Here is a 72,089-nt window from a genome sequence, read left to right on the forward strand (position 1 = left end):
AAATACCAAAGTCTCTTGAAGACCAGGTAAAAAGATGATTAAATGCTAGTTTAATCATTTATTAAAATAATGCTCGTCTCAGCTTTAGGTGATAAAACCTAATTATGAAGAGATGAGGGACCATCAAAGAGGGCATGAGACCGGCCCTTGGTGGTCGTGGGACCAGCTGATGGTCGTTTGAGCAAACTCCAAGTTGTTTGAGAAATTCTGGACCCAATATGAGCAATTGAGCAAATTAGGTCAAAATTTTAAAACATGTGGGACCGGCTATTTGCAAGCCCTAAGGACGTCCTTGGTCGGTCAAGGAGACATGTTCGTGTCACCATAATGTCCATTCTCAGTCCTGAGAGTTTCGATATTCTCTAATACGCGTTTGAGCAACATTTTGAGAAAATATGAAGGATTCAGGGTTTTGCTGAAACTGAGGAATCTTCATGAGATGATGAAAATAATTAATAAAATAGGGGATTGCAAGGTGTGGTACCGGACACGGCTAGAGCATGGGCGGCCGGATAGCAAGCTCGGTCCCGCAACAGTTTTCCCAATTTTATGTATTTTCCCTGATGTGAAGGAAATACCATTAAACTGAGGGATTTCATGAGGTTAAGGAATTTCCATGAGATTATGGAAATAATAATAAAATAGGGATTCATGAAGTATGGGACCGGCTATGGCCAAGGCATGGACGGCCGTCCAATGAGCACGGTCCCATGACACTTTCCCTAATTTTATATTATTTTCATGGTTTTAGGGAAATATCATTGTTTGGATGTTAAAATATTTCTACCTCAAACACGAATCTGATGTTGATTAGGTTGATGATCGGACAACTGTCTTTCTCTCCACGTGAACAGTGATTGGGGGGTACCTGCAAAAAACCCTCCGATGCTTAAGTTAGCTAGAGTTTTTCACAGGAGTTTGTGTAGAAAAGATTGCGCACCTTTTAGGGTTGTGAACCCATGTATTTATATGCTGCAAATTTAGGGTTTTCCCCTAATTTCGAGATAAGCATAACTTGCCTTTCAAGCCTCTTGGAATATTCTAGAATATTCCTTGTGTGACTTTCCCAACAATCATTTCATATGTTTCCAGAAACTTCTTCTAGGGTTATGGAATTAACCAAGGAAAATGATACAAAACACCAAGCCCATGAGCTTGCAAAATTGGCTAAGCCCACATAGTGGGGCGAAAGTATCTCCAAGCCTAAGCAAACGGGGTTGAAATATCTACCAAGGTTGGCTCAACTCAATTGGTGAGTCGGATCGACTGAGTTGACTCGTCCGGGGCGTAAACATCCATCAGTTCAAAGAAGCGGGGTCGAAATAACCGGGAAGTATCCTAATTGAGTACGCCGCGATGCACCGAATCTCAACCAACTGTCGCTGGACGGGAATGGCGGCCGCCTGCCAGCACCATAGAAGTTGATAGGTAGGTGACATCATCGTGACGTAACCCGACGACGTCATGCTGATCTCATTCACGGTGACAGTAATGGAAGCTTGACGGCGTTAGGGACCAACGGTCCAGATCTGCTTCCCATTAACACCATCCGTCGCTAACGGTGATGCTGACGGTAACGGAATATTCCGCTGATGTCATGCTGACGTCATATGTTGTCGTGATGGTGACGTCATCTGGTGACATGAAACTGATGATGTGGCACTGGATGCTGACGTGGCATTAACCGGTTGGCCTACTTAGGTGACTGATGTAATTTTGTAGTGGTAAGTAAAGTGTTCGTTTCTCGGACTTGTTGAGACTGATTTCAGATTTAAAACTAGAAAACAATAAAAATAAAGAAAATATATACACAAGGTTTGTCACAATGTCGAGAGATTACTGAGACTCAGGATTCCACCAAACCTCATATCATGTGGTTCAAAAAAAATCAATTCTTAGACAATTATAGCTCTTGTTTATTGACTCTAATTCTTTGCCAGGGTAGATTTTAAAAAGATTAACTATCAATCACTAGCATGATGCATCAAAAGCACTTAGACTAAGCATACATCATCATACGACTTCACAACTAATTAAGAAAAATTATAAAACGATTAAATTAATGCAAAAAGTCATAAAAAGAATTAAACATAATTACCACACGCATGAAATATGGCTTTCTTCGTCATCCCAGTGTTGGGTTTAGCTCCTCATATTAATAACTTGCTCAAAATACATGTTTGTTGCTCAAAAGTTGATTAAAAGAGTGAAAGGTGTAAAGCAGCTGATTTGCAACAGCGTAAAAGTGTTACAGATCTCTGGTACAAAGAGGAACAATGATTAATTGTTATATATAAACGTTACTGCTCTTCTTATGTTGAACAACGACACTGTTCTGCGACTATTTCCCGTGCGTCAATGTTCTTCATGTTCTTGAGCTGTGCAGCAGCAGCAGCAGAAACAGAGTTTGATAAAACTCTGATTTCTTCTTCTTTGGCCCTCCTCAGGTCGCCAAACTCAAGACTACTCTGTTATGACTCCTTCTCAACCCATATATAGGAAACAGGACCAAAGATACTCGATAAAATCTCCCTTGCCTTTCACCAAAAGTTACGGAGTTATCTTTTCTTTTTTTTTCTGCCAAGTAACGATTCTTTTTTTTTCTCCCAATCCTGTTCACGCGTTTTTCGTAGAGTCCGAGATGGTCAAAACTCTTTCCAAAGATAGGATTGGATCAATAGGGAATATATCTTCGCTCACTCCTCAAGTTACTTCCGGAAATATATCGCCTCCTCTGTTGTACCAAACTCGGTTTTCTTCACTTACACGGCTGCTGAGTTGTCCAAAATCCTTCCAGATATGAAATAAAATCTAATAGAGGAAATATCTCGCCTAAATCCTCATGGAACTTCTAAAGTTAACAACAAAAATCTCCGAGAACACTTCTCTGCCCTGTTTACCGAGTACACGATGAAATCTGCCTTTTTAAACGTAACCAACTTCCTTACCAACTCTGATTTGTTGTAACAGGCTTATACGAATCCTAATCCATGATAATATCCGAGAAATACTCGTGAAAATTAGTTGCAGAGAATTACGCACAAAACTCAACTTTCTTCCCGCCAAAAAATCAGTTTAAAAGTGTGGAAGAAGCTATGCCCCCTATCCCAGCAGTGGGGTACAGATAACCATACGGTGCCCCTTAGTAACTGGGTACCCCTTATCCAAACTCGAGGGTCCGTATAGCAGCTTCCTCCGGGTGCTTTTATCAACTTTTCGAGCCAAATTTCTCCGCACAAGTGTATTTCTCCAAAAACACCTACAAAGACATAAAATAACCAAATAAGCACAAAATCGAGCACTAACAATATATACAATTGGGATCAAAATAGACACATAAATCCGTCTATCAGTAACGTGTCACTACTGACGTGGCACCATCCGGTTGGCCTACTTCGCTGACGTGGCGACTTCTGTGCTGATGACGTGGCATGCTGACGTGGTGGTGGATATGTGGCACCTCCTTAGCTTTATTTGGATCTATGCACATGGGCTTCTATGAAGGGTACTTGTGAGGCCTTGTTACCCATAATAGGCTAATAAGAGGAGCATACTAAGCCCATGTAAGCCATTTCTTAGTGTGAAATATTAGGGTACAAACATTTCCCCCTCTTAATCCATAACTTGATATGGGTTAAGAAGTTCGGGTTCCCCAATTCTGTTAGCAACTGATCTTCGTATCGTTATAGAGTGTTGCATAACTCGCCCCCAATCGTGTTGTTCAGAGTGTTATGCAACTCTCCCCCAGGTACTGTAACGTTTGCGCTGAGGTGTTATATATCTCGCCCTCAAGTGACTAAGGTGATATATAACTCGCCCCCAGTATGAAGTTGTGTCATGCTGCTCAATGCTCGCGCAAGGGTGCACCACCTTGCTGCATTTTTCTCGCGCATGGAATGAGTATTTGAGTTTTTCTGCTATCTTGAATTCGCGCAGGGGGCTAATCTTACTATTCAAGATGCGCGCAAAGTTGAGATGTGTACATTTCCACATGCCTGGGAAGGAGAAAATGTTCGCCACATTTGTTGATGTCCCATATGATGGGGTTGGGGGGGTGTTTGGTATAGGATAAAAATGCTCGAATTGTGCATTCACCCTATCTGCTAGGTGTTGGAAATGTTGCTGACAACAGGCTCGAACTGCACTACTTTGCCATTTGGAACTGACTGCGGATTCGAACCATCCGCAACAGTTTATAATACGAACAATCTTGATAGAGTGTAGAATTCCAAAATAATATTGATAAATATCTGAATAGGAATAACAAGATAAGTACCTACTGCCCGACAAAAACTGCCTCGTTAAAACCTTTGCATGGAAAACCCAGTGGGATAAAACCATCATAAAGGAAAAAGAGTGCAGCACAGCAGGATTTGAACGAAACTACTCCTATACGAATTTAGTTAATGATAAAACTTCTTCAAGTGGAAAGAATTCCACGGCTTCCATGGTTTTGAATCTTGGGTTCCGTCGAGGTTCTATAGGTAGTATGAGCCACGAGATGCAGGCCTGTTTACTATGTATGGACCCTCCCAATTTGCTCTGAGCTTTCCACAGTTTAGTTTCATCGTGGCTGCTCGAGTTTTCTTCAAGACATATTCCCCTGTTTTTAATGATCTTTCTATGACTTTACGATCATAGCTCAACTTGGTTGCCTGCTGGTATCGAACCAATTGTTGCAAGGCTGTTTCTCTTTGTTCTTCCAGCAACTCTTTATTCAAAGCCATTATGCTGTCGTTGTTTCCAGATTTGACATCACGTGTCTTGGTAGTCTTCAGATGTATCTTAGTGGGTATGACTGCTTCTGTCCCATAAGCCAGTGTGAATGGTAAAAATCCAGTGTATTTTTTTGGGGTCGTTCGATAAGACCATAAGACTCCTGGGAACTCTTCTGTCCATTTTCCTTTCGCCTTCTCCGGCCTTTTATTGAGATTGTCCATAATAACACGATTGGTTGCTTCCGCTTGCATGTTGCTCTGAGCATAATAAGGAGCATAGAAGTTGTGGCGAATGCTCAAATTCTTGAAGAATTCTTTGATCACTCCAGAGTCGAACTGCTTGCCATTGTCTAACACTAACTCATGTGGGATTCCAAATCTGCAGACGATGTTCTCCCATATGAAACTTTTTACATCATGTCTGGTAACATGAACCAGCGCCATTGCCTCGACCCATTTGGTAAAATAATCAGTAGCAGTCAAAACGAATTTCACTACTCCAGGAGCTTTGGGGAGTGGTCCGACGACGTCTAGTCCCCACTTAGCGAATGGCCAGGGACTTAAAATTGGATGTAGTTCATTGGCGGGCCTTTTAGGAATTGGAGCATGCTCTTGGCATGGCACACACTTTTGCGCGTACTCTTTAGCATCTTTCTGCATGTATGGCCAGAAGTACCCCTGGGTAAGTATCTTGTGCGCGAGACTGCGCCTTCCAGAATGGTTGCCACATATTCCTTCATGAGCCTCCGCCAATATCTGTTGTCCTTCCTCTGCTGATATGCACCGCAAAAATGGCTCCAAAGCTACAGGTTTGCGGTATAATTGTCCCTCGATCATTGAATATCTCCATGCATTCTTTTTTATCTTTGAAGCAAGATGCTCATCCTATGGGAGTTCACTGGTTGTCAAATACCTAATATAAGGTTGACGCCAGCCAGAATCGTTTTCAGTAGGATTGCATGAATCGTCTCCCTCTGGGCTGTCTACATCCATATTGCTGTCAGTTCTGCCGATATCTTCCTGTACTGATGTAGTTACCTTCTCAACCCAACTAGCTGTTCGAGATCCAAAGAAAAGTGGTTGTCGGAGATGCTGGGTAACTCTTGTAAATCCACTACCACAAAACGAGTGGTGTCGGCTGCGGAAGAAAGATATGTTAGAGCGTCAGCGTGCCTGTTTTCCAACCGTGGTCGCTGCTCAATAGAGAATTGGTCGAACTCATTTACCAGTTTTATCATGCAATCCAAGTATAAGGCCATTCTCTCATCTTTGGCTTTGTAGGTTCCCAGAAACTGATTGACTACTAGCATAGAATCAGTGACCAGATTCACGTTCATTGCATCTAACTGTTTGACAGTTTTTAAACCGACAATTGCTGCTTCATATTCAACTTCATTGTTTGATGCGTGAAATCCCAATCTAGTTGCTTTTTCGATCCTTGAACCTTCAGGAGTGATGATGACACAACCAACACCAGCTCCACTAACATTTAATGACCCATAAGTAAATACAGTCCACAGTGGCTCAGGTGTATCGACTTACATAGTGGACTCTCCCCCAGTCTGATTAGTGGTTGACTCTTCGGGTTTGTTCAACAACTCTTCTTCTTCGGTAACTGTTTCTATGTCGTCCACAGGGAAATATGCTAATAGTGTAGCCAGTGCGTGTCCCTTCTCCGCATTTCTGGTTTTGTACATGATCTCATACGCCCCCATAAAATTTGACCATATTGCCAGTCAGCTGGAATCATATGCATGCTCCAGGATTCTCTTCAGCGGATATTTAGAGTAGACTATGATCTGTCTTCCCTGGAAATACGGCTTGAGGCGACGTGATGCATGCAACAATGCAAGTGCTATTTTTTCAATCTTTTTATACCATGTTTCTGCCCCCATTATAGATTTACTGACGAAGTAAACATGTTTTTCATGTTCTTCAGTAACAAATAGTACTGCACTTACAACATTCTCTGTTGCATCCAGATAAACTCCGACAGGTTACCCAGTTTTTGGACTCACCAATACCGTGGGAGTAGATAAATACAGTTTGATTTCATCGAAAGCTCTTTCACACTCTTCCGTCCAACCAAAGTTCACTACTTTCCTCAAAACGTCAAAGAATGGCTTGAATCGATCTGACGAGCGCGAAATGAAACGACTTAAAGATGTTAATCGCCCTGCTAGCTTCTGGACCTCCTTCTTAGTTCTTTGGGATGGAATATCTATGATGGATCTGATTTGCTCCGGATTCGCCTCTATTCCTCTGTGCGTCATCAAGTATCCAAGGAACTTTCCCGAGGACAGCTCGAATGAACATTTTGCAGGATTGTGCTTCATATGATATCGCCTCAAGATATCGAACGTCTTCTGTAGATCGAGAAAATGAGACTCCTTTTGCTTAGATTTTACTACCATATCGTCGATATATACCTCCATCGTCTTCCCAATCAGATCTCTGAACATATCATCTACCTAACGTTGGTAAGTTTCTCCTGCATTCTTTATCCCCAACGGCATCACAGTATAGCAGTAAACCCCCTTGTCAGTCACAAAGGCGGTATGCTCTTGATCTTCTTCGAACAAAGGTATCTGGTTATACCCTGAGAAACCATCCATGAATGAAAGTCTCGCGTACCCTGAGGTCGCATCTACCAAATATCTTATCCGCGGAAGTGGGTACGGATCGCTCGGACATGCTTTATTTAAATCAGTAAAATCGATACAAACACGAATTTTACCAATCTTCTTTGGAGCGGGCACGACATTAGACAACCAGCGAGGATACTGTACTGGTCAAATAAAGCCTGCTTCCAACAGCTTCTCGATTTCTACAGCAACTCCATCTTTTTTGCTTTGCGCCGTATTCCTAACTTTTTGACGAACTGGATGAAACTTCTCATCGATATTTAGCCTGTGACAGGCTACGTTCGGATTTATTCCAGGCATTTCAGCAAAACTCCATGCGAAAACGTCAACATTTTCCCTTAATAGTGTAATCAGACCCTCACGTTCGTGTGCGGGTAGATCTGCCCCTACGAACGTGGTTTTATTCTCTTCATCCTCGATCTGAACTTCAACCAGTTTTTCGACTGTTGGAGGATCATCCACGTCCTCTCCCACATATGACTATGGCGGAGAGGGCTCTGTAATTTCTATTTTTGCTCGACTCGCAGGATATGGTTCCTGCTAACTTATGACTTTCGGTATTCGTCCATTGCGTTCTCGTGACACTTGTGAGCAGCCATCTGGTTGCCTCTCACCTTTACGACCCCTTCAGATATAACGAACTTCAGACACTGGTGGTATGAGGAAGTGGCTGCACCGATCGCATGCATCCAGTCCCGTCCTACAATTGCATTGTAGGGTGCTCGACAATCCAGCAACAAGAAATTTCCCAGAACAAGCTTGTTTGCTACTGTAATCGGCATTTTTACTTTCCCAACAACTTTGGTTACTTCTCTACTGAAGTCGATAATTGGATTTTCGTCCTCCTCGATCAAGTCATGCATGAGATTCATAGATGAATAATCTCCAGAAAATAGCACGCTCACAGAGCTTCATGTATTTACCAGAATACGATGTACTCGGAACATTCCTATCCAGGCTGATATGACGATATCGTCATTGTGGGGAGCGTAAACACCTCTCAAGTCAGCTTGAGTAAACTCAATCTTTGTGCATCCAATCTCCAGAACTTCTGATACTTCTCCACTAGAGAAATCGATGTGATTTGTCATGTACCATTCCTTTAACTTCCTGAGCTCTCTCCTGGTATCATCTTCTGATGCCCGTCTGGTTATTGAATGGATCCTGGCGTGACTGACATTAATTAAATGTGTTGTGACAAATTACCCCGAACCTTCCCCTAAATCCTTTTTCACGTACTCTTGTAGATTTCTAGCGTCTATCATTTGCTGGACTTCGATCTGTAAAGAGCGACAATTCTCAGTCTTGTGACCATGATCTTTATGATCATTGTAGTATTTGCTCTTATCACGTTTATCGCGTGTCTCCGATGGCAAAGGCCTTGGGGGGTTCAAATCCTTGCTTATTTTTTCATACAACTCTACAAGCCGTATGTTCAATGGTGTCAGCTTCATATCATGATGTTTCTGATATCCAGTTTCCATTCGTTCCACATGATTTTTATCTCGAACTTCACCTCGGTCATTGTGTTGTCCACTCGAAGGTTCTTCGACTTGTATTTCTTCCCATCATTATGATGGTTGGATACTCTGTTAACTTCTCTTGACTCTCGAGCTTTTGAATCATCCTCAACTCGAGCGTATTCTTCTGCTCGATCATACAGTTCTTCCAAAGTCTTTGGTGGTTTCTTGACCAGGGAACCGTATACACCTCTTTGATCATATTGGTATGCCTATTTGTAAGCCTCGACGGCGACTTGATCGTTGGCTCCATCGACATCAGCCAACTCTTGCTTGAAGCGTCGAGTGAATTGTCTGATGCTTTCATCTTTCCGAATAACCAGTAGGAACAATGAGTGGCATCCCTTCCGATCACGTTTGTTGTGTTTGTAGTTAGAGATAAACTTTTCCACCAGCTTGTAGTAAGTCCCGATTGACCGCGCCAGGAGATGATTGAACCATGTAATTGCTCCGCCAATCAGTGATTGCGGAAACATTTTGCAGATCAACTCATCGCTGTGCTGCCACAGATTCATGGCGGTTTCATAATGCAAATCATGTTGATATGAATCATCTGTTTTCTCATCAAATTTTGGTAGTTTGGGAACTTGAAAATTCATTGGTGGCCGGAATTCTCTGATATTTGGTTTAAATGGAGCTCCTGCGGCTCAATGCATCCTGTCCATCTTTTCCTCTCTTGAGCGTTTTTTCGACATCACTTTCTCGATCATCTTGCAAAGACGAGCGTCTGTTGTTGCTTTAACATCGCCATCAGAACAACTATCTTCCTTCTCATAATCCCGTTCATCTCATTTGACGATATGTAGACTCTCTTCTGATTCGGGTTCGCTCCGAACGAGCGTAGTACTCATGCGAAAGCTCTCTATCTTCGTACCGATCTCGTACCACGTCTTCGTCATCCCTGGGGCGTTTTGAGCGGGCGGTCGTTCTGGCCGTATTTTGTTGAGTTGTAATTGGAGGCTCACGGGCATTTGCTCTCTGGTCCCGTACACGCCTCTGTTTAGGTAGATCTCCAGTGAGCACCTGGTAGTTTCTTGACGGATTTTTTACTGATTCATCCAGATCGATCATTTCTCTAGGTTGGTCAGCAGCATGCGGGTTAATCCGGTTTCCGAGTCGTTCCCACACAGATCGACCCTTTATATTGCGATCAAAATTTGTCAATCGATCTTGACGGTTCAGATCAACAGTCCTTGATCGATAATGGCTCACACGTTCCAGTCTCAGGAGAGCGTTTTCTTTCTCCACCTCATGCAGCTGCTCGCGCAACAGATTAATTATCCTCCGTACTAGGGGTTGCAGTTCGTCCATCTCGCAGATCGGCTCTGTCGTTATTCCTCCTTGATAAGCTGTCGAACACCAGTTCTCTGTTCCCTGGAGCTCGCGGGTTTCCTCCATCAGGTATGGAGTCAACATCCATCTCTTCGTTTTCGATCACCGATCGTTTTTCGCTTCTTCGATTATTCGGATCTGGGGATCTGCCACGAACTCGATATCGATCTCTTCTATTTCCAGTAGGAACAGAGGGTGCTGATTGAACCTCGTTTGGTTCAGTCATCGTGCGTCGCGGATTGCTAGCAGAAACGATCCTTCGTGCATTTAACTTTACTTTTTCCATAATCTTGATCTGGGAAAAACACGATCTCTTTTCTCGAATCCCCTTGGTCAGGCGCCAATGTTCGTACCCAAAATAAATTCTAGGCACTAAACACGATGATTTGATGATGATTGTTGGAATTAGGGTTAGAAAGCATAAATTAAAGATGTATTTAACGTGGTTCGGAAAGTGTTTCCTACATCCACGGAGGAATCCCATAGGGAGAGTATTGTATTGATATGAGATTACAATAGTTATGTGTGGTTAGCTAACCTAGGATTTCATATCCCTTTAGGGTTTAGGATACATGTATTTATATAGTTTATGTAACCCTAATTAGGTAAACTTCATGTGCAAGTCTTCTAGAAACTTTTGGAATCTTCTTTTCACGGGCTAGACGTAACGGGCTTTATTAGCGAGCCTTCCGTGTTTTTTATACACGGTACAAATAATCATGAAATCAAGGAGTTTATTGAAACTAAGGAGTTTCCATGAGATGAGGGAAACAAATAATATTAAAATAATAAGACAAGGGTGTGTGGGACCGGCCACGGCTAGGGCATGGCCGACCGACCAATGACCCCGGTCCCGTGAACTTTTCCCTAATTTTATGTAATTTTCATTGGTTGAGTGAAATATCATGAAATCATGGAATTTTCATGGGATGAGGGAAATAATAATAAAATAATGAGTCATGAGGTGTGGGACCGGCCACGCCTAGGGCATGGTCGGCCGGCTAGTAGGCCCGGTCCAACGACACCTTTCCTAATTTTTTATTATTTCTTTGACACGAGGAAACACCATGAGACTGGGGAGTTTCCTTGAGACGAAGGAGATTTGTTCAAATGAAGGGATTTTCATGAGATCAGGGAAAAATAATAAAATATAGAATTGGGCGTGGGCGTGGACTGGCCACGACGTTACTGGCCGGCCGATGAGCCCAGTCCTCTAGCGCCTTAGCTAATATTTTGTTATTATTATTTTTTTTCCTATTTTGCATAGGTTCATCGTTCCTTCGTGTTTTGGAATGCTCGTTCGTGCATTCAGTTGCTCGTTTGTGCATTATTGCTGAGTACACTTGCTCCATTTTGGTCGGAGCTTACTCGATAGAGGCTCAGACGCACGCACGTTGAATATTTATCACTAACCCATGAAATTCTGCTGGGAAGAACCACGAATTGAAGTAATGAAATATTATGAAAAATGTAAAGTATTTCTGAATATTCAGTTAATGAATTTAAGGATTAGAGATAATTATTTGATGGCTCTATACTAGCAGGCATGATGTCTAGGAGCATTAATTATTCAAGAATTGAGCGATATGATCTTGTTGAAGCGTCATATTTATTATGTATAATATAGTCAGGGAAAACACGTTGTTGCATCTTGAAGACGTTATTGCTCTATACTAGCAGGAAAGCTGTCTAAGAGCCGTCCAATCATACTGATTCTATACACATGTCTTTTATATAGTCAGGGAAAAATTGCTACATCCTGAAGAGGTTATCGCTCTATACTAGAAGGCAAGTTGTCTAGGAGCCGTCCAATCGTTCGATTCTATATAAAAGTGGTTACTGAAATTGTTCAGTATTCATGAGATATGTCGTTGCCTCAGTTGAGAGACTGCACATCTGCATATGCTCTGAGAGACAGTATTCTCAGTCAGAGGATCTTGCGGCATGAACTTTCATGCTTCAATGAGAGACATGAGCCTCAACACTCATCTGATTGCTGGATCAGGAGTATGTACAATTATGGTTTTACGATTTTAGCCTTTGTATAAAATCCACCATCTACATTAAGTCCCCTGCTTAGTGAGGGACAGTCATGGTCCTCAATCAGCAATGGATGGTGATTTTCTAGTCATAAACGAAATAAGTAATTGAACTTAGTCGTAAGATAAGATGTTACCGGATTTTTGATTGTACGAGCGAACCATGACTTGAACGAAGATCCCAGTGGCATGAAAGAGCATTGTATAACGAGCGTAAAGTGGTGTAGCACCGCTGATTTGGTGATGGAATCTTGGTCGGTTTAGGATTCACGGATCCGGTCCCAAGAAAGGAATTCGTTTTAGCGCCGACGTTCGTTCGTTAGTTTAAGAAACAAACAAAATAGATCTGAGTCTAATGATAAAATTTTTGTCTATGAGCTTTCATGAAAAACAAAATTTTATTTTTTAAATATGTGAGATTTCACAAAGTGGAATAAACTCTCGTTTCAAAGGTGGATGCTCGTACGAGATAAATTTTTTTGAACAGACATTCGTCTGTTAGTAATAAAATTTTGTTTATGAGCTTTCATGAAATTTTTTATCTTCGATCTTTCAGAAATCTTTGAAAATATACTCTCGCTTCAAAGAAAGATGCTCGCGCGAGGGAGCAAAAATATATATATTTATATATATATGTGTGTGTGTGTGTGTGTGTGTTATATTTCTAACTTACGTGAGTTTCACGTTAAATATATATATTTTTGTAAAACCAACTGTTAAAAGTAGACAATTATACATGGTGAAATAATGTCTGTATGTAAGTTTTCACAATTGTAGAATGGACGTCTGTCCAATTTTGAAAAACCAGCGGATGTTAAAATTCACGTGGGTTGTTCACGATTTTATGAAAATCAAGTCATGATTTTGAATAACGAACTTTGCTCGTCTTTGCAGGTTTGAAGGAACGAGCAAGTTTTCGAAATTCTGACGTTATAATCACTACAGCTAGTGAAATTGTAAATAGGTAAGAGTTGGATTGTTACCATTTTTGTTACGTGTTTGTTGTTGGTATATCCATGACTCCATGTCTTTCGCATCAGATAGTGGTGACTTCTGGTTACATCCACTCTTCTGGCTCTTCCGGGGAACGCTCCAGAAATACCAAGTCAAGGATCAGATGTTCATGCCGAGGTGAATCAACCTTTCAGAGACGCTGGAAAGATGATACATTGCATGTTTCTCGATCATCTGGGAGTCGTATGTGCTAAGATATATGCTTTCTTGGTATTAGCATATGCGGAAAGAAAGCAGAGACGTAATGAAATATCACAGAAGAAAAAAGCTGAGGATGAAAAGCTCATATCTTATCAGCAGAAACACCGTCGACTTCAGCAAGTAAGACTATCAACTGAAGATGAAGTGCGGCCTTGCGTTGATGGTGTGTCTCCTGACGTGGATCAATGATGAACTTCGTCATCAGAAAATTCAGAAATTAGGTCTTCATTGAAAATGTTGTAGAATCTTCGTCCGATGTCGGATTTTCGTGATCTACCCATGTTTCTTTATGCCTAGGAAATTTCCAAGCTTTTTATAGAATATTTTTGAGTTTTGACCATGTTTAGGGTCCCAAATAGGAGAAATAGTAAACTTCCAGGAGACTTCCAGAAATTTTTCAGCTGGTATGTAGTCCAATGTTTTGGCCACATCATTTTGCTTGTTTCTCCAATTGCTATGAATTTTGGATATGTTTTAGAGGACATCCATAAGAAGAGAATGGTATATTACCCATCCCTATATTATTCACCAATTTCTCCCAGCTAGCTGCTTTGTGCGTGACAGTGTAAAATCATCTCAGGCGAGCTTGTTGTAAAACACTCATGTTGTGTCTTTAGACCATTCGCTTGTGTCTGGAACGGTTGGTGAAGGATTTTAATGTCATAGATTCATTTGAGATCAGGATCCCTTGATTGATACATGAGCATGGTGCTTGAAGTACCATCTTGTTTCTGTCAGTCATCACTTCTAAAACCCTGGTCACGGGACCATAACTGAGGTTGCTCTCAAGAGGGGGTGATGTAATGACCATGGTTGCATGTCCTGGTGGTAGCATTCCTTTTATGATGAATGATTAGCACATGAGAGTCTGATTTCACGGGTCTTCGACTGTGAAACTGATCATCATGATCAGTGGACTGTCAGTCCCCAGTATTTTGTTAAATCTCTCCTTTTCGTTTTCTCTTCTTCTAGCAAGACTTGGATAGAGGACCCAGGTAGAAAAATTGATGTAAATAACTAGGTGGTTGAAGTTGAAGGTACCTTGATGAAGGACTTAGTGGAAAGATCTGGTGGACACCGATCGACTGTGAAAGTTATGAATCTCGTCTAAGAATTGCTTCTTGCATATTGTATGCTCTGGAAGCTGCAGGAACCTCATACAACGTCGGAATTTGATGCTTGACCCCAACTTTTGAAGCTAAGAGAATGATTTATTTCATGATACAAGAACCACTTAATTTGGAGTTGTAGAGGTCATCCAACGAAGCGTGCACATTTGAAAATTTGTAATCCCGTATAAATTTTTCAGATTTCATAGACCTGATGGTAAAGGCCATATATTTCAGCTCGTATGTCCAATTGATGCGCCCTTTTGGTATTTTGTAGAAGAGACATAGATAAACATCTTTAGTTCAGGAAGAATTGTCCCATTCCTCACCCATTGGTACGTTTTTCTAAACACATGGACCGAAGTGTGTTGTATCTCATGAGAACATCTTGTAGAAGACTTGGGATTGTGCCCGCCCATCGTGCAAGCTTCGGAAATACTTTCATGTGAACATATTTCATGTCTACACACCTTGATATGAATCATTAATGCTTGGATAAGTCCACTTCGTCGAGCAATACTTCAGAGAATGGTTAATTGATGAAGCCCTGTCATGAGGATGTTGCTCTTGAGACCGTTGTTGATGCTAGATCACGATTGAAATTTCTCTAGAAATTCTTTTTGATGCTGAAACCATGAACGGAGTTACTCCACATATCCTTGTTGATGCCTATACTATGGTTGGAGTTGCTCCAGAGACCGAAAAAAGCTAGAACCATGAGCCTTTGCTCCTTCATCCAGTGAGCCTTTTACATTCACAAACTAGTTGGTGAGTTGAGCATTCCTAATATTAAGATGTTCTAGGATTTCAACCCAAATTCTCCTGAATATGACTTTACTGTGAAGTGGCTTCGTCAGGGAATCGATGTTGTTGTGGCAGATAACAACGGCAGTCTCCATTCTGGATGTGAGGAGAAAAAGTTCCTTGGTCGTGCAAGGCTTGTGATGTAGAGAGGTTCTGTTGATGAAGTTTCATGGAATCACATCAGATTGCAAATTCCAATAAGATCAAGTCCCCAGTGTATATTGAATGAGTTTGTGCCATCCATGGATGAATAATGTTGCATCTGCTTCAGAAGTCTCATCATGGGATAATGAAGAATTAACGATTGTAATTTAGTTACACTTTGATTGCGCTGGTGTTGAATCATTGTGTCATCGTCGAAATATTTGTGTTGAAGCTAGATGCGCCATTATGTGAGGTGTACTCTTTGATTGGGAGTACAATTTGAAGGCTTCTTGAGCATTGAAGCGTCATATCCCTTGAGCATGTCTTAGGTTTGATCGTTTGGGTCCCAACTATCTTCTGTTGATTCATCATTTCTTTAGTCGCGGTAGTGGGATTCAACACTTGTGCAGACATCGGAGCTTTTTTATTTTGTGGCACACATGAACACTCCTGCAAGGCTATGGAGAAATTGCCAAATTTTTATTTGTCGTGCTTGAATATCATCTCAGTAATAAATGTTTCAGTGAGATGCTCGATTCGGAGAAATGTCAGATTCAACCACTTGGTAAAATACTAATGCGGTGAAGCTATTCATAACGTCTTGCAGAGTTACTAGCAGAATTGAGTCCTCATGCTAGGGTACCATATGAGGAAATAAATGACGTAGACATGGGAGTAACGAGACTTTCCTGAGTGTGGAACCTTTTGATGAATGTTTATGCATCTTTTGCAGGTTCTTGCTTCAACCTCGTCAGAGTTCGAAATTCCTCTAAGTGCTCTGATGATGGAACGTCCGCCAAATCTTCTGGATCAGAACTTTCTTCGTTGGAGAGATGTGTAACCAAAGGCGCTTTGTAAGTACCCATCTTTTCAGCGTGGATCCACACTCGTCTGAAGGACATGTCATATCCTGGATCTTCCTGATTATGTGAAACTTGGTTTCTGTCTAGGTTGAACTTATGTTCACTTTGAGAGTGATATAGCCATAAGTATTTCCGAGCGTTCCTTCAAGGTCTCTGATCGAGATGGGAGCATGAGTAGCTTCTTTTCAAGTAATTCCTGTGGATCCGATGGTTTTCAGTGGAATGTTGTTGATGGCGGTGCCAGCATCGATCAACGTTCTTCCAAATTCGTTTCTTCTAAGATTGACTGTGGTAAGCAGTACCCAGTCGTACATCTCTTGGTCTGTGGCTGGAGGCTCAAGAAGTATTTCCGGAATAGACTTCTTGAAATTATGTGGTTCAGTGTTGTGAACATGTCTCTCCTTTGTGCCTTCGACAGATAGAGAAATTCACGTTCGACAAAGGATTAAACTGCCTCTTTGATAGGTTGTTCAGAGAGTGTAAAGGTTCTGATTGGGAGAGGATTCTTGTGTACTCCTTAAGTCCCCAGTTGAAGCTATTGTGGATCAACCTTCTCTTTGAAAATGTGCTTCAAAATATTGCAGTTGCTTGTTGGATGATTGATGAATCTATGAAGGTGACAGTACCTGGGATTCTCCATTTCTTCTTCAGTTGGCTCTCTCTTGATGAACGACAATTTGATTGCACCATCTTGAACCCAGACTTCCAGTAACTAGATCACTCCTTCATGAGAAGAGAGAAGTTTGAGTCTGTCCGATCATTTCCCCGTTCATTGATGTTGGGTCAAGGTTGTGCATTTAAAGATTAGTTATCTTTCTTTGGTGCTTTCAGAGGAGATGGAGAAGCGTTCTTGCGTTGTGACTCAGCTTTCCATTTGATCCCTTCTGCAGCAATATTTGTGGAAGGTTGGAGGTTGTACTGTTTGTTTATCAAACGTCAGTTACCTCGAGTTTCTCGTGGCTCCTCAGTTTTTGTAGCTTGATATTTCCAGTAAAGCAGGTGCGGTAGTTGCTGATCGCTTAGATGCTTCATGAGGTTCTGAAAAAGTCTAGAACCGGAGATTTTCCAGTAAAGCTATGTAGACCGGAATCGTTCCGTTGACGCATAAGTCTACAAGTTGCTGCTATGTGACATCTGGGTCGTGGCAATCCAAGGCTAGAACTCTGAACCTTTTCACGTAGTCATTGGGATATTCATTGCTCCTTTGATACATCCTTCTTAGATCAGAGAGAGTGACTTGATCTGAAACGAAGAAGTATTTTCTATAGAAAGCATTAATCATCTCTCCCCAATTGGTGATACTTCCTGGTGCGATGTTGTTGTACCAGGTGTATGCTCTGCCTGTCAAAGACTTTGAAAATTCCTTCAAACGGACGACATGGTTGTGCTCATGTTCACCCAATGATTCCAGAAACCGAGAAACATGCTCTTGAGCATTGCCTGTTCCATCATAAAGGATGAACGTTGGAGAGGTATAACCTTTTGGCAGAGGAATCCTTTGTGTAGCAACAGGGTATGGAGGTTGGTGATGGTGGACAGAAGACGTCTTATCTATTCCAAAATCCTCCAAAAGGCGTTCCAGGTCTTCACGAGTGATGAAACTGGACGGTTCTTTCTCTGGTAGGTTGTTTGAAGCCTTATGAGCTTCCTCATCATCTACTACATGGATTGGAGTGACTTCAGGATCAGCAACCGAAGATGTTTCTTTGGCTTTTCCTTTATCTTGAGTTTTCTCTGACATTTTGTTTGTAAGAGTATTGAGATAATTGCATATTCCTTCTGAGTGGCATCCATGTCAACCTGATTCTTTGCAAGAGTTTCGTGCACCTTCATGAGATCATCTATGGTGGGCGGGTTTTCTCTCTGACTTCTTCAGGAGACCGACCGAAGAGCGGATCGTTGATGGCGTCAATACCGTCGCTTGCAGGGGTGATCACCGGAGCACCAATGTTTGGAGGAGTAATAGTTGCAAGTTGCGTCGGAGGAGTGGTAGTGGCAGGTTGCGCCGGAGGAGTGGTATTAGCGGTACCACTAGAGCTTGCAATATTAGGGTCGGGTGTTGAACCCGAACTAGTAACTAACCCAGACCTAAGACCGACCATCTTTGTGAGAGTTGAATCGGATGTCATAGGCTCAACAAATTAATAAATATATTTCCCACTAATTAACTGGTAATATAGCGGTAATAAGAGATCGTTCCCACAGAGAGCTGTGTAATTGATAGGTTATTTGTATTAGCAAAATAAAGTAAATAACAAGGGGGTTTTGGTTATGAGATAAATAAAGACAATAAACAATAAAAGAGATGATTAAGAAATACTTCACGGTTACCAAGCGATAGATGGATTAAAATACTTATCTATCTTCCGTTAGAACCATTCATCACCAACCGTAGAATAGTAGGTACGCTTAGCTATCCCCAAAAATCCTTGTATCACCGGATAACAGGTACGCTTAGTCACCGGATTCTATCCAACTGAGCCGCCTTGAGGTACGCTTACAAGGTGTAACTCAATCGAACGCTTTAGGGTTTGTGAATTTAGGTTTGATCCCAACAGTTAAACTCAGTACGCTCGGTTCACTTACTGGTGTTGTTTCCACACACGATTGCTTTACGGAATTCCTCTGCAAGGTCTCATGTTTTCTACTTGTGTATGAGTTGCATGACAATTACGGATCGTTCAACTCGCTACTAGGAATAGAATGATTAATAGACTAATCTAGCGTGCACTCCAAACCAATCTAAGAATCAATCATAAATCCTAGATATAATGAAAATAAACGATGATGATTAAAACCTCAAATAGACTTGTATTATTAATAAAGCTTCACTCTTGGAACATGTAATTCATCCTTAATCAACAAAGGATTTAGCTACTCATATTACAAAGAAGATGAATAATGGTGGTTTCCCCCTAAAGGGGTAAACCCTATGTTTTGATGTAGAACTTGTGATATGAGATCGATGATTGAATTATACTATTTTACATAACATAATACCTTTTTATAGGTTTACATTACTTGGTCTCCAAGTATTTAGTTCGGTTCAAGAACCCGACCCGAAAACACGAACTAACGACCCCAAACGTGCCTTTAGGCCTTCCAAGGTGTTAATACACGTTTTCCACTTGCTAAGTTCGCGAACCCAGTCCGCGAACTTCAAATTCCATCAGATATTTTCGGAATTAAGTCTGCGAACCCGGTATGCGAACTTAGATCGCGGACTTCACTGTCTTGGAATTCAATGAAAGCTTGTTTTGGCCATAACTTGTTCATCCGAACTCGGAATGACCTCATTCTTTTTGCATTATTTTTATCTTTCAATTATCTTCAAGATGGTGATGAGAAATCCTTAATTTGAATGGGTTAAGATCCTCCTTTGGCCTATCTCTTGATTTTGAGCGTTTTACTCCTTTTCATCGCACTTCTTCCACTTCTCTTGGACTTGGGCACTTGGATACTTGGAATGCTTCTCTTCTTAGCTCTTTGCAGCACTTTGTAGATCCTTTTTGGATGATTCACCTATTAGAGTCAAATGAGAGATAACAAGAGTAATAATACGAGTAGATGCAAGAATAATAGCTAAAACAACTATATATAATGGATACTAAAATCATATGAATGATGCACTTATCAAACTCCCCCACACTTAGATTTTTATAGTCCTCGAGAAAACTAAATAAAACTAATCCTAAATACAACAACTCCATGTCGTGAGGATACGATTACTCTTAGCATGAATAACAGGCCTTTAAACCCCTAGGTGTCCCTAGTGGACGAGTTATAGTCTCGTGAGGGATTACAAGAGGTATACCCACAAAACCTACTCCAGTTTCTCGCCTTGGAAGAACTACTAAGGATAGACACAAAGCAAAGAGCCAAATAATTAGCTTGCATAAGTTCTTTAGCTGCAAACATCCCACATACATTCCAATCCGCACACATAAGCAATTACTTACGTATGTCATTCAACCTGATTGCAAAATTTTACTAAGATAGTCATCATACTTGTTGCAACGTTTGCCACAACACTCGCATACTGGAATCACATGGATAGATAAGAAAATGGAAATAGCAAAGTGAAGTGTGCAAATGTTGACTTAAGTTAAAGATATTACCCACAATACTTGTATGAATGTCGTCAAATGATCTTTCTTTATAGCACAAAAGTTGAGAGAAGCACCCATTTAACTCGACCACATGATTAGATACTCTAAGCGCATGTACCTTTTCAGCAAGTACATGATAGTTGCCTTGGATCCTGCGTTCCACGCTTGCTTAGGCGACGGAGATAGGGACAACGTTTCACACATACTGCTATCCAAGTGTCAAGAACCTCATCAATAGTAATTTTGACTTGCTATATAATGATGATATGTTTTTTTTCATCAACTAAGATTAGTCCGAAATTCCGGACCTATCATTTATTAGTGTCGATAAATGAAGAGGAGCCTTTATATATATATATATATATATATATATATATTTTCCGTCTCACTCTTTATGAGTGTAAGACAATTGTCTTATGGGTCTTTTAAATAACTCAACCAATGATTACCTTGCTACAACATCCATAGCAGTACCAGGATTCCACCAAATCACTTTAGAGAAACATATAACTGCAAAAATAAAAAGAAAGTAATTCAGTAATGATTAATTGCGAGGAAAAATCTTTCAAACGACTACCATATCTTAGTTTAGCATTCAATTATGAACGTATATATTTAAGGATTGAAATAAATGGAACTTAATCTATAGCCGAAAAAAACTGTTTCAACCTTAAAAAGGTGTAGAGTATCATCCTAAGTAACTCAAAATTAACTCCAAAAGATGAAGTATCAAGAATGCAAGAAATCAAAGAGAATTAAATTTATTTTTATTGTTTTTATGCAACCCAAACATGCTTAATTACTCCTCCACACTTAAACTCAACATTGTCCTTAATGTTCAAAACCGAAAATTCTGATTTCTGACGTAACATCCCTGAAAAACTCAAAAACTGTATAAATGGGTAGGGAACTAGGAAAAACATCCTAAACTAAAGTTGTTCTCCTACGTCTTTTATATAACGTGTAAAACTTTCACAGTGTTTCGATAAATTGTATGACTTTTATGGCCTCCGGACTGACTGACTGACATGCAATCTGAAAAATTTCTGAAACTCAAATGTCCAGGCCTATCGCTCCAATTTAACAAACTCCGAATTCAAATTTTCTTTTTGGAAAAGAAATGTATGTATTTTATATCTAAAATTTGTGGTAAACCACTCAAATCGGACTTCGTATGAAGTCTCGAGATCAAATTTGGTTACAAGTGCGCAGTCAGAATTTTCTGACGAGAATTCGTCAAAACTTTCATTATAGATATAAGACTTTGTAAAATCTAAGATGGGAATGAAAGATATGATATGAAAAACTAATAAAACTAAAAAAAATGGATAGATATACAAAAACGATGGGTTTCCTTCCATTAAGCGCTTGGTTTAACGTCGTCATCCTGATGTTATTGTTATCGTCCATACACCAGTAATCTAAAAATTTGGTAATCCTTCCAAATAAAAATCTGAAATTCAAATAACATCTTCACAAAAACATTACCACAAGAAATAAATATCGAAGCTATCACTTTATTGAAGTTTCTCCCACACTTAGTCCTTTCTACACTCGGAAGTGGATAGAGAACATAGAATTCGGGAACTTCAAATGGTTCCTCAGCTTGGTTAACCTGCAAAATACTCGAATCAAACACATCAAGTGGTGGATATTTAGAAGAAAAATAATCCGTTAAAATTTTTAAAGCACACAACTCCAATCCTAAGTGAGGTATTTTCTTAAAATTTAGGTTAACAACTCTTTGAGAATCTACTTTAATTGGATGTAAAGGATCAATAGATAAAGAATTAAGCAACGGATTAGACAAACGTTGTTTCGGATCCTCATTCGCAATTAACAGTGAATTATTTAACTTAAGTATATCTTGGTCCTCTATCGAACTATTATTATCTAGCTCAATTGGGTCTTCCACGAAATCAATCAATTTGGTTTCATTCTCAATATCCATCTCTTCAACAACCTCGTCATCGAAATCGTAATCCGAATAAAATTACGCTCTCATGAACTCTTCTTCAATATAGATTTTGGGGTATTCTGTATGAGTATCCTTCGAGGGAATAATCGGGTTTACTTCTTGCAACTCAACTGGCCTCATACCGTTCATAACAATGGTTCAGTCATACCAAAGCTCCTCCTTTTGAATAGGCGAGTGATCATTATTACGATCTGGAGTTGGAATAATCATATCACTATTGCAAGGATTTTCGAAAGGTTCCTCATCATCATCGGAATCTTCGTCATCCATAGGAATTTCAGAGTCTTTTTGGTTTTGAGGCCAAACTTCTTCCTCGTTCATATTCTCAATGAGTTGAGAAGCTTGTATCTTTATCTTTTCCATATTCCTTAGAAATTCTTGGTGTGATTCTTCCATGTTTTTGTTGCGCTCATCCAAATTTTGAATGTATTGGTCCAACCCTTGTTGATGTTGCGTCACCTCTTGGATTAATTGGTCCAAACGTTCATCAAAACCTATACTTTCACTCACCACCCTATTTCCAAACCAAATCTCCCTTTTTGAATAGGTGAATGATCATAAAAACGATCAGGAGTTTGGCTAGATATATTGCAGTAAGATTCAGTTGGAAAATTGTTCTCCGTGCTTAGTTGTTCATTAAGTGGTTCCGGCGTGGATAAATGGGCCTTTAACTGAAGCATAAACTGGTCAAGCTTCTGTTCAAGTTCAGGAGATAAACGATTAGAAGCATAACTATCCTCCCATCCTTGTGATTGTTCACATACATACCCTTCATAAGGTTGTTGTCATGTATGTTCATATCCATAAGGTTCCATGGAATATTGATCATAGCCAAAAGATTGGTTTTGATTATACTCATAGGATGGTTGGTAGTTATCATATGAATGAGATTGAAAGCCATATTTATTACCACTGTTGTATTTGTAATCTTGTGCTCCCTACATGTTATTTCCGTAAGGAAACATGACGACTCGCAAGAGTAAAAGAGAAAAAAAACAAACAAGCTAAAAAAATAACAAATCAATTAGCGACTGCTCCCCGGAAGCAGCGCCAAAATTTGTATGGGCTGTCGTAGGCTCAACAAATTGATAAATATATTTCCCACTAATTAACTGGTAATATAGCGGTAGTAAGAGATCGTTCCCATAGAGAGCTGTGTAATTGATAGGTTATTTGTATTAGCAAAATAAAGTAAATAATAAGGGGGGTTTTGGTTATGAGATAAATAAAGACAATAAACAAGAAAAGAGATGATTAAGGAATCCTTCGCCGTTACCAAGCGATAGATGGATTAAAATACTTATCTATCTTCCGTTAGAACCATTCATCACCAACCGTAGAATAGAAGGTACTCTTAGCTATTACCAAAACTACTTGTATCACCGGATAACAGGTACGCTTAGTCACCGGATTCTATCCAACTGAGCCGCCTTGAGGTACGCTTACAAGGTGTAACTCAATCGAACGCTTTAGGATTTGTGAATTTAGGTTTGATACCAGCAGTTAAACTCATTACGCTCGATTCACTTAATGGTGTTGTTCCCACACACGATTGCTTTACAGAATCCCTCTGCAAGGTCTCATGTTTTTTTACTTGTGTAGGAGATGCACGTCAATTACGGATCGCTCAACTCGCTACTAGCAATAGAATGATTAATAAACTAATATAGCGTGCACTCCAAACCAATCTAATAATCAATCATAAACCCTAGATATAATGAAAACAAACGATGATGATTAAAATCTCAAATAGACTTGTATTATTAATAAATCTTCACTCTTGGAACATTGAATTCATCCTTAATCAACAAAGAATTTAGCTACTCATATTACAAAGAAGATGAATAATGGTGGTTTCCCCCTAAAGGGGTAAACCCTAGGTTTTGATGTAGAACTTGTGATATGAGATCTATGATTGAATTATCCTATTTTACATAACCTAATACCTTTTTATGGGTTTCATTACTTGGTCTCCAAGTATTTAGTTCGGTTCAAGAACCCGACCCGAAAACACGAACTAGCGACCCCAAACGTGCCCTTAAGCATTCCAAGGTGTTAATACACGTTTTCCACTTGCTAAGTTCGCGAACCCAGTCCGCGAACTTCAAATTCCAGCAGATATTTTCGTAATTAAGTCTGCGAACCCGGTATGCGAACTTAGTTCGCGGACTTCACTGTCTTGGAATTCAATGAAAGCTTGTTTTGGCCATAACTTCTACATCCGAACTCGAAATGACCTCATTCTTTTTGCATTATTTTTATCTTTCAATTCTCTTCAATATGGTGATGAGAAATCCTTAATTTTAATGAGTTAAGATCCGTATTTGACCCGTCTCTTGATTTTGAGCGTTTTGCTCCTTTTCGTCGCACTTCTTCCACTTCTCTTGGACTTGGGAACTTGGACACTTGGAATTCTTCTCTTATTAGCTCTTTTCAGAACTTTGTAGATCCTTTTGGATGATTCACCTATTAGAGGCAAATGAGAGAAAACAAGAGTAATAATACGAATAGATGCAAGAATAATAGCCAAAACAAGTATGGAATGGATACTAAAATCATATGAGTTATGCACTTATCAAGAGTTGAGATTGAAACCGAGAGAATGATGTCCCACTGTGGTCACCAATTTGTAGATGGGGCAAAACGATTTGTTGGTTTTTACGAAATTGAGGAGATGACCGTACGGAGGAAGTTCCCTGAACCGATAAAACTGCTTAACCTCATACATATGCACTGCAAGAAGGGAATGCTTTAAGTTCGAGAGATCAATCTGTAGGACTCCGGCCTAAACCAAGACAATGGTCGTTCCAGAGTCAATTCGGTCACATGTTGAGTTCAATGGTGATCAACGATTGTAGGTGTGTTGTGTATTCTGCGTGAAGAAATAAGATAAGTTCTTATTGATTGAATTTTTCTCTGTTGAGAGTAATTGCTCAGATGTTGAGTTCTTAATCTCTTGTTGTCTGTTTGACGAGAAATTGTCTTTTCGACGAAAGAGTGTCTTTCTTTTCAATCATTATTCAGAGACTTATTTATATTGATAGAATTGTAAACACTTGAGATTGTACATACTCCTGATCCAGGTGCTCGTTTGTGCATTATTCCTGAGTACACTTGCACCATTTTGGTCGGGGCTTACTCGATAGCGGCTCAGACGCCCGCACGTTGAATATTTATCACTAACCCATGGAATTCTACTGGAAAGAACCACGAATTGAAATAATGAAATATTATGAAGAATGTAAAGTATTTCCGAATATTCAGTTAATGAATTTAAGGATTAGAGATAATTATTTGATGGCTCTATACTAGCAGGCATGCTGTCTAGGAGCATTAATTATTCAAGAATTGAACAATATGAGCTTGTTGAAGCGTCACATTTATTATGTATAGTATAGTCAGGGTAAACACGTTGTTGCATCCTGAAGACGCTATTGCTCTATACTAGCAGGCAGGCTGTCTAGGAGCCGTCCAATCATAATGATTCTATACACATTTCTTTTATATAGTTAGGGAAAACATTGTTACATCCTTAAGAGGGTATCGCTCAATACTAGCAGGCAAGCTGTCTAGGAGCCGTCCAACCGTTCGATTCTATATAAAAGTGATTACTGAAATTGCTCAGTATTCATGGGATATGTCGTTGTCTCAGTTGAGAGACTGCATATCTGCATATGCTCTGAGAGACAGTATTCTCAGTCATAGGTTCTTGCGGCATGAACTTTCATGCTTCAATGAGAGACATGAGCCTGAATACTCATCTAATTGCTGGATCAGGAGTATGTACAATTATGGTTTTATGATTTTATCCTTTATCGAAAATACAACATCTACACACGCATAGCAATTTTCCACCATAAGTAATTAGAGCCATCAAAGACTGGTGGTACGTTTATAGAGAAAACACCTTTGTCTATATCAGATCGCTACAAATACAGACTTATTAGGTCTTTAATGTGTTTTCCTTCTCTGATACCAATTGAAAGTGCGGGGGTCTAACAACCACACTCCAATACACTTTCTATAGAATCAACTAGACAGTCAGAATCTATCTAGATTAAAGTATATCAAAGAGTATAATATCTCTAACTCTTAATTCAATCCACAATCAATAAATATGAATCTGCGAGCCTGATTGAATATAAGAGGAGTTACTTGAACGGTACCAAAGACCAATGTTCAAGTGTCAATCAATGTAAATCAACAACCAAAAGTGGGATATTCTAATTGATTGATCTTAACGCACAACCTGTGATATTTCAATTATATAAAAAATATAATGCGGAAAAGAAATAACACATACACCAAAATTTTGTTAACAAGGGAACCGCAAATGCAGAAAAACCCCGGGACCTAGTTCAGATTGAACAATACACTGTATAAAGCCGCTACAGACACTAGCCTACTTCCAATTAACTTTGGACTGGACTGTAGTTGAAACCTAATCAATCTCACATTGATTCAAGGTACAGTTGCGCTCCTTACGTCTCTGATCCCAGCAAGATACTACGCACTTGATTCCCTTAGCTGATCTCACCCACAACCAAGAGTTGCTACGACTCAAAGTCAAATACTTGATAGAAAAATCTGTCTCACACAGAAAAGTATATAGGATTGAATAAATCTGTCTCCCACGGAAATACCCAAGAGTTTTTTTGTTCCGTATTTTGATAAATCAAGGTGAACAGGAACCAATTGATAAACCAAACTTATATTCCCGAAGAAAAGCTCAGTATTATCAATCACCTCAAATAAACTTAATCGACTAGCGAAACAAGTTATTGTGGAATCACAAACGATGAGACGAAGTTTGTTTGTTATTACTTTTCTATCTTGCCTATTGGAGATATAAAATCTCGAGAAAATTATTTCAATTGCACTCAACACGATAGAAACAGCAAGATCAGATCACCAACTACAAAGATAATAGTTGGGTCTGGCTTCACAATCCCAATGAAGTCTTCAAGTCGTTAACCTACATGGTATCGAGAAGAAACCTAAGGTTAAAGGAAAATCGACTCTAGTTATGCAACTAGTAACACACAGAAGGTGTGGGGATTAGGTTTCCCAGTTACTAGAGTTCTCCTTTATATAGTTTTCAAATCAGGGTTTGCAATCCAAGTTACCTTGGTGTTGATGGTGGATTTTCAACAAAGGTCAAAACCGTAAAATCATGACACTGCATGTTTCTGACACGGATTCAGGAATCCATGTGACTATTCGTGTTTTACGAACTATGATGCATACGTCGCTCGAAAGGACTCTCCAGAGCGTTCGACACTGGGCATTTCATCATAGCCTCTATGTAGAATAACGTAATTGGGAGGTTCTCCGTAAGATTGAGAGCTTAATGCCTTCAGGATGTCGGTGACACTCACTGTTCCCTGACTACATAGAGGAATTCTCCTCTACATAGAAGAACGATTGGGCGGTTCTTCGTAAGATTGATAGCAATAACGCCTTCAAGAGGCCGGTGACACTCACGGTTCCCTGACTATGTGGAGTGTCTGTGTATAGACTCAGGCGTTCCTCCATACATGAAATGTTGAGAGGGAAAAACGTCTTCGGGACATTGGCAACACTCGATGATTCACTGACTATACGCAAGAGATTAAATTCTACGTCATATTCACCATTGAATTCTTAGAAGATAATCTATCTTATCTTATTGCTCATATTCCATGGTCAAACTCACGGCTGGTTCTATTGAATTGTAATAGATAAATGTATTACTCCGATTTCATGATCGAATCCACGACTGATCTCATGAAATGGTAATAGATATTACTCTGATTTCATGGTTGAATCCACGGCTGATCTCATGAAACGGTAATATCACCACCTATCTTATTACTCCGATTTCATGGTCAAATCTACGATTCCATGAGATGGTAATAAAATTATCATTTTATTATTCTGAATCCATGATCGAATCCACGGCTGTCCTATGGATGATAATAAAACTACTCACTTTTATTACTCAGTTTCATTAATGATTTTCCACTGAATTTCATAAATTAGTAATAAATACTCAACAACCGGGCATCTGGACCATCACTGAGTCCCACAAAAATGGTGCAAGTGTACTAGTCAATGATGCACGACTGAGCACCCGGATGCACAAACGAGCATCCAAAAATATGGACAGATGAGGAATCCTACACAAAACAGGACAAAACAACAAATAATAACAAAGAGGCGCCCAGGGGGCGATCCCACAGGCCGGCCAGCCATGTCCTAGCCGTCGGTCCCATGCCTCTTCCATTATTTTGCCCTATTTTGTTATTTTCATGAACTCATGAAAAACTCCTTCAATTTAGCAACTTTCCTTGTTTGTGCAAAACTCATGAATTCCCCATAACTTCATGGATTCATGAAAATATTATTATAAAATAGGGAAAGGTGTGCGGGACTAGGCAACCTAGTCGGCCGGCCATGCCCGAGCCGTGGCCGGTCCCACATCTCACAATCCGTAGCTTTTTATAATTATTATTCCCTAATCTCATGAAACTCCTCCGTTTCAACATAAACTCATGGATTCTCCATCACTTCAAAGATTCATGAAAAAATAATAGTATAAAATAGGGAAAGGTGTGCGGGACCGAGCAACATAGCCGGCCGGCCATGCCCTAGCCGTGGGCGGTCCCACACCTTGAAATCCCTAGTCTTTTATAATTATTATTTTCCTCAATTCATGAAACTCCTTGGTTTGAGCAAAAATCATGATTTCGTCATAACTTCTCGAATAACTCCTTGGTTTTATAATTATTATCCCTAGTCTTTTTATAATTTTACTCGAATCATGAAAAACCAAAAGCCAAAATGGTCGCGCGACCGGTTAGCCTCTCACGGCAACTTTAAATGTTAAAATACTCTTATTTTAATATTTACAAAATATTGATCAATTGAGAATACATGCTCATTCCAATGAGCATACATGCTCATTCCAACAAAAATCAAGAATTTCAGTCAAGATGAAACTCTTCTGAAAATTCACAATGGTGCTCGAACGCACATCAGAAAATACTGAAACTCTCAGTACGGAGAGACGGACACCACGGAAACATGTGCATGCCTTCATGACCGACTAGAGTCATCCCTAGGGATTGCACAAAGCCGGTCCCACACATTTTCATAATTCTGACCTAATTTGCTCAATTGCCGTATTGGGCCCAAACTCTCTCCAACCAACCTGAGGATTGCTCAAACGGCCAACAACTGGTCATGTGATCACCAAGATCCGGTCTCACACTCTCTTGGTCGGTCCCCACTTCTCCTACTTAGATTTTATCACCTAATGCTGAATCCAGCAATATTTCAATAAATGATGAAACCAGAATTTAATCATCACTCTTTCACCAACTCTCGAACTGAGAACCCTGGTGCATGCTAACTTGAGCACTGGGAACCAATGGACGCCCATCATACCATGTGGTCGATACCTATATCACTCATGACCTATTTTGACCCATCAACTATGATCTGGAATTAGGGTTTCGAATAAAATGTTCTACGAATCATCCTTCTGAGCAAGATTCAAGAACTAATGAATTTATATTGATTCAGCAACCAACGTCTGAATTAATCATATAATATTTGGCAATCTACCAATATTTTAATATTTTATTGGTTCACGTCTCCAATAAATATTTCGTCGAATTGAGCATACTTGCTCAATTGCTAAAATATCAATCCAACTATTAATATTTAGTGAATTATCAGTAATTTGACGAATTGAGCATACTTGCGCGATTGCACGATAAACTATCAACATTCAGTAGTTTTTCGAATTGAGCAATTCTTGCTCAGTTGCTCGTCAAATTCTCAATATTCAGTAATTCGTCGAATCGAGCGATACTTGCTCTCGCTGGTCAGTAACTCATCACTGAATCTATAATACTGACACCTTTTCAGAGAATTACATGTACGATCCATGAATCGCTGAGCATTCTCCACTTATGCTCGATTCAACAAAACCTAGAATCACTGTCTAATTAGTCAACAACTGACTAATCAATCACGTCTGTCACTAAGACTACGATTCGTGAGACATCAATCACGTCAAATTGGGGGATAACAACTAGGGTTTTGGTCTAGCGGCCTACAGCACGTGGATTCATCCACAACGAGAAATGTGAGTAAGTCGTGTCAACGGTTGGAGGAGTTAGAAAAGTAGTGGGTAAATGATCAACTTAGTCTTCGCACGACCTGGAACAGGTTGTACCACGATCTCCCACTTTCCCACTCTTTCACTTAAGAAATTGTCACACTTACAGGGATCAAGATGTTCACAACTCTAACAATATAAATAAGTCTCTGAATCCATGATTGAAGAAAAAAAGACAACGATTGATCACTAGCTATCAACTTTCTACGCATAATTCCTCGAGAAAACTACTCTCAAGAATTCATCAATCCATCGGAACTTATTCGAACTCATCAGTTCACCAAAAATTGCAGAAACCTTCAACACACCCACAATCCTTGATCATTACTAATCCCACATAATTCTCAGCTTCCCTCCTACAGATCAACCCATCTCCCTCTTTGCTACCGAATTGACTCTGGAACGGCCATTGACTTGGTTTAGGCCGGAGTCCTACATATTGATCTCTCGAATCTAATCACTCCCTTGCAGTGCATCTGTGTGAGGTTGAACAGTTTTCTCGGTTGAGGATTCTCGATAACACGCTCGTCTCTTCACTCCCCCCAAAAACCAGCGACTCGGTTTTCCCCATATACTGATTGGCGACTACAGTGGGAGATCATTCTCTCGGTTGCAACCTCAATTCTCACAAAGATGGTCGATCTTATATCTGTTTCAGTTACCAATACGGGTTCAACACCCGACCCTAACATCGCAAGTTCTAGTGGTACTGCCACCGCAAGTACTACTGCTCTCATCGTTGCAGGCTCCAGTGGTACCACTAATACCACTCCTACGACCAGAAATGTCACGTCATATATGTTACCACCACTCTTACTGGTGCTCCAGTGATCACTCTTGTCAATGCTGCAAGCAATGCTACTAGAACTATCAACAATTCACCTCCTAGCGAATCTCCTGAAGAAATCAAAGGAAATCTTATCTCATGAAGGTGCAAGAGACTCTCGCCAAAAACTAGATTGACATGGCTGCAACACAAAAATAGCTATGCAATTATCTCAAAACTCTCACCTACAAGATGTCAGAGAAAACTCAAGAGAAGGGAAACGCCAAAGAGACATCCTCGACCGCTGATCCTGAAGTCATTCCAATCCATGTAGTAGACGATGATGAAGTTCACAAGGCTGTAGATAACCCACCAACAAAGGAACCTGCAGGATTCATCACTCGCGAGGACCTGGAACGCTTCATGGAGGATCGAGGAAAATACAAGACACCATCTTTCCACTGTCTTCAACCTCCATATCCTGCTTCTACTCAAAGAATTCTTCTCCCGAAGGGTTATACCTCTCCAACGTTAACGCGGTACAACGGAACAGGGAACGCTCGAGAACACGTCTGTCGATTCATGGAGGCACTAGAAGAGCATGAACACAACGGAATGATACCAATCTACAGAGCCTTGCCGGAGAATGTACGATTCCAGACTTTTCTGAACTTCATGAAGCAGGCAAGCGATCAGCAACTACCAGGCATGCTTTACTGGAAAGAGAAATACCTAGACTGAGAACCTCGTGATACTCAGCATCTCTTTAACAGACAAAAAAAAAACCTTCAACCTTTCATGAACATTGTTTCTGAAGGAAGAAGAAGGAAAGCCAAAGCACCGCAGAAAAAGCATACTTCTCCAATCTCTCAGGATCCTTCGGAAGCGCAAAGAAAGGATAACCAATCCTGAAATGCACAAACCTCAACCCTGTATCAACAAATAAGGAAATGATCAGACAGATTCAAACTTCCCTCTTCTCATTGAAGAAGTGATCGAGTTACTGGAAGTCTGGATTCAAGATGGTGTAACCCAATTGACATTCATCAGGAGATAGCCAACTGAAGAAGAAGTGAATATTCCCAGGTACTGCTGTCTTAATAAGTTCACCAATCATCCAACAGGTGACTACAATATTTTCAAAGAGAAGGTTGATTTATAATAGCTTCAACTGGGGACTGAAGGAGTACACAAGAATCCTTCCCAGTCACAACCTTTACACTCTCTGAACAACCAGTCAAACAAATAGTTCAATCGATCAAGCATATCTGTGAACTGCTCTATTTTTCTAAGGAATAAAGGAAATACATGTTCACAGCACCGAATTACATTGTGTCATACGTCTGTATATACCAGAATTACTCCCTGAACCTTCATCCACAAACAAGGAGATGCACGACTGGGGACTGCTTACCAGTCCATCTCAGAGGAAATGAATTCGAAAGAATGTTGATCGATGCTGACACCGTCATCAACATCGTTCCACTGAAAACCCTCAGAGCCGCTGGCATCACTCAACAAGAAGCTACTTTTCATCCGATCATTAGAGCACTTGGAGCAATTTCGAACTTTGAAGAGGTTGAAGCAAGAACCTGCAAAATATGCATAGACATTCATCAAGAGGTTCCGCACTCAGGAAAGTATCATTCCTCCCATGTCTATGTCATTTATTTCCTCACATGCTATCCTGGCATGAGGGCTCAATTTTGTTAGCAACTCTGCAAGACGTTATGAATGGTAACTTCACCGCATTAGTATTTTGCCAAGTGGTTGAATCTGACATTTCTCCGAATCGAGCACCGAGACATTCATTATTGAGATGATGTCCAAGCATGACAAAGAATACTTTGGGTGTTTCTTCATAGCCTTGCAGGAGTGTCCATGTGTGCCAAAAAATCAGAAAACTCTGATGTCTACACAAGTGTTGAATCCTACTGCCGCAACGAAAAGAATGCTGAATCAACAGAAGATACTCAGGGACGAGATGATCAAAGCTAAGACATTCGATGCTTAAGGGATATGACGCTTCAACGCTCAAGCCTCTAATAAGCCTTCAAATTGTACTCCCAATCAAAGAGTACACCTTCTATAATGGCGCATCTAGCTTCAGCACAAATATCTCAATGGTTGACATACTGATTCAATACCGACACGATCAAAGTGCTACAGTCGATAAGTCTTTACTATCCCATGATAATACTTATGGAGCAGTGAAGCATTGTTTATCGATGGCACAAACTCCTTCGACACACTGGGGACTTGATCTTATTGAATGAAGTCTCCTTCTTCTATATGCCCAAACAACATCAATTCCCTGACAAAGCCACTTTGCGGCTCACTGGATGGATGAGCAACACTATGTCGATAATCATGGTTCTAGCCTTCTCGGTATCTGGATCAACTCTATCCATAGTATCTGCATCAAAAAGAATTTCTGGAGAAAAATTCATCCATGGTCTCAGCATCAACAACGGTCTCAGGAGCACCATCCTCATGACAGGGCTTCATCATTCTCTGAAGTGTTACTCGATGGATCGTACTTCTTCAAGCCCTAATAATTCATATCAATATGTGTAGACGTGAAAACATGTTAACATGAGCATCTTCCAAAAAAGCTTGCACGATGGACGGGCACAAGCCAAAGTATTCTACAAAATCTTCCCATCACCTCTACAAAGGAGATACAACACATTTCAAGCCATGGGTTTACAAAAACGTACCAATGGGTGAGGAATAGGACATTACTTCCTCAACAAAATATGTTCATATATGTCTCTGCTACAACATACCAAAAGGGCTCATCAATCGGACATACGAGCTGAAAGATATGGCCTTTACCGTCAGGTCTATAAAATCTGAAAAATTTGTACGGGATTACAAATTACAAATGTGCACGCTTCGTTGGCTGACCTATGCAACTCCAAATTGAGTGATTCTTTTCTCATGTGATAACTCATTTTCTTATATTCAAAAGTTGGGGTCAACCATCGAATTCCGACGTCGTATGAGGTTCCTACAGCTTCCAGAGCATACAACATGCAAGCAGCAATTCTCAGACGAGATTCATAACTTCCACAGTCGATCGGTGTCCATCAGGTCTTTCCACTGAGTCCTTCATCAAGGTATCTCCAACTTCGACCACATAGGTCTTTACATCAATTTTTCTACCCGGTCCTCTATCTAGATCTTGCTAGAAGAAGGGAAAACGAAAAGGAGAGATTTAACAAAATACTGGGGACTGACGGTCCAATGATCATGACGATGAGTTTCACAGTCCAAGACCCGTGGAACCAGACTCTCATGTGCTGATCATTCATCATAAAAGGAATGCTACCACCGGGACATGAAACCATGGTCATTACACCACCCCTCTTGAGAGCAACCTCAGTTATGGTCCCGTGACCAGGGTTTCAGAAGTGATGTTTCTACGACTGACAGAAACAAGATGGCTGCAAGCACCATGCTCATGTATTAGTCAAGGGGTCCTGATCTCAAATGAATCAATGAAATTTAAACCCTTCACCAACCGTTCAAGACACAACAGGAGTGTTTTACAACAACCTCGTCTAAGATGATTTTACACTGTCCCGCACAAAGAAGCAAACTGGGAGCAATTGGTGACGAATATAAGGTTGAGTTATATACCATTCTCTTCGTATGAATGTCCTCTACAATATATCAAAATTTCATAGCATTTGGATAAACAATCAAAAATATGTGGCCGAAACATCCAACCGCACGCCAGCTGAGAAATTTCTGAAGGTCTCCTGGAAGCTCACTGTTTCGTCGATTTAGGCATTTAAATGTGCTCAAACGCCAAAAAGCTACTTTTCCAAAGCTTGGAAATTTTATGGCGATGAGGATTCATGGGTATATTGTGAAAATCCGACATCGGATGAAGATTTTATGGCGTTTTTGCTAAAAGACAGAGTTCTGAATTTTCTGGTGACGTATTTCGGTAAAAAAATTCATTCATTCATATGAGTCTTCATTCATTCATTCATGAATCAGAGATCCTATACTTCTATGAAGAAAATATATATGGGTACTTACTTGAGTGGTTTCTAAGCCGTTCGAAGACCCAATATTGTCGGAGTCATCATTAGAAGCGTTATTACTTTCATGCGGTTTCGGGTTTTGGGAATTCTCCGTCTCACCAAGGTTCAAGGATTAATGAGCATCATCAATACCTTGTTCATCCACGATAATTTCTTCCTGGATTCATCAATAACAATTATTATTATTTCATTCAAGGAGATGCCACGATCACCTGCACGAAAGAGATACTTACATCGACTTCTTCATCAATGCTGGATTCCTGAATTGTTTTCCCGAGAACAAGTTGAATACCGTCAATCGATGGAGCAAAAGTATTAAAATAAATAACAAACCTTGGTTTCGTGATCCTAATTGCACTGGCAGGGAAAAGTCATGACACAAGGAGCGCTAACAACTCACCAAAGAAACGGTCGGGGACTGCACGCCATTTGCTAACATCCTGTAGTCCTTACTTCTTGATTCTCCGCTCCCATAGACTTTCTTCCATTTCTGTGGATTCCACATTGATCCGGGATATCACTATACGATCATCCTGTAGTAAAGCTAATGGAATAACCAGGAGTACAACTCAGTATGAAGGATCTCTCACCATCACTCAGAGGTCCCAGAAATACCATTTCTTGAAGTTGCATCCGTAGAGATGTCATCTATGGAAACACCTTCTTTGGAAGTATCATCATGGGAGTCAGTCATTCTTGCAAAGTGGCTATTTCAGCACATCGTTCATACAAAGCGCAAGATTCGATAAAACAATGAATCATTGAATAAAGGTGCTCACAACAGCGTCTACAAAAATGGTAACCGTCCAACTCTTACCTATTTACAATTTCAATAGTTGTAGTGATTACAATCTCGAGAATTTGTTCGCTCCTTCAAACCTGAAAAGACGAACAAAATTCGTTATTCAAAACCATAACGTGATTTTCATAAAACTGTGAACAATTCACGAAACTTTCACATTATTTTCACCGTGTGAGCGACTCCCACCGAGTGAACTCCCATTGGTTTTGTGCATACACTATCAGATCACAAAATCCATACAAACAGTATTTTATCAAAAATTGTTTACTTCTAGCAATTGCTGAAAATCAAGAACTTAATTTCACATAAATTTTTCACTATGTGAACATTCACTGGTTTTTCAATGAATTCAATTTCATTTGTGCTTTCTTTTTTTAATAACACCTGAACTTGACAAACTCCTTCAAAATATAGATTGGAGGTAGGATACTTACTACCAGAAAACAAAGTTGTGAGATCATAAAACGTCTTGAGAAACTTTGTGACCACTTCAATTTGATCCCATTCTTCGTCAGTTGGGCAGTCTGTATAGTCTGAATCCACCTCCTTCAAGTGAGCGAAAACACTTCTATACACAAGACAACTGTCTAACATAAGATAAGTTGAATTCCATCTGTATAAAAAAAAAAGTAACAAACATTCAATGAGCATATTATAAACAATAATACCATTCTTTAACTGTATAACAAAATAAAAGTGGAAACCCACCTTGTCTTAACATCTTGACGAACACCCCTTCTTACTGCAGACATTCCTAAAGTATCAACAATGTCCAAGAATTTTTGTTTTCTTACTTGGGACTTTTTAAGCGACTTCACTGAATTTCTTAACTTAAGCACAACTGGATCAATCTTCACAAGTCCATCTTTTACAATAAGAGCTAAGATGTGAGCACAACAACGCACATGAAAGTATTTTCCCTTGTTAAACAGGATCTTCTTTGCAACAAGTCTACTCTGCATAATTCTAGCACAAGCTCCGTTATTTGCAGCATTATCCAAGGTGATATTGGATACTTTTTCTTCAATTCCCCAATCTTCTATCATTGCAAATAGCTTGGCAGAAAGGTTTTCACCTGTATGAGGTAGTGGAACACAAAAGTTAAACTCCTTTAGTTCCCAATTTTGATTAACAAAGTGGACGGTTAAAATATCTGAACACTCAAGTAAGTGCTTCACCTGTATGAGGTGGTGGAAGTTCACAAAAATTCAGTAGATACTTCTTTAGTTCCCAATTTTGATTAACAAAGTGGACAGTTAAGCTTATATACCCTGTAGTCGTAACAGAGGTCCACATGTCTGATGTTAGACACATCCTACCTGTAAGGATTACACATACATATCATCAAATCTTATCATAATTAATTACGATGCGATATGATCCAATACAAAATGTCTACTTTTTCCTTGTGCACGAGTGATAAACACCTGATGAGTAGTTGCATCTATTCTACACAGATATTGATGAATGTAAAGAACCACACAAGTGTGGAGAAGATATGCAGCAAATTTACAGTTTACTGAAATGGAACATGCGAGGCATATGTTTAACCAATCCTTCAAAATGATCCACAGGTATTGGAGTAAGCATAGTCATAATACTTCTGCTTGGGATAATTGGCTATTGGTTAAACAGAAAATTTCAGAAGAGAAAGCAAATGAAACTTTTGAAATTTTGAATCGTACTAACCTGGAGCAAGTTTCAATATGTTTCGAATAACTTCTTTTTGTGCATTATGTTTTTTGACGATATCGGCTTTCCCAGTATTCCTTGATATTGGTTTAGCATCCTCATTTAGATAAGCACATATGTCCCTAAATTCTTTCCACTCCACCAAAGCCAATGGGACATTTCTTGCAATGAGTAATTCTGAAATAAGATCCCGAAACTTCATCTGATCAATTTTGCGTAAGCGGGAAGACAACTGGCCATTCTTTGCAGATAAAATCATTTGCCCTATGTCCTGAGAATGACGCTCACGGCACTTATGCCTTTTCATAGATGAGGTTCCACCTTTCTGGCTATCATATTTATATCCCACTTTACAAGCCTTGCACACTCCCTTCTTTGATCCATCTTTATATTTAATGAGATCAAAATATTCCCAAACATCAGATCTAAGTTTATGTTCCTTTTCACCTGAAACTGGTGCAGATGCACAATCAACAGTTGTAGAGCCATCCAAAGGATCTACCATCTCAACATCATCATCCTCACTGTCACTACTCATAACATCGTTATAATGAGTTTGTTCTTGTACACTTGACATCCTGGAATCTGGATTAGAGCCACAAAAACACAAAAATCAGTACATTACTTACTAGTTACTATCAAGGTTAAATAACAAAACACTCACAGAATTCAAACCATACTACTGTCTACTATCATGGTTCATGGACTAACATCAGCAATTGACTTGGAGTCTTGGATACTACAACATATAGATAAGTGTTTTTCAGGTGTGCTCAAATAATATGGATCACTGTAAGGCTTCAATTGCACAGCACAAACAATATGGATCACTATAGTACCTCTAACTCCTGCACTATCAGTTCAGCTCCATCACAACTATGACCTCACCACAACAACATCATCACCAAATGTAGTTTAACTTATCCATTCCTGCACCACTAGATGTCTAGATCACTCAAAATACACACACAGAACAAGTAAATTATTCATCAACATCTTCTCAGTTACTATACAACAACCCAACAGCCACACTAAAGCTATCACCATTACCATTTCCTTGTCCAGTTCACTACAACAAACAAAGTTTTGTGTAACTGATGTCAATACCACTTCTAAAACTCAGTTTCTGTTTCATTCTTAATAAGTACCAACCTATGTAAATCAAAATAAACCTAAACCCCAATCAATACAGCTCCATTTTATATCGACATAATTCTTGACCTCATAAGCATTCACATAATCTTAATAATGAACTGAAGGCTATACTAATTTACTTACATAAATATTTACCTTGCAAAATGACTCAATCATCAACTTTTGTCATTGATTGAGCAGTGAAAGTTTGGTAATCAGCAGCATAAACAGATCCTGGAACTGCAAGATGGGCAAAACATAATTCAAAAACAATCCAAGAGACTGAGCTTAACAAGCACAGAAGCAAACACACGGGCTAGTCTGGATAGTTATAGTGTCCGAAGCAAAACAGTTCTGACTAACATGTCTACATCACAGAAACTAATACACAGGAACTATTTATAAGCACAACAATCTTTCATTAAACGATGGTTTACCATTTAGTTGCTTAATTATGCATTCTAGTAAAACACCAGTCACACATCAAAATTATACTAAGCATCTTATCCAGAGAAGTGGTTCATGGGAGCGTAGAGCAATGACTCAACTTTACTTTCTAATTTCTAATCATAACATGACATCCCCTTAACATTTCACTTAATGAAGATGGGCCTCTTACTAGGACAGAACATATTGGCAGGAACTATCATAGATTAAGAGAATTATCACAAAAATACAATGAAGCAATAAACCTAGCCTATATTATTATATGGTACCTTGAATCCAGAAAATTCAAGGAAGAAAGCAATCTAGGATTAGAACTTAGAAGATTACCTGTCCTCAACTCTGAATCTTCCACAACAAGATGAAGAATTAGCAGAGATTATTAACAAAACCCCAATTCGAAAATCTGAAAAACTCAAACTAATCGAATCACTATTTGCAGAAGTTAAGATGGAGAAGAAGACTCGTTGTTTTGAAGATTAAAATCAATTAGAAATCACAATTAGTTGTTATGGTTGGGATCCATGTTTCCCCCGCCTATTTTCTTCTACAACCAATATACAAACAACATAATTTTGGATACCATGAATCAAAATATATGAATAACATCCTAAGAAAAAATGATGAAATTAAAAAAAATTAAAATGATGAAATTAAAAAAAATCAGAATCTCTAAAATTGTTCTTCTAATGATCAGTTTACAACTTTACATAATAAAGATGAAGACCAAAAGATAAAGAGATGAAGAAGATACCTGTAGATTATTATAAGTTGTCTGTAAGAGATGATGATTTTCCTTTGAAGATGTTGCAGAAGAAGCGAAGGGAAACGAAAAAGGTATTTCGCTTTATTTATAATCAACCATATCAGTTCGGTCAGGACTCAGGTGATTGTCGATACGGACGGAGAAGAAGAAAGAAATCAAGCAGAGATTCAGAGAAGATAACTAACGCTGCTACTGCTAGGGTTTCTTCTCTTTTTCTTTTGTGTTTTATGTATGCTCAGGCTCAGACACGTATAGAAACCGATAGGGACACGCGGCGGCATAAATGGACTACGGGTATACGGGTTATATCCGCGGATTTACGGGACGGGCCGGGTTTATCCGTTCTCACACAAGCCGGCGTTTCTCCAACCCTAACCCGGCTTGTTAATACAACCAGCCAAGCCGGGTACGGGTTCTCACGGGCCGGGTCGGATTTATCCGCGGGTTTTGGCTGGTTTGCCAGCTCTACATACAGACATTATTTCACCGTGAATAATTGTCTACTTTCAACAGTTGTTCAAAATCAAAGCATTGATTTTACAAAATATACATTTTAACGTGAAGTTCACGTATCATTGAAAATATATGTATATATTCTTGCTCTCTCTTTGAAACGAGAAGTGTATTTTCAAAAATTTATGAAAGCTTCCATATCGAAAATAAATTTTTCATGAAAGCTCATATCAAAAGAAAAAAAAAAACTTTTTCTCTCGTACGAGCATCCACCTTTGAAACGAGAGTTTATTCTTTTTTGTGAAATCTCACATATTTAAAAATTAAAATTTTGTCTTTCGTGAAAACGCGTAGACAAAATTTTTATCACTATATTTTGTTTTTGTTAATTAACAAACGAACGAACGTCTGTTCCTAAAACAAGGATTTCCTTTTTTGGGACCTGACCCGTAAATCCTAAACCGACCAAAACTAGAACTTTGGTTGCTCAAATCAGCAGTGCCTCATCTCTCCGTGCTCACGGGATGACGCTCTATCACATTACCAGGGTCTCCACCCGAACATTTGCTCGCATATGACGTCATTGGAGTAAATTGGAGATTCTGAGAATGCCTTTGTAGACTGAGTTCAACCACTGATCTCTCGTCGACTGAAAATCACCATCTAGTGCTTACTGCGGAACATGATTGTCCCTCACTAAGCAGTGGACTTAATGTTGATGGTGGATTTTCAACAAAGGTCAAAACCGTAAAATCATGATACTGCATGTTTCTGACACGGCTTCAGGAATCCATGTGATGATTCGTGTTTTACGAAGTATGATGCATATGTCGCTCGAAAGGCCTCTCCGGAGCGTTCGACACCAAGAATTCCATCATAGCCTCTATGTAGAATAACGTAATTGGGAGGTTCTCCGTAAGATTGAGAGCTTAATGCCTTCAGGATGTCGGTGACACTCACTGTTCCCTGAATACATAGAGGAATTCGCCTCTACATAGAAGAACGATTGGGCGGTTCTCCGTAAGATTGAGAGTAATAACGCCTTCAGCAGGCCGGTGACACTCACTGTTCCCTGACTATTGATGTAGTTTTTTAAGTGGTAAATAAAGTTCGTTCAACTCGGACTTATGTAGACTCAATTTCAGACTTAATAATAGAAAACAATAAAAATAAAGAAAATATATACACAAGGTTTGTCATAATATCGAGAGATTACTGAGACTCAGGATTCCACCAAACCTCGTACCATGTGGTTCAAAAATCAATTCTTAGACAATTATAGCTCTTGTTTATTGACTCTAATTCTTTGCCAGGGTAGATTTTAAAAATATCAACTGTAAATCACTAGCATGATGCATCAAAAGCACTTAGACCAAGCATACATCATCATACGGCTTCACAACTAATTAAGAAAAATCATAAAACGATTAAATTAATACAAAAAGTCATAAAAAGAATTAAATATAATTACCACACGTATGAAATATGGCTTCCTCCGTCATCCCAGTGTTGGGGTTTAGCTTAAAATATGTGTTTGTTGCTCAAAAGATGATTAAAAGAGTGAAAAGTAATAACACAGACTGTTTGCAACAGTGTATTGGTGTTGCAAAACAGCTGTTACAATGGAACTGTTACAGAAAAACTGTTGCTTTGTCGCTGATTTTAAAACCCTAGAATAAGACTGCCCTGAACAGCTTAATGTTCTTCGGCTGTTAAACATCGACACCTTTCTGCGACTGTCTACCGAGGGTCAATGTTCTTCAGCTGTTCTTCTTCTTCCACGGCAGCAGTAGCAGAAACAGAGTTTGGTAAAGCTCTGATTTCTTCTTCTATGGCTCTCCTTAGGTTCCCAAACTCTCGACACCTCTTCTATATGACCGAATACATCTATTTATATCAAAAATACCGATTAAATCTCTCCCAAATCTTCCAAAATCTCTTTCCTTCTCTTCACGGCCAAGTTGCGACAATTTCTTGTTTTATGATTTCTATGCGTTTCTGAGCTTTCCTTTTTATTCTAAACTCTTCTTTAGATAGATAAAAATCTTTGGGAAGGTTTACAGCGTTTTAATCACTCTAAAATTCCCTAAAACAGGTCACACACGTGACTTTCCATATTTTCTTGTTGTGAGAAAAATCCGTCGTTTGAGCCCAATCTAATCGATTTAAACACACATATCAGATTCCTAGACCCATAAGGAGTCTATCCTATGAAAATCAGAGGTTTAATCGACCTCAAACTTCTCCAAATCACGATTTCCAAAACTGCTCTTTAACTACACTTTTTCCCGCCAAAACCTGATTTTTGAATGTTGAAGATGGTTTCCCCTTATCCAGAGTAGGGGTGCGATTAGCAGATGCTTGGAAATGGGATGTCTCTTAGTAATTAGGTTACTCCTTATCCATAGTGAGGGTCCGAATAGTAAATTTCCTCCCATGAACGCAAAAAACACTTTTCGAGCCAATTTCGCCGCAAAATCTTATTTTTCCAAAAACACCTACAAAGACATAAAAAGATAAAATAAATAAAAAATCGAGTACTAACAATATATACAATTGAGATTATATCAGACACAAAAATGTGTCTATCAACTACGTAGAGTTTCTGTGTATAGACTCAGGCGGTCCTCCATACATGAAATGTTGAGAGGGCAAAACGTCTTCGAGACATTGGAAACACTCGCTGATTCACTGACTATACGTAAGAGATTAAATTCTACGTCATATTCACCACTGAATTCCTAGAAGATAATCTATCTTATCTTATTGCTCATATTCCATGGTCAAGCTCACGACTGGTTCTATGGAATGGTAATAGATAAACGTGTTACTCCGATTTCATGATCGAATCCACGGCTGATCTCATAAAATGGTAATAGATATTACTCCGATTTCATGGTTGAATCCACGTCTGATCTCATGAAATGGTAATATCACAACCTATCTTATTACTCTGATTTCATGGTCAAATCCACGATTCCATGAGATGGTAATAAAATTATCATTTTATTACTCCAAATCCATGGTCGAATCCACGGCTGATCCTATGGATGATAATAAAACTACTCACTTTTATTACTCAGTTTTATGAATGATTCTCCACTGAATTTCATAAATTAGTAATAAATACTCAACAATCGGGCATCTGGACCATCACTGAGTAAGTCCCACAAAAATGGTGCAAGTGTACTCGACAATGATGCACGACTGAGCATCCGGATGCACAAACGAGCATCCAAAAATATGGACAGGTGAGGAATCCTACGCAAAACAGGAGAAAACAACAAATAGTAATAAAATAATAAGAGGCGACCAGGAGGTCGGGCCCACAGGCTGGCTGGCCATGTCCTAGTCGTGGCTGGTCCCATGCCTCTTCCATTATTTTTCCCTATTTTATTATTTTCATGAAATCATGAAAAACTCCTTCAATTTAGCAACTTTCCTTGTTTGTGCAAAACTCATGAATTCCCCATAACTTCATGGATTCATGAAAATATTATTATAAAATAGTGAAAGTTATGCGGGACCGGGCAACCTAGCCGGCCGGCCATGCCCGAGCCGTGGCCGGTCGCAAACCTCACAATCCCTAGATTTTTATAATTATTATTCCCTAATCTCATGAAACTCCTCCGTTTCAACAAAAACTCATGGATTCACCATAACTTCACAGATTCATGAAAAAATAATAGTATAAAATAGGGAAAGGTGCGCAGGACCGAGCAACATAGCCGGCCGGCCATGCCCTAGCCATGCCCGGTCCCACACCTTGCAATCCCTAGTCTTTTATAATTATTATTTTTCTCAATTCATGAAACTCCTTGGTTTGAGGAAAAATCATGATTTCGTCATAACTTCTCAAATTTTGCTCGAATCATGAAAAACCAAAAGCTAACATGGTCACACGACCGGTTAGCCTCTCACGACAACTTTAAATGTTAAAATACTCTTATTTTAATATTTACAAAATATTGATCAATTGAGCATACATGCTCATTCCAACAAAAATCAAGAATTTGAGTCAAGATGAAACTCTTCTGAAAATTCACAATGGTGATCGAACGCATATCAGAAAATACTGAAACTCTCAGTACGGAGACACGGACACCACGGAAACACGTTCATGCCTTCATTACCGACCAGAGTCATCCCTAGGGCTTGCACAAAGCCGGTCCTACACATTTTCATAATTCTGACCTAATTTGCTCAATTGCCATATTGGGCCCAAACTCTCTCCAACCAACCTGGGGATTGCTTAAACGGCCAACAACTGGTCCTGTGATCACCAAGAGCCGGTCCCACACTCTCTTGGTCGGTCCCCACTTCTCATACTTAGGTTTTATCACCTAATGTTGAATCCAACAATATTTCAATAAATGATGAAACTGGCATTTATCATCATTCTTTCACCAACTCTCTAACTGAGAACCCTGGTGCATGCTCATTCGAGCACTGGGAACCACATGGACGCCCATATTCCATGTGGTCGGTACCTATATCACTCATGACCTATTTGACCCATCAACTATGATCTGAAATTAGGGTTTCGAATAAAATGTTCTACGAATCATCATTCTGAGCAAGATTCAAGAACTAATGAATTTATATTGATTCATCAACCAACGTCTGAATTAATCATATAATATTTGGTAATCTACCAATATTTTAATATTTTATTGGGTCACGTCTCCAATAAATATTTTTTCGAATTGAGCATACTTGCTCAATTGCTCAAATATTGATCCAGCTATCAATATTTAGTGAATTATCAGTAATTTTTCGAATTGAGCATACTTGCTCGATTGCACGATAAATTATCAACATTCAGTATTTTTTTGAATTGAGCAATACTTGCTCAGTTGCTCATCAAATTCTCAATATTCAGTAATTCGTCGAATCGAGCGATACTTGCTCTCGCTGGTCAGTAATTCATCACTGAATCTACAATATTGACACCATTTCAGAGAATTACATGTTCGATCCATGAATCGCTGAGCATTCACCACTTATGCTCGATTCAACAAAACGTAGACTCACTGTCTAATCAGTCAACAACTGACTAATCAATACACTCTGTCACTAAGACTCCACAATTCGTGTGACATCAATCACGTCAAATTGGGGGATAACAACTAGGGTTTTGGTCTGGCGTCCTACAGCACGTGGATTCATCCACAACGAGAAATGTGAGTAATTCGTGTCAACGGTTGGAGGAGTTAGCAAAGTATTGGGTAAATGATCAACCCAGTCTTCGCACGACCTGGAACTGGTTGTACCACGATCTCCCACTTTCCCACTCTTTCACTCAAGAAACCGTCACACTTACAGGGATCAAGGTGTTTACAACTCTGACAATATAAATAAGTCTCTGAATTCATGATTGAAGAAAAACAGACAACGATTGATCACTAGCTATCAACTGTCTACGAAGAATTCCTCGAGAAAACTACTCTCAAGAATTCATCAATCCATCAGAACTTATTCGAACTCATTAGTTCACCACAAATTGCAAAAACCTTCAGTACACCCACAATCCTTGATCATCACTGATGAATTTATATTGATTCAGCAACCAACGTCTGAATTAATCATATAATATTTGGTAATCTACCAATATTTTAATATTTTATTGGGTCACGTCTCCAATAAATATTTTTTCGAATTGAGCATACTTGCTCAATTGCTCAAATATTGATCCAGCTATCAATATTTAGTGAATTATCAGTAATTTTTCGAATTGAGCATACTTGCTCGATTGCACGATAAATTATCAACATTCAGTATTTTTTTGAATTGAGCAATACTTGCTCAGTTGCTCGTCAAATTCTCAATATTCAGTAATTCGTCGAATCGAGCGATATTTGCTCTCGCTGGTCAGTAATTCATCACTGAATCTACAATACTGACACCATTTCAGAGAATTACATGTTCGATCCATGAATCGCTGAGCATTCACCACTTATGCTCGATTCAACAAAACGTAGACTCACTGTCTAATCAGTCAACAAATGACTAATCAATACACTCTGTCACTAAGACTCCACGATTCGTGTGACATCAATCACGTCAAATTGGGGGATAACAACTAGGGTTTTGGTCTGGCGTCCTACAACACGTGGATTCATCCACAACGAGAAATGTGAGTAATTCGTGTCAACGGTTGGAGGAGTTAGCAAAGTAGTGGGTAAATGATCAACCCAGTCTTCGCACGACCTGGAACTGGTTGTACCACGATCTCCCACTTTCCCACTCTTTCACTCAAGAAACCGTCACACTTACAGGGATCAAGGTGTTTACAACTCTGACAATATAAATAAGTCTCTGAATTCATGATTGAAGAAAAACAGACAACGATTGATCACTAGCTATCAACTGTCTACGAAGAATTCCTCGAGAAAACTACTCTCAAGAATTCATCAATCCATCAGAACTTATTCGAACTCATTAGTTCACCACAAATTGCAAAAACCTTCAGTACACCCACAATCCTTGATCATCACTGATCCCACACAATTCTCAGCTTCCCTCCTACAGATCAACCCATCTCCCTCTTTTCGACCGAATTGACTCTGGAACGGCTATTGACTTGGTTTAGACCGGAGTCATAAAGATTGATCTCTCGAATCTAAGCACTCCCTTTGCAGTGCATCTGTGTGAGGATTAACATTTCGCCCGGCTGAGGAGTCTCGACAGCACGCTCGTCTCTTCACTTCCCCAAAAAACCGGCGACTCGTTTTTCCCCATCCACACTTGGTAACAAAATATTCAATAATCACTGTTTGATAAAAAACCTAATTCAACCAAGATAATATCTTTCAACCGTTAGATCGAACTTAGATTGTCACACACAAATGAAATGTATCCTCATTTAGGTTTATGTAACCGTACCTAAACGTGTACACCATGTTGGTTCACAAATAGTTAACCGAGGTTAGCCATATGATTACTCTCATATCAACCTTATTCATCTTAACCATAACTAGTTCAAATGACTCAAATGAAACTAGTTAAAGAGTTTTTCAATTGTTTAGAGAACACAATTAAAATCAAATCGGTTTGATTCACTTGAATCAATCGTGAACATTATAGCCACGGTTTGCAAAGATTGCACTCCTTATGATTTAAATGTTTAAGTTCATGGATTTGACCGATTTGACAAAGTAACCAGCTTAAGTATGCGCACGGGTATGCATACTTAATTAAGCAACCGGTTTTGAGTTTGTAAAGTTTCTAAACTCAGCAGAAATTTTCGGTTCAAAAACATCCGCCAGTATGCGTACAGGTACGCATACTTAAGGTGACTAGTTATGAGTTTTTCCAAAACCAAATTCAGCAGAAATTCTCGGTTCGAGAACTTCCGCCAGTATATGCATACTTAACCTGTCTCCTTCACCAATTTCGTATACACACATGCATACTCTTGGCTTCCGGATTATGGACTTATACACTAATGTGCGAACACACTATATATGCTTATATCCAAAGATGGTTACATCATCAACTCTTTATTTCAATCATTGAAACATTCTTCTATAATGTCAATAGACATTTTCACACACTATTAGCATCAAAGCAATTTTCAAGATATTGAAATAATCATTATTGAAACCTTCCAAGTCTTACACCAAATGATTGTATCACACAAACCATGTAAGATGTTACTCGGAAATTTTCTCATGATATAAGATGAACTTGGTCGAAGCGAAAGCTTACCAACACATATTTCGAGAAATATGTAAGTGAGATATACTCAGCTCGAAATCTCAAATGTGTATAGATAAAACTATATTGTAACACGACTTATGTCTCAATATAGGAGATAGTAGAAAAAGACTTTCCAAGTGATAGATAAGTTCAAGTCTCCACGTATCTTTTGTCGAAGAAGTTCCACAAGCTCCCCTTAGTAGTTCTTCGTCTTCAAGAGATGAACGTCGAGAAATTTAAGCTCAACTACATTATCTATGTCCTAGTCCGAGACATCTACAAATAGGCTAGAAATCAAGACTTATAGTTTTGATCACTAACATTGACAAACATGCTTGAGATAGAAACGCGTGCTATTTTGACCGAGCAATGCTCTAACACTATGCAACTGTGAATAATTATCTTTGGACATAACATAGATAACCTTTTAGCTGTCTATATTCCATGCTTTCAAATCCAATATGTCTCCAACTATTCCTTTGAACTGCATTGCTTGTTTCCTGGAAAGTTCGTGTCTTTCTCTAGGCCATGAGTTCTACCCAACTCATGCTTGCCGACGGAAGGATTTCTATCTTGTTGTTTTCACTTTCGCTGCCCATCTTCCCTCATGCCATATTTTTAATTCCAAAACAACAATATCATTTTTCGCATCAACTAGGACCCTTGTCCTATGCTTTGATTATTATCTTTCATCTTGTCTCACTATTAGATACATTAGGCTAAGTATGCTATTGCAGCAATTCCCAGTGAACCAGCTTTACATCGTAAATAAAGAGGCAAGACTTTATAAACGAAAAAACCTTCATTTATTACTGCTCTTACATAGTAATACGATGTACCATTACATGACTGATCCACTGATAATATTTGAAAGCTAAAACTTCATTAACAAAGATAATTGCTTACACCAAAGCAAAGTCTATACAAACTTGAAGACTCAAATAAAAGTATCTACAACCAAACTCTATACACAGAGTTTGCAAAAACCAACAACTAAAGCTACATAAGAACAAGATCAGAAAACACCATGTTTTCTGCACTAAGTGTTGTCAATGGAGACAACAACACTTCTTATTGTTCTAGCTTAGTTTCTGCCTTTTTCGAAGTGAGCAACAACTTTGCTGCGTGGTCTCTTCCTTGAACCTTCACTTCGGCCTTCACGAGTCTTGCTAGAATGACTCCCATAGTCATCCCCAACTGATGCATTAAGTTGCGCCTTGAAACATCCCATATACTTCCGGGCTGAAGGGAATAGTTCATCTTCCTTTGGCTCATGTTGGCGCTTACTGCCTACCAATTTTTCCTTTCCTTTGGCTTTACCTTCACAGCTTTGCACATCTTCAGTTTTCGTGCAACTGGTAAGCTCTCTTACTGCTTGAATATCCATATGGATACTCTGAATTTTGCGCTTCTTGAGTTCAGCAATGACCAAAGAACTCGCACCACTCAGAAATTGGAACATATGATCTTCTTCACTCATGCCACGCACTTCTTGCACCAGTGTAAGGAAGTTTTCAGTATAGGCCTGTGGTGCACCCGTCATTTTTAGCCTACGTAAACTTTCTCTTGCGTACCAAGTATTATTGCTCGACTAGAACTGACATCTCAGTCCATCTTTCAAGGCATTACAAGACATAGGATTAGCATAACTAGCATCTACATCTTCTTGCAGCATAGTTCTCCATCAAACCTTGGCATCATCACCTAGGTAATTTCCTGCGAGAGTTACCTTTTGTCCTTCCCTGGTTGCATTCGCCTCAAAGTATGCCTCAACGTTATATAAGAAATTATCAATTTATCTAGAATTTCTGGAACCGGCGTAAATCCTTGGCTCGGAGACTCAATTACAGATTTCTCCATTCACGTTTTCCCCTGGAAACATGCCATCACTGATTAACTTGCGAAGACTTGCTATCTCCTCGGACATTTGCTTTGCATGGCATGTTAGTATGGTCTTCGTGTCACTGAATTTCCCCTTCAACTCAGTCACTTCAGCATCAGTTTCGCAATTCAACAAGGTTGCATCAGACACCTTGTCCTCGACTGCACCTACCTTTTCGTCAAATTCTTTGAACCAATTTGATGTTCTTCCTTCAATTAATTTTAGACTTCCATTATCTTCAGAACTAAGAGGAATATCTAGGCCATGAAAATTCATGTCAATAGTCCTACTGCCAAGATCATCTTACTCCTCTAGTTGATCAAACGTACCCAGTAATTCTTCGTCGATCATAGTGCCATTAGAACCCATTTCTAATGCAAACTTTCTGAATACAATACACCAACTACTTTCTCACAGGAAAACAACTTAAGAGAGAAAGAAGTACCAGCGTATCATCCAATAAATATACTTGAACTGTGTACCAAACACAGCTCTGATACCCGTATTGTCACACCCGCAAATGCCCGAGACAAATTTTCTGCGCAAGTGTAACCCGGCAGCACAGTGGTTCAGTGAATCAAGCTTCATCCACCTGCACTTCAGCCTTATAAGTTTGCACCAATGCAAACAACCAACTCTTCAATTCTACAGCGGAAGTCTTTAGCCTTCTTTCACTTCTCTTAACTTCTCAAATGTATCCCATAATGCATTCAAACATTGCCATACCTTGCCAACAACAATCAGTTAACCAAGAGCACTTAGAACATGACACAATGAACTCATTTTATTGCGTCAAAGAGAAGATATACAAAACTTTCCCGCTTAGGGACTTACACACACTTGTTCCTCTTGAATCAAGCCTAAGCCTTACAAAAAAATCTCTCAATTTGAGTCTAACAATCTCCTATGTAAGCCTTCTGATTTTCCAATGCCTTAGCGCTATTTATACAGCAGCTTTCTTGGCCAAAAACCGTGCACAACTGTTGCACACGCAGGGGACAGCCATCTGTCCTATGGAGCAGTTCCATAACCGCCTATAAAGTGCCAACTTGGCCGGTTTCTCTTTAAATTCGGGCCAACACTCAACACCTGTTCCAAAGTAGTTATAAACACTCTCCCACATTTATAAACTTCTTTTATAACCGTCCTATCTTGTCTCACACCTTTGGCACGCTTGTGAAGGCATTAACCAACTCATAACCGTTACTCGACCCAATGCACGGCCATCTTGGCCCTGCATCCTTCTTGCTCTAAGCCAATGCACGGTCAATCCTTGTGCTTCAATCACCAAGGCAAACTCTTAAGCTCACTCTGGTTATTCATACGTCATATGCTTCACTTAGCCAATTTGCTTGACAATAGAAATGCTACTCTTGCATCACTAGCTTGTTTGCACTTGTTCAAGCATTGGCCAGCCTTGAACTAATGCATAGGCCTACTCTTGGCCTATTCTACACTCTTGCATCATCCTTGAGTTTGGGCCAACTCAATTCCGTGGATATGCATCAATGCCAACATCGCGTGTTGCATCTTGTCACTTTCGCCTTGCCTTGCCTTTCCCTCAATGAAGCTTCATTGTGTCGGCCAATAAGCTTCATTACTTGGCCAATGTATTTACAATGTAGCGCCACCTTTGCACTTCACTGGCGTTGTAGGGTCTTGTTATCTTTAGCACTTGACAATCTATGCAGTATCGCGCAATCATCGTCGGAGACTGACTTGGACAGCTACACTGTAATGCGCAATCATTGTGCAACACTAGCCTGACCATTTGGTCAGATTGATGGCATTGCGACCAGGTTAATGGTGATGACTGGTGAACACTTAAACCTATGTTAGAAGACATGAATGGAAACTCTGAACTCAATCTAACCAAGATAAGTTGTGAACAGAAACTTGAAAAACCAAAATCCAATACAAGTTTCCCGAGGAACTTCCAAGTTGTGCAAAGACAAACTCTTCTTTCCACCGCCTGTCAAGCACCCAGGTTGACAAGACAGAAGGCTGCCATGATACCTAATCAACAAAAACAAAAGCAGCACCTAGTGAAGAAATAAAAACAATTCCCCTTCTTCTCAATAACAGTGAAACGTCCAAGAGTTGGGTACTGAGAGGTCTCCACAATCATAGGCTTGATTGGAAGCATCTTAATAGTACCAGCATCACTATCCTTCAAGAACTTAACACAATCGCCTATCCATCTTGGTGAGGACCTCGGCCAAGAACTGGGGCATAGACGTTACCAACCTGACCAGGGTGGTTCATGCTTATGACCTGGGAGAAAACAACATTCGTTTTGTTCCAGGTCACTGTTAACAACAATCAGAAGAACCACCTCAGATACACAGATAAACAAACTGACATCCAAGTGAAAGAATACTGGGATATAGTGTATTCCCTAGCCTAATATACTAGAAGTGCCTTAACAATAAGCATTTTCTAGAGCCGTATCAAATTGCAACATTGTGGACAATGTGGAGGCATCAAGTTGTATAAGAAGACATGAATGAAAACCATGAACGGAATCTAACTCTATGCATTTACAGGCAGAATGTTAAAAACTCCAGTCCCCCCAGGCCTGCGATCCCAAAACAATGGCATAAAGACGAGCCTAAGAAACCTGAGATATACAACATAATAAAATCGTAGGTTAAGAAGACGATGCAAGTAGCATTTCATATCATCTCCCTTACTAAAGATAATTATGATTATTGCGTCCATCTGGCACAATTTCCAAGGGAATCATTGAAATAGTAACTGGAAAAAGAAAACTTGAACTGTCTACATGGAGTGCTAGATATGTATACATAATAATCTACACGAAGTGCTACATATGAAAGATTTGTATAGATACTAAGAAAAATGTCAGAACTGGAGTGAACCCATCTATATCCATCTACTAAATATGATCAAAACCGCTTAACAAGATATTTCATTTGAAAACTTTATTTTTAGAGATCCTGTCAATCAACTTGTGGCTCTTATCTTCATACACCTGATAACGCAACTGCCTATCCAAGGAAGTTCATGATCACCAAATGGAGAACCAGATTGCATAGCACAAAATCAGCAAAGGCACGCTCCGGGGCTAAATCCTGCAAAAGTTGAAGCTGTAATGTCAACCATCACCCTCTCGACTGTCAGATACCATAACAAGTCAGGACACCCATAAATTGAAACTTAATACCTTAAATTCCTTGTTTTCTTTGTTAACTTGGATACGGAGACAAACTGCAGGACATGAAAACAAACCCCTCTTAGCACCTATGGTTTAAAAGAATCTTCTGCATATAACAGATGGAAAACCAAAGTCATTACCTGCTAGAACTGCTGTGCCAACACAAGAAAGTACTCCCGAGAGGAAAGAGTTGAATGGGAACGATCCGACGATTGCCATATAACAAATCTATGCACCAAGAAAACAGATCTTAAAAGGGTTAAGACCAAAGATTAGAAATCCTAACAACATAAACTAATTAACAGATTGGTGTACGACTGTTATTCGCCAATAGATCTCATACCAAGTCATTCTTGGTTCACGAAAGTCAGAAACACGTGACAAATAATGAAAGATAAATATAACATCCATCGAACTAGTGTCTTTACTGAAACAATTTGTGTACTGCCAGTTGCCTCACTAATCCATAAACTGTGTAAGCATTTAGAGTATAGAGTTGGACTGCAAAAGTCTATACCTTCTAAGGAGAACTGTAACAAAGTGAAGAGTACGTATATGGTGTGGATAAATCAAAGAGACAGTCAGTGGCGGCTAAGAGAAGTTTGCAGGTGCAGGGTACAAATATTGTAACTGAAGGGTAAAAATAGTAGATGATTTCAAGCATTATGCTGGAGAATATGCAAGCAAGTTAAGACCAGGAACCAAAGCGCGTGTGTAATTGTTATCATCCACAAATCATTTCCTCCATCAATTCACAGAGATCTCACTCTGAAATGGAACTGTGTCTAAATTAAACTTAAGCACCTTACTTTGAAAGATTTGTGGCGTTATGCCTTAAAAACTAGTCTGAGAGAGCAACATGAAAGCAAATAAATCCAACGCTTGGAACTTATCTTTAATAAATGATAAAGAGGTTATGTGAGTCACGTATTCTGTTTGCCTGCGGCCATGCCAATAAACTGGTACCTATCATAGGAGCACCCTAACTTGGATGCAGTTACTTCTTGTGATGCATGTTTCTTGGAAAACAAAGTATCTACATTAAGATGATTGACCGTTTAGAGTTGAATTCCATATACCCTTTTTTGGTCTAACTACCTTAACGCCCTAACTTCCAAAGAAATTCCTAAATCAATTTTTAGTTTAGATTTAACACATTCAAATAACATAAAAATCATTTGATCAATATAAACATATTCATAACTAAGAAAATTTTGGCAAGTCCATATTTACCTACAAAAATTGTTCGAACTCGCAGTTTCGACCCTAATCAGAATTAAATTGGATCATACAAAGGGATAGCAGTAACAGGCTAAATCATGCAGACCTATGGAAATAAACGGAGAAATAAGCTGATTAATGAAAGATCGAGATACAGTACCTGAATCAGAGCTGTGAAAATAGCAAAAAGAACATACAGATCTATGATCTGAAACAAATAAGAAAACACAAACGTTAAGTTTTCCTACAATTAGGTTACAGATTTTCTTAGATCACTAGTTCAAATGTGTGTTTGAGAGAGAGAGAGACCTTAAGATTTGTGGGTGTGGCAACGTAAGACGATCGAAGAGAATGAAAAAGTGCTTGAGCATCCTTTGCGGTGCTGCTAGTTGTGGTCGTTGATTTCGCCATCTTCTTCTTCTCTGTCAACTGCAGTTTTCTCTGCCAAAAGCCCCCAACCTAGGAGTTAAACAGACACGGAGGTCAGTGTAAAAGGAGTGTAATAAAACCAAAAACTCGTGATAAGGTCTAAAATCGATTTTCCCAACGGAGGTCAGACACGGCGTCACGGCGGTGCCATGTGCACGTAATGTGGCAACCATATTATGTGTCCAGACTCCAAATTATTTTCCATTTAGCACTTATGGATCAATGCAGGAAAATAGTGATTTATATCCTAAGCTAAGAGTTTGCTAGATTACAACAAGCTAAGAGTTATAGCATGAGTTGATCCCCAATTGCAAACTGTTTTATAATCCCGAACTGTAGATAGTTTGACACTTAACAGATTCTAAGTTTACTAATAACACAAAATTGAATTCAAGCACATCAACAGAAGAACACAAGATGCAAATAATATTCACTAAACATGATACTAAAATCATACAAAACCATCAGAGAATTCTTAAACATGATATTCTACAGATCGAAAGTAACTACTAACAGAAAACGAAATTCAACCAAATCAACAAAAAAGAAAAATCATGTTATCACTCAGATACCTAAACATACACTCCTTTTACTGTTTCAAAACAAACAAGATTTCTCGAATGAGTCGAATCATACAAAACAATAAGAGAATTACTAAACATGATCCTCAAATTGAACCATACAAAACGATTAAAGCTCTCTACATTTTCACTTCTAAAACACCCTGCAATTATACTATTCCATGTAATGTAAAGGAATTTCCTCAAACAAAAAGAGTGCATCATCTAGGGGACCACACTATTAACACACTCCCAATTTAAGGATGAATATCGAGTCCAATCCGGTGGTTAGGTCAAGTAATCTATTGAATATTCGAAACTCAAGCGCAAGACAGTCTGAGAAGAGCTAGTAATGCAAATTTAGCTGGTAACTTTTTAATGATAATATTTAAGCAGCTAAAACCCAACCTAGAAACCTTGGTTTTTAATTGATCACAATCTCAACTGACCTTGGATGACTCACAGAATCACCAACTTGATGATTTCCTAACAGTCGATTGAATTTTGAAGGGACAAAGATCTGAACCTTAAACCCAAGAAATCATTATAAAATTAAAAAAAAGGATTAACTAAATTACGGATCTGAGATTACCTTGTTAAGTTTTTCTGGTCCTAGAAGAGCGTCGTGATGGTGGTGGTAAGTCAACGGGAGAAATAGAAATGAGGATGAAATGGAAGAGGACCTAGAGGTGTTTATACGGGATGTGGATCGGGCTCTTTTTTATCTGGGACCCGATCCATAAGACATCTTGGACCAAGTCAGTTTGCGGCCCAATAAAGATTGAGCAGGCATCATCATTACAACTCCAAGAGGGGATAGGATGATACAAGCATTCAGGTAGGAGTTCTGAGAATGCACGAACAGTCTAGTAGAGTACGAGGCTGCGTTGCGGCTGATTATCCATCTACCTGGGCATTTTAGAAGTAGGATATCTAGTCACGAGTGACTCTCAGCTAGTGATAAGGCAGCTGGAGCTAAAGTATCAGATTCTAGACTCGGACATGGCAGCTCAGAACTTCAACTAAGTTGTGAACAGACAAACTCCACCGCCTGTCGAGCACCCAGGTTTGCATCTGAATGCCCAACGGAACAAAGGCAAGCCGAAAACAAAAGTTACTCCTACTGAGAAATAGAGAGAATTCCCTTCTACAGTCCCTCTCCTTAACAGCTCATTTCATTTCTTTACTGAGAGGTCTCCACAGACATAGGCTTAACTGGAAGCATCTTAACAATACCAGCATCACCATTCTCCAACAACTTAGGCAATGGCCTATCGATCTTGGTGAGTAAGCCAAAGCTGTTAGCAATCTGACCAGGGTGGTTCGTAACCATGGCCTTGAGTTGAGAGCAAACAACAATATTTTTCTCCCAGGTAACAATCAGAAGAACCACCTCAGAGACACAGATAAACAAACTGACATTCAAGTTAAAGAAATTAAAGAATACTGGGATACAGTGATACCCTTGCTTAATTTACTAGAAGTGGTGGTATAAATAAGCTTCTTTAACAATAAGCATTTTCTAGAGTAGTATCTAATGGCAACTGTAAGATGAAACTTAGCTTGTATAAAGACAACTCTCTTTAATAGAAAATCTCTCAAAACCAAACACAAGTTTTAATCTTGCTCATATGATCAACCACAACTTTGGTGATCATATATATATAGAACTATGAATTCCTTTTCCTAGTCCAATTACCTTATTACATGTCTTTCCTTTTCTTAGAACTAGATGACTTCTAATTCCCTTAGGATTACACCAATTGCCTTTTCTTATCCTAACCAACTTGTTAGAGATTATCTTAGGCTTAATGTTGAAGTTTAACCAACATTCTCCCCATTAAGCTTCAACCTTACCCGTGATATATCTTGTACTCCAATCAGTTGTCTCATTTCTTCAAACTTGATCCGAGCTAATGCCTTTGTCAATATATCTGCTTTCTGCTCAGTTCCTGGTATGTGTTCAACGTTGATGATCTCCTTCTCGATACATTCTCGTATGAAATGATACCTTTTGTGAATGTGTTTCCTCTTTCATGAAACACTGGATTTTTAGTGAGTGCAATTGCAGACTTATTATCAATCTTGATGAGAACTTTTCAGGTTCTCTTCCTTTGATTTCACCCAACAGTTCTTGAAGCCATATTGATTGTTTAGCTGCTTCTGTTGCGGCCATAAACTCAGCTTCACAGGATGAGAGGGCTACATTGTCTTGCTTCTGTGAACACCATGTAATAGGTGCTTCACCTAGATAAAATATATGACCAGTTGTACCTTTTCCATCATCTTGGTCAATATTATGATTGCTGTCACTATACCCCAACAATTCCTTTTGATCCTCCTCGACCATACTTCAATCCACAGCTGATTGTTCCTCTTAGATATCTCAATATCTGCTTTATTACATCACCATGAGGCTTGCGTGGACTCTGCATATAACGGCTTGTTACTCCCACAGAGAAAGTCAAATCTGGTCTTGTGTGTAATAAGTATCTAAGGCATCCAACATTTCTTCTATAACTCGTTGAATCAATCTCTGCTTCTTCTTGTGCCTTTGAAACTTTAAGTCCAAACTCCATTGGTATCTTAGTTGGATTACAAGTTTCAAGTCCTGCTTCTTTCAGAATTCTCCTTGCATAAGCTTCTTGTTTAATCTGAATCCCATCTATCCCTTGATGGACTTCTATGCCAAGGTAATAAGTGAGTTTTCCGAGGTCTGACATCTCAAACTTTGATGACATTTCTCTCTTGAAATCATTGATCACCTTAAGGGAGTTGCCAGTCAAAAATAGATCATCTACATAGACTGCAATCACAAGAAGCGTTCCCTTTTCTTCTCTTCTGTATACTGATGTTTCTCTAGAGCACTTAACAAATTTGATTTCTCTTAAGATTTGATCTAACTTTGTATTCCAGGCTCGAGGAGCTTGTCTTAGACCATAGAGAGCTTTTGTCAACTTGTAAACTCTATGTTCTTGTCCCTTTACTTCGAAACCTTCTGGTTGTTCAACATACACATCTTCACTTAGTTCGCCATGCAAGAATGTTGTCTTTACGTCTAAATGATGTATTTCCCAAGAGTTTGATGCAGCTTCTGCTATTAAGAGACGAATTGTCTCTAGTCTAGCAACTGGTGCGAAAACTTCATCAAAGTCTATGCCTGATTCTTGTACATATCCTTTAGCTACAAGCCTTGCTTTGTATTTATTGACAGTACCATCAGCATTCCCGTTTTATTTTGAAGATCCACTTAAGACCAATCACTTTTACCCCACCTGGTTTATCAACTAGAAACCAAGTCTTGTTTCTGTTGATTGAAATAATTTCTTATCTACATGCTTGTGTCCATTTAGTCGAGACCTTTGCTTCCTGAAAATTCCTTGGTTCATCATTAACAGAAAGCAGCATAATCTCACATTCTTCTGCAGCTTGAAGAACATAATCCTCCAGATACTGTGGCTTTTGTATCTGTCTTGTTGATTTTCGCAGTGGAATGGGTTGAGTTATTTCATCGATCTCCTCTTCTTCTTCTTTTTCTACTTCTTCGTTATTCTCAGTGTTTTCATTATTCTCTTCTTCTTCTTGATTAACATCATTGTTTCCATTGGTATTGATGATTATGGGTCCTTTGCCTTCATCAATTACTTGACCCCATCTCATGTGAAACATTCCTGGATCCCTACTTGGTCCATCATTAGTTTCTTTCCATTTCCAGTTTGCTTTTTCATCGAATACCACATCTCGACTCACTATTACTCTTTTCGTTGTTGGATTGAATAATCTGTAAGCTTTGGATCCAGGCTCAATTCCTAGATGCACAAGAGTCTGAGATCGATCATCCAAGAGTTGCAAAATCAACTTTTGTGTGTGCTTTGCAACCAAACACTCTTAGATGATCTATGTTTGGTTTTCTCTTTCGCAAACTTTCATATGGAGTCATGTCTTTCAGAGCTTTCGTAGGTATCCTGTTTATTAGGTATGTGGAGTGTCGTACAGCTTCTCCCCATAGATAATTAGGTACCTGCATAGCCTTTAAAGAACTTCTTGTCGTCTCCATTAGAGTCTTGTTTCTCCTCTCCACCACTCCGTTTTATTGTGGTGTATATGGTGCTGTGAGTTGCCTTTTGATTCCATTTGACTCACAGAACTTGTTGAACTCTAAGGAAGTGAACTCTCCTCCTCTATCAGTTCTAAGCATTTTGACCTCCTCTTTTAACTCTTTTTCTATCATATTTCTAAAAGCTTTGACTCTGTCAAATGCTTCACTCTTTTCTTTCATAAGAATAGACCACATATATCTTGAGAAGTCATCTATAATAACAAATATGTATTTGTTATTTGAAAGGGTTTGTGGTGTAATAGGACCACATAAATCAGCATGAAGAAGCTCTAATGGCTTTGAGGCTCTGAATGTTGTTGCTTTTGGAAAATCTTGACGCGTTTGTTTCCCAACTAAACATGATTCACAGATCCTTGATTCATCGTTTATCTATGGTAGCCCTCGAACCATCTTGTTCTGAGACATAGTTTTAAGGTTCTGAAACTTATGTGTCCTAACCTTGCGTGCCACTTTCATGTCTGATCTTCCAGTCTCATTTTCAGACACAATGGCCTTCCAATCATGAGACTTATCTTATAGAGTCTATTCTGTGAGCGTCAGACTCTAACTAAAAGTCGTCCACTTGGGTCATAAACTGTTAGATAATCTTGTCGCATTCTAACATCACATCCAACTTATGTAGCTTGTCCTAAACTTAGAATGTTGCTTTGTAAGTTTGGGATGAAGTAGATGTTTGTGACAAGCTTCTGTTCTCCGGTCTTGCTCTGAAATAGAATTGATCCTTTCCCTTCAATTTCTACAGAAGATCCATCCCCAAACTTCACTTGTCCTTTGATTTTCTCATTGAGTTCAGAAAAGTAGTGTCTCTTACCAGTCATGTGATTGCTGGCTCCATTATCTAAATACCAAATTCCTTCTTCTCCATCCTTTGATTCGTAGTTCTTTGGTATTAGTTTCCCTTCGTTTAAGAATACAACTTCGTGTATGAAAAGATCTGTATCTGCTTCCCTTGTTTCATTCTTATTTGCTTCTTCCATCTTTTGTATTCTTTCAGGGCATACAAAGGAGAAGTGTCCTGGTTTATCACATATGTAACAAATAATATTTGATTTATCCTTCTTTTCTTTCCCTTGGTTTTGATCATTCTGACTTGTTGTTCTATCTTGTGAGTTAAACCTTCCTCCCCTTCCTCGACCTCTGTTTACTCTACCACCTCTTCCACGACCTCTTCCTCTTGTCGCAGAGTTTTGTTGGTAAGAGTTAGTGTACAAGAGTTTTCCTTGAGTTTCTCCATTGTTTTCTTCATCAAGGATTCTCTCTTCATATGCTTTCAATCTTCCAATTATATCTTCATAGCTAGTCTTCTTTAAATCTAAGAATTGTTCGAGAGAAGCTATGATATGAATATACTTGGATCTTGGTAAACTATTGAGAAACTTCTTTACCAGTTTATCTTCATCAATGGTTTGTCCAAGTGACGCAGCTTTTGAGGCTATCTCTGATAGCTTTCCTGCAAAGCTATCAATAGTATTAGTGTCTTTCATCTTCACTCTTTCAAATTCAGACGTTAAGGTTTGCAGACGAGATTCTTTAACTCGATCAGCTCCGAGATTATTACATCCCAAATTTTCTTTGAAGTTTGCTGTTCACCAACTTGTAGAACAAGACATTCTGGTATTGCTTGAAAGAGTAATCCAATGGCAACATTATTTTTGTCTGGGTCCAATGTACCAGGATCAATTGTTTCCCAAACTTTGTAGATTTTCATCAGTACCTTCATTCTCATGGCCCATACTGTGTAGTTTGTGGCGTTGAGGATTGGAACTTGTATTGATGGTGGCATGAAATGTTTTACACCCACAATGGTGGTTTCGTTTTCCATGGCTCAGAAACAAGCTTTGGTACCAATTAATGGCAACTGCAAGATGAAACTTAGCTTGTATAAAGACAACTCTCTTTATTGATGTTTAGAAAATCTCTCAAAACTAAACACAAGCTCTAATCTTGCTCATATGATCAATCACAACTTTGGTGATTATATATATATAGAACTATGAATTCCTTTTCCTAGTCCTATTACCTTATTACATGTCTTTTCTTTTCTTAGAACTAGATGACTTCTAATTCCCTTAGGATTACATCAATTGCCTTTTCTTATCCTAACCAACTTGTTAGAAATTATCTTAAACTTAATGTTGAAGTTTAACCAACAGTATCAAATTGCAACGTTGTGGAGGCATCCAATTGTATTAGAAGACATGAATCTAACTCTGCATTACAGGCAGAGAATGTAAATCTCCAATCCCCCCAGGTAATGGTTCAAGGATTATAAAATGTACATAAACAGCTAGCTTTATCTGTACGTGGCACAGCCGGTGGAAGCCCAGTGTTGCCAGCGTTCATCAAAGTGAACCACTGCCAGATCTGCAATCTTTCAAAAAGAAAATCTATTTTCCAAAAAAATAAAATAAAATAAAATTCATGACACTCATACACCAAAAACAAAGCAAGTGCTTTTTCTTTTCTTCTTGATCATTTACAATTTCTCATGTTTTTCAATTTCAAAAAAAAAACAAGATAAAACAACCCCAGAGCATGGACTAGTAAAGGACGGTACCAGAGCAGGGTACAAATCGTCAGTAGTTCAGTACTACCGACTCAAAATACTGTATCAATATCATCAGTAGGTGGGTGGATTGGATCTTTTGACCAGGCCTTGTAATCTCTTACCCGCATCAACACTCCCCCTATCTCCTTTCCAATAACCTGACAGTCAATGAATCAAAATATCATACATAACCATTAAAATTGATTTTGGGTAAAACTCCAATGGAACACAAATAGATAAGAAAACAAAAACTTACTCTGCTTCTTCTTTCCAGGGTTAGCAACTGTGGAGTTTGGAGGAGTGCGAGGAATAAAGACACCAGTACCCCTATTTCCACGATTCCATGACCCATTATTATCATTTCCTTGCAATGGCAAAAAGTGGTTTTGAAGATAGCGTTGTTGCTGGTTCTGTTGTCTCTGCAAAATCCTGCTTCTTGCTTGTAAAATATCCCCAGCCTGCACAAAAAAAAAATCAAAAACCTTAGTAAAAGAACAAAACCTGAACCCAACAAACAAAAACAAAAAAGAAAATCTTCAAATCTTTAAAACAGAGTAGTTAAGTGGGTTTTCAAGAAATCTTACTATTGGTAGAGGAGGAAGTTTTCTGTCATGGAACCGGAGAGGAGCAGTTGATTCGTAACAGGAACAACCACCACCACCATTGTCTGAAAAATTGAGATAGTGACCACCAACAGGAGTTTCACCATAAATCCCTAAACCCATCTCAGGTTGTGGTCTACTCATACTATAGAACTGATTTTGCAGTTTAATTTGCTGCAAAACCCATCAAACACACAAAAATCAGAAGAAGAAAGAAAAAAACCAAAAATTTGGAAGAAAAAGAAGTTAAAAAAGTCACAAGAAAAGAGTAGTAGTAGTACCTTGGAGTGATGGGGGTCTAAATTCATTGAAGGTACTACATGGTTTTGCTGAAACAAAGAGTAAGTTGAGAGATGTGGAAGAGAATAAGTGGGTTCTTCTTCTTCTTCCATGAATTCATTGAGCTGATGATGAGTAGAGAAATTAGAGTGAAATTTATTAGAAAAACTTTCGTCAGGTAAAATATCAGAAGGAACCCATAGTTCTCCATCTTCTAAGTTTGGAATGATTTCCCCCATCACTACTAAACTCCAATTTAAGAAACTAAATTAACAAATACAAGGTAGTATTCTCCCTGAAACAAACTCCTCCCCAAATAAGTACCAAGAACAAAACCAAACCACAGAAATATTATAGAAAAAAATGCACAGTGAACGAGGTGGTGATTCGGGCGACGTTACGAGTTACAGATTTGGTTCCACCACAATATCCAGTGTGTTGTTGTGTTTATATAGCCTCTATGACATCTAGGAGGGTATACTAGTCAATTTGTTGTTATGGGTCTTTCCTTTTCTTCGACAGTCTAAGCCTAGTCTAGTCTCTTTCAATAGCTGACTAGAAACGCAGTTGGTCAAAGGACTCAAAACTTGGAAATCAAATTTTCCAAAGTTTCTTGTACTTTAGCGATGTTAAGGTACAGGCGTACAGCACTAAAAGACATCAACTCTCTACTACCGAGCCATAGGCAGTGGTGAATGGTTGTTGGTGTTGCACTGTTGCTATACTAGCTCAAATAGAAACGGCAAACCCATGGTGAAGCCTGGCACTTTTTTTTTTCCAGAAGGAATGGATTAAAATAAAATGAATACAAATGATACCTAGCTAGTACAACGCTCCAACCTCAATTTCTATGCAAGAATATCAATGTATGCACAACTGATAGAGAACTGCCAGTGTTCACCAAAGTGAACCAGAATATGAAGTTCTCCAAGAATAAGATGCACATGAAGCAGAACAATAAGCAATCTGAAGTAACTCTGAAGACAATAACTAACAAATATAGTTTTCAATTACCATGGCAGAGGGTTTTAAGCAAAGTTGTGAACAGAAACTTGAAAACCCAAAATCCAGCGCAAGTTTTTAAAGGAAATTCAACAAAACAGCCCAACACCCTGTTGCCACCGCCTGTCAAGCACCCAGGTTTGCAACTGAATGCACAACAAAACGAGGGTGAAACAAAACAAAAGACCACACTGATACCTAATGCACGAAAACAAAAAACAAAACTGACTAATAGTAAAGAAACAAGTCCCTCCTGAAGATCCTCTTAGCACCATCCCTCTCCCTCTAGTTAACCTCGGCAGCACACTTCATTTCTTCTTGACAGCTGACTTGGTAACCTTGGCTCCTGTTGGGTCCTTCTTCTCAACTCCCTTGATGACACCAACAGCAACTGTCTGCCTCATGTCCCTAACAGCAAAACGTCCAAGAGGTGGGTACTGAGCAAAGGTCTCTACAACCATGGGCTTGGTTGGAATCATCTTAATAATACCCGCATCACCGTTCTTCAAGAACTTGGGCTCCTTCTCAAGCTCCTTTCCAGATCGCCTATCGATCTTGGTTTGGATCTCAGCAAACTTAACAGCAATGTGAGATGTGTGACAGTCAAGAACTGGAGCATAACCATTACCGATCTGACCAGGATGGTTCATGATGATGACCTGGGAGGTGAAGTTGGCAGCTTCCCTGGCAGGGTCATCCTTTGAGTTGGAGGCGACGAAACCACGCTTGAGATCCTTCACTGCAACATTCTTGACATTGAACCCAACATTGTCTCCGGGAAGAGCTTCTAGAAGGGCTTCGTGGTGCATCTCCACAGACTTAACTTCAGTGGTCAAACCGGTGGGTCCAAAGGTAACAACCATACCAGGCTTGATGACTCCAGTTTCAACACGTCCAACTGGCACAGTTCCAATACCTCCAATCTTGTAAACATCCTGAAGGGGAAGACGAAGGGGCTTGTCTGAGGGTCTCTTTGGCTCAGAGATGTTGTCAAGAGCCTCAAGGAGAGTTGGTCCCTTGTACCAGTCAAGGTTGGTGGACCTTTCAATCATGTTGTCTCCCTCGAATCCAGAGATAGGAACAAAGGCAATTTTTTCTGGGTTGTATCCAACCTTCTTCAAGTAAGATGAGACCTCCTTGACAATTTCATCATACCTCGCCTTTGAGTACTTGGGGGTGGTGGCATCCATCTACAAACACAAACATGAAACAAGATATAATAGTCAGCTACAGGAAGGCCATACAGGCTTATATGACAACATTAGAAAGTTTAAATTTCGTAAACAGGAAAAGAACAGTGAGAAAGGTATACCTTGTTGCAACAACAGATCATCTGCTTGACACCAAGGGTGAAAGCAAGAAGAGCATGCTCACGAGTCTGACCATCCTTTTGAGATACCAGCCTCAAAACCTCCAGTGGTGGAATCGATAATGAGGACAGCACAATCAGCCTGAGAAGTACCAGTAATCATGTTTTTGATAAAGTCACGATGTCCAGGAGCATCAATAACTGTGCAGTAGTACTTGGTGGTCTCAAACTTCCACAAGGCAATATCAATGGTAATACCACGCTCACGTTCAGCCTTAAGCTTGTCAAGAACCCATGCGTACTTGAATGACCTCTTGTTCATCTCAGCAGCCTCCTTCTCGAATCTTTCAATAACACGCTTGTCAATACCTCCAAGCTTGTAGATCAAGTGACCAGTGGTGGTCGATTTTCCAGAGTCGACATGTCCAATGACGACAATGTTGATGTGAACCTTCTCTTTACCCATATTGAATTCTTAGAAATTAACTGCACAAAATACAAACAAACCAGACAAATTAAACAAACAATTTTGAATAGGATTGCACAAAAATTAGTAACAGCTAATAAACCAATAGTGCTATACAGATAGTATTTGACAAAGATGTTCACCATAAATTACCAACAAAAATAAGCAGTTCAAAAGATTCTAACATCTGTAGACTAAAGCTCAACAGCTATTAATCCAAAGAACACTAAGTTTCAAATCTTGTTCAGATGAAGATACACCAAACGAAGCATAGCAAGAATTATGAGAGCATGTCATAGAAATTAACACAAATCAAATGAACATCTCAAATCATGTTATCAAAAAACAAATAATCAAGTATTCGAAAAACGCATGAAATCATCATGCTATAAACGAGCATAAAACAACACACTAAATCATGTAGATCGTCTGACACTCAACAGATCTAGATTTTAAAAAATAACACGAAATTGAATTCAATCATATAGACAGAACATAAGCTGCAATCACTTAGGTTTTCATAACATCACATCGATTTACAATTTTAAAAGAAATATTCACTAAACAAGATACTAAAATCTAAAAAACCTGAATCAAACCACACAAAACCATCAGAGAATTCCTAAACATGCTATTTTACGGATCTAAAAATACAAACAGAAATTGAAATCAACAAAATCAAAAAACAATAACAAGATGTTATCATCCAGATTACCTAACCATACATTCGCTTTTATGTTTCAAAACAAACAAGATTTCTCATATTTAACTACACAAATCAAAGAATTACTAGACATGATCTTCATATTGAACCATACAAACCGATTACAAACCACAAACAAGACGATAATCGAAAAAGAACTGAAGGATTAGAAACCCTAACCTGAAACGCCGAATTAGATAAGCTCCGCAGCAACAGAGCTTTTTCACAAAACCTAGAGAAAGAGAGAAAATATGAGGCCTCGCTGCTTATAAACCCTGTAAGGAAATTAGGGTGTCTTTCAAAGCCGTAGATGCATGTACGAAGATTTAGTTTTCACCGTTGATATGATATGAACCACACCGCCTACTACAGACGCAATGACTTTATTAACCTTATGAAATCTTGAAAATGACGATAAAGTTTGTTTCATCGAGGAAACCCTAACCTTTAATCGAATGTTCTTGAATATTTTATTGAGTGTGGCGTGGACGTGCCGTTTTTTTCGTTTTGGGGATTGTCAGTTTGTCACCCACTTTGGGACCGGTTTGATGAGTCGCGATCTGAGTTTTATGTTATGCTCAAAGGTGTGTTATTTTTATTTATTTATAGAAAATTTTTGGTAGGGTCTAAGGACCAAACAAAATAGTAGCAGTGCTTGTGCCAAGCATGCTTTCATAGTTTTTATATATAATAGAAATATTTAGAAGGAATTGAAAGTTTTGGAGTCTATGAATTAAAGTAAGACTAGTTAACACAAAAGAAATTGGGTTGATTCTTAAGGGAGTGTGTTCATTAGTGCTTTTCAAATCTTCATAATGACTGAGGTTGAATCTTCCCTTGATTGCCTGGTTATATAGAAACTAGAATCTTGACAGTATTTCCTTGGATTCAGCTTGTACTTTAATATTCATGTGTTGTTGCTCTTTTTCCCAGTCGAAGGCTAAGTCTGCACCTCATGTTGCTCCCCATTCTCCCAAGTGGCCTGACTGTCCGCTGCTATCAATGTTGTTTCCTGTAGCATCCAAGATAGTTAATGCAGAAAAAAAATTGACTTTTCAGGGTCTTGTATAGTACAAATTTTTATGATAAAACCAAACTCTTGTGGAGCATGTTGATTTAGATCATAAGGCACTGTAAGATCCGCCTGATTGTCAGGCTCTTCTCCACTCAAAGAGAAATTATTTAGTGCATGAGTTGGTAGGTTGTGAACCCTGTTATAATCACATAAGTGTTGCTTAATGCTGAGAGATGTTTGTTTGGCATTAGGCTTTATGCGATTGAAAATTAGATCACATCTAGCCTTCCAAATATGCCAACAAATAGTAGCATAAATATTGTAGTTATCAGAAGGACTTCCAGATATGAACCAGGAGTTGAACCAATCCATGAAGTTTGTGGTGTTGTCAAACTTTCCATGTGATGCCCCAAGAACTTCATGCCAAACATCAATTGCAGCAGGGCAGTTTAAGTACATATTTGTCATTGTTTCCTCCCCACTTTTGCAAATATGACATATATAATCAATGTAGTGCATGATGCTTGCAGTCTTTGCATTAATGGGAAGGATTTCATGTGCACCTTTCCAGACGAAGATCTTTATAACTGGAGCAATATTCATTTTCCATATAACCTCCCAATTTCTTGTAATGGTGTCATTCCTGTATAAGTTGTCTATCTTTTCCTTGTAAATGGGTTTGACAGAGAACTTTCCAGTTTCATTTAAATTCCATTGAATTGCGTCATCTACCCCTGGGTGAGTATTGAGTGCCAGGATGGTTTGAGCAGTGGTTACACTGAAAATTTGTTGAACAAGGTGAGTATTCCAGTCCCCAGAGGGTGTCATGAGGTGTGTCAGCATCTAAATATGTCGTGGGGAGTGAGTGGGTTTTATGAGCTTAACTATGGAGTTTGGAATCCATAGGTCTTCCCATATTTTGATTCTGTTTCCATTACCTATTTTCCAATAACAATGTTGTTGTATGTTATGTGTTCCTTCAAGGATACCTTTCCAGATCCAAGAGTCTTCATCTTTAGCTTTTGTATCCATACTCAGCACATTTCTCCCCAGCAGGAACTTAGCATCCCTTAGTTGATACCATAAAGAGTCTTTATCTTGTTTCAGTCTCCATCCAATTTTTGTAATCATATAGCTGTTGAAGAGTTCCATGTTCATGAAGCCTAATCCACCTAGCTCCTTAGGTTTGCAAACAGTTGTACAAGCCTTTGGATAGTGGCCTTTGGGGTTTTCCATATTTTTACCCCAAAAGAAATCTCTTTGAAGCTTGTTTAAGTCTTGACAAGTTGACAAGTTTGTTTAGAAATTCTATAAAAGTTAATTTGATAGATACTGGTTGTTGAAGTAACAGTTTTAATGAGTATTTCCCTACCAACAGGATTTAGAGAAGCATTTTTCCAACTTGATAGTCTCAACTTCATCTTGTCAACCCCTGGTTTAAATGACTTGATTTTGCTTATGTGGGTAAAAAGGGGAGATCCTAGATATTTATCATCCAGTTTCAGAACTTAAACTCCCATTATGTTATTGATGGCAGGAATGAGAGATGGATCAGTGTTCCTGCTGAAAAACACTCCAGATTTATTGAAATTGATGAGTTGTTCAGAAGTGTCTCCAAATATGTTGAGGATATCCATGAGATTTTGAGATTTTACTTTGTTTGCTTTGCAAAAAATCATACAATCATTAGCAAATAATAGATGATTTATAGAAGGAGCTCCCCTACAAATCTTTATTCCAGAGATGATACCTAGGCCTTCAGCATGTATAAGAGTTCTGGATAGGGCTTCCATGCAGAAAAGAAAGAGATATCGAGACAGAGGGTCCCCCTGTCTAAGGCCTCTAGAAGGAGTAAAGAAAGCATCAGGAAAGCCATTAATAAGGACAGCAAAGGTGGTGGTAGAGATGCATTGCATTATTTTTTGGCATCATTGATCATTGAAACCCATATTGGTCATAATAGTGTTCAGGAAATTCCAGACAACTCTATCAAAGGCTTTAGCCATGTTAACTTATCCCCATACTTCCCTTTTCATCTTTGATACCTCTTTTGGATCTCATGAAATGAATGAGTTCATGAGCAATAGCAATATTATTAGAGATTTGCCTTCCGAGAATGAAAGCAGATTGATAAGGTGATATAATTTTGCTGAGGTATGGTTTCATTCTTTGGGCTAGGAGTTTGGATATGATTTTGTAGGTAGTGTTACAGAGGCTTATAGGTCTGAAATGGCTTGGGGAAGTTGGGTTTGGGTTGTCTATATTGGGTATAAGGGAAATGAAGGTAGAGTTCATCTCTTTTAGTATATGGCCAGATATGAAGAAATGTTGCACCATCCTGACAACGTCTTCTCCTATCAGCTCCCAGTTTGCTTGGAAGAAATTAGGTGGGAAACCATCAGGCCCTGGAGCTTTATCTTTTGCCATGCTAAAAAGGATGGCTTTAATTTCATTGTAATATGGGGTTCCATTAAGCATATTGTTGTTAAGTGGTGATGGTAGTGGGTATTATATTGATGATTTATAGGTTGATGATGGTTGTTTTAGCAGTAGCCATCTTAGTGAAGTGTTGGGTAAAGAAGTTCTTCAATTCCTGATAATCATAGATCCAATTTCCATCACTGTCTTGGATAGTATCTATCTTGTTTCTTCTTGTTCTGTATTTAGTAGCTCTATGGAAGTAGTTTGTATTTTGGTCCACCTAATTTTATGAATTGATCCCTACTTTTTGTCTTCCAAACTTTTTCTTCAATAACTTGCTAATCACTGAGTTTTTGCTTAACTAGGCTGGCAACTTTACTTTTGTCAGTTTTGAAGTAGTATGTAACCATAAGAGATGTTGTTTACATTCTTCAATGTTAGTTTTGATATTACCATAAACCTCTTTGTTCCAAACTCCGAGGTGAAGTTTGATATCTTTAAGCTTCCTAGCAATGAGAAAAACACTTGAGCCAGTGAGATATCTTCTCCAACACTCAGGAATTGAGTTTTTGGGGAGGGAGTTGGTTGAGGAGTAGGGAGATTGTTGTAATGGGATTGAGAGGGGTTTGGTAGAGTAGGGAAGGGGGGACTTGGATGATCCAGGATTCTACAAACTTTGCAAAACTTTATTCCATTCAGAGCCTAACCAAATTCTATCCAGTGGGATGTTGTTGGGGTTTCATAAGCTTCAATTCCAAACTTTAGAGGTCTGGTGACATCAATTGTAAGTTTTACCTCCAGGTTTTTCTCAAATCTGTCCGTTCCATAGTTTTTTTTTGCAGTTTGGTATACCTCAATAGGCCTGAGAATGCCTTGGATGTCAGGAATGATATGTACTGGTATTCTTTTGATGAGCATCCAAATCATAACTTTTGAGAATTGTTCTTCATGAATCAAGTCAGGACCCCCTGCTGGAACTCCTACTAGGACCATGAGTTTGTCAAAGACCCCTCTTGTTCCTCCATTTCTCAAAGTGGAGTAATCTTCTTCATGAGTGAGTCTAAGAATGTAGTAGTTTCTTCTCCTATTCCATATCTCCATTTCAACTCTACTTTGAAGTTCCCAATAATTTTTGATGAAATTACTCACTATGGAGGTTTGAAAGCAAATATTACTGCAAAGTTTTCTAATGAAGCACCATTTCCAGTCTAGAGGTTGTTTGGTTCTGACATTATCAGGGTTTATGAAAACTTCAGGGATGGTGAGAGCAGTGTTCATCTTGGTTACAAGATTTTCAATGCGGGGTGTGGTTGTGTTTGACGATGAAGCCATAACAAAGTGATGTTTAATTTTGCAGAAATGGGAGAAGGAGGGTGATGTTCACTGGGGAGAGAAAGGTGAGTATGAGGGGTGTTTAAATGGAGGGAGAAGGTACAAGGTTTAATTTGAATATGAATCACGGGTTTGTAAGATTGTTTTTTGTTGGTTTCCACATTCTGGTGGTTGAGAAGCCTTTTGTAGTTTGTGTGTTGTTGTTGGTGTATGAGGAAAACCATGTTGAAATAGTCAGTAAGATCTCTAGCAACAAATTGGATACAAATCGCTTTCACATATAGAGAAGTAAGCGTGTATTGTGGTTGACGCTTGATGACTAATGGGACTTGGCTGTTGGCCCTGTGACAAAGCAAACAAATAATACTAGAAGACAGTTTGTACTTTTTACCTTGGGTCAGATGGTAAACTTTGTAGTATTGTGTGTGAATTTTGTTGACCAAAAGACTCCAAACATGGATGGATCCTCTATTTGAGAATTGGAAATGACCCATACCATAGTGGTTATCTTTTAGTGAGTATGGATTATAGGTCTGATCGTTGTATGCCAGCAAAGCCTTCCA

The 72,089-nt window shown here is 39.0% G+C and overlaps 3 protein-coding genes and 1 pseudogene across 4 annotated transcripts; all 4 read right to left on the minus strand.

Moving 5' to 3' along the window:
• Positions 1-32,941: 32,941 nt before the first annotated feature.
• Positions 32,942-38,466, minus strand: LOC113324066 (zinc finger BED domain-containing protein RICESLEEPER 2-like). The gene is made up of 7 exons (XM_026572407.1): positions 37,959-38,466; positions 37,448-37,588; positions 37,175-37,344; positions 36,978-37,120; positions 36,704-36,882; positions 33,749-33,825; positions 32,942-33,001 (listed from the first exon to the last, which is right to left on the minus strand). The coding sequence occupies exons 1-7, from the start codon at positions 38,464-38,466 to the stop codon at positions 32,942-32,944; spliced, it is 1,278 nt and encodes a 425-aa protein (XP_026428192.1).
• A 14,548-nt stretch (positions 38,467-53,014) lies between these two features.
• Positions 53,015-56,401, minus strand: LOC113320674 (dolichyl-diphosphooligosaccharide--protein glycosyltransferase subunit DAD1-like). The gene is made up of 6 exons (XM_026568562.1): positions 56,322-56,401; positions 55,050-55,199; positions 54,901-54,948; positions 53,660-53,747; positions 53,529-53,572; positions 53,015-53,436 (listed from the first exon to the last, which is right to left on the minus strand). Exons 2-6 carry the CDS (start codon positions 55,149-55,151, stop codon positions 53,353-53,355), a joined length of 366 nt encoding a protein of 121 aa, XP_026424347.1. The 5' UTR covers positions 55,152-55,199; positions 56,322-56,401; the 3' UTR covers positions 53,015-53,352.
• Positions 56,402-62,403: 6,002 nt separating this feature from the next.
• On the minus strand, positions 62,404-64,199 carry LOC113320673. 2 transcript variants are annotated; one of them, XM_026568561.1, is made up of 5 exons: positions 64,097-64,199; positions 63,281-63,403; positions 62,982-63,173; positions 62,654-62,855; positions 62,404-62,555 (listed from the first exon to the last, which is right to left on the minus strand). In XM_026568561.1, the coding sequence occupies exons 2-5, from the start codon at positions 63,389-63,391 to the stop codon at positions 62,470-62,472; spliced, it is 591 nt and encodes a 196-aa protein (XP_026424346.1). In that variant the 5' UTR covers positions 63,392-63,403; positions 64,097-64,199; the 3' UTR covers positions 62,404-62,469. The 2 variants fall into 2 exon arrangements, with proteins under 2 accessions (XP_026424346.1, XP_026424345.1); XM_026568560.1 differs by lacking the exon at positions 64,097-64,199 and having other exon boundaries at positions 63,281-63,961.
• A 70-nt stretch (positions 64,200-64,269) lies between these two features.
• LOC113320672 lies at positions 64,270-66,075 on the minus strand (annotated as a pseudogene).
• Between the last annotated feature and the right edge of the window lie 6,014 nt (positions 66,076-72,089).

This window comes from Papaver somniferum, chromosome 11 (genome assembly GCF_003573695.1).
Source record: "Papaver somniferum cultivar HN1 chromosome 11, ASM357369v1, whole genome shotgun sequence".
NCBI classification, from domain to species: Eukaryota; Viridiplantae; Streptophyta; class Magnoliopsida; order Ranunculales; family Papaveraceae; genus Papaver; species Papaver somniferum.

What these genes read in the sequence shown, in the direction of transcription:
- LOC113324066 (XM_026572407.1), bottom strand. Translation starts at nt 38,466, where the DNA reads ATGGTAGATCCTTTGGATGGCTCTACAACTGTTGATTGTGCATCTGCA. An exon ending in CATATTGAAACTTGCTCCAG is followed by an intron (nt 37,589 to 37,958) that starts GTTAGTACGATT and finishes TAATCCTTACAG; the next exon opens with GTAGGATGTGTCTAACATCA. An exon ending in CGTCAAGATGTTAAGACAAG is followed by an intron (nt 36,883 to 36,977) that starts GTGGGTTTCCAC and finishes TTTTTTATACAG; the next exon opens with ATGGAATTCAACTTATCTTA.
- LOC113320674 (XM_026568562.1), bottom strand. Translation starts at nt 55,151, where the DNA reads ATGGCGAAATCAACGACCACAACTAGCAGCACCGCAAAGGATGCTCAA. An exon ending in TGGCACAGCAGTTCTAGCAG is followed by an intron (nt 53,573 to 53,659) that starts GTAATGACTTTG and finishes CATGTCCTGCAG; the next exon opens with TTTGTCTCCGTATCCAAGTT. An exon ending in AAGAAAACAAGGAATTTAAG is followed by an intron (nt 53,437 to 53,528) that starts GTATTAAGTTTC and finishes CAACTTTTGCAG; the next exon opens with GATTTAGCCCCGGAGCGTGC.
- LOC113320673 (XM_026568560.1), bottom strand. Translation starts at nt 63,517, where the DNA reads ATGGGGGAAATCATTCCAAACTTAGAAGATGGAGAACTATGGGTTCCT. An exon ending in TAGACCCCCATCACTCCAAG is followed by an intron (nt 63,174 to 63,280) that starts GTACTACTACTA and finishes TGGGTTTTGCAG; the next exon opens with CAAATTAAACTGCAAAATCA. An exon ending in AACTTCCTCCTCTACCAATA is followed by an intron (nt 62,856 to 62,981) that starts GTAAGATTTCTT and finishes TTTTTTGTGCAG; the next exon opens with GCTGGGGATATTTTACAAGC.